Genomic DNA, 72,089 nt, shown 5'->3' with positions numbered 1-72,089 from the left:
GGTCAACTAGGTCTCGTGGACATGGTCAACAAGGTCTCGTGGACATGGTCAACAAGATCTCGTGGACATGGTCAACAAGGTCTCGTGGACATGGTCAACAAGGTCTCGTGGACATGGTCAACAAGGTCTCGTGGACATGGTCAACAAGGTCTCGTGGACATGGTCAACAAGGTCTCGTGGACATGGTCAACAAGGTCTCGTGAAGGTCTCGTGGACATGGTCAACAAGGTCTCGTGGACATGGTCAACAAGGTCTCGTGGACATGGTCAACAAGGTCTCGTGGCCATGGTCAACAAGGTCTCGTGGACATGGTCAACAAGGTCTCGTGAACATGGTCAACAAGGTCTCGTGGACACGGTCAACAAGGTCTCGTGGACATGGTCAACAAGGTCTCGTGGACATGGTCAACAAGGTCTCGTGGACATGGTCAACAAGGTCTCGTGGACATGGTCAACAAGGTCTCGTGGACACGGTCAACAAGGTCTCGTGGACACGGTCAACAAGGTCTCGTGGACACGGTCAACAAGGTCTCGTGGACACGGTCAACAAGGTCTCGCGGACATGGTCAACAAGGTCTCGTGGACATGGTCAACAAGGTCTCGTGGACATGGTCAACAAGGTCTCGTGGACATGGTCAACAAGGTCTCGTGGACATGGTCAACAAGGTCTCGTGGACATGGTCAACAAGGTCTCGTGGACATGGTCAACAAGGTCTCGTGGACATGGTCAACAAGGTCTCGTGGACATGGTCAACAAGGTCTCGTGGACATGGTCAACAAGGTCTCGTGGACATGGTCAACAAGGTCTCGTGGACATGGTCAACAAGGTCTCGTGGACATGGTCAACAAGGTCTCGTGGACATGGTCAACAAGGTCTCGTGGACATGGTCAACAAGGTCTCGTGGACATGGTCAACAAGGTCTCCTGGACATGTTCAACAAGGTCTCGTGGGCATGGTCAACAAGGTCTCGTGGACATGGTCAACAAGGTCTCGTGGACATGGTCAACAAGGTCTCGTGGACATGGTCAACAAGGTCTCGTGGACATGGTCAACAAGGTCTCGTGGACATGGTCAACAAGGTCTCGTGGACATGGTCAACAAGGTCTCGTAAACATGGTCAACAAGGTCTCGTGGACACGGTCAACAAGGTCTCGTGGACACGGTCAACAAGGTCTCGTGGACATGGTCAACAACGTCTCGTGGACATGGTCAACAAGGTCTCGTGGACATGGTCAACAAGGTCTCGTGGACATGGTCAACAAGGTCTCGTGAAGGTCTCGTGGACATGGTCAACAAGGTCTCGTGGACATGGTCAACAAGGTCTCGTGGACATGGTCAACAAGGTCTCGTGAAGGTCTCGTGGACATGGTCAACAAGGTCTCGTGGACATGGTCAACAAGGTCTCGTGGACATGGTCAACAAGGTCTCGTGGACATGGTCAACAAGGTCTCGTGGACATGGTCAACAAGGTCTCGTGGACATGGTCAACAAGGTCTCGTGGACATGGTCAACAAGGTCTCGTGGACATGGTCAACAAGGTCTCGTGGACATGGTCAACAAGGTCTCGTGGACATGGTCAACAAGGTCTCGTGGATATGGTCAACAAGGTCTCGTGGACATGGTCAACAAGGTCTCGTGGACATGGTCAACAAGGTCTCGTGGACATGGTCAACAAGGTCTCGTGGACATGGTCAACAAGGTCTCGTGGACATGGTCAACAAGGTCTCCTGGACATGTTCAACAAGGTCTCGTGGGCATGGTCAACAAGGTCTCGTGGACATGGTCAACAAGGTCTCGTGGACATGGTCAACAAGGTCTCGTGGACATGGTCAACAAGGTCTCGTGGACATGGTCAACAAGGTCTCGTAAACATGGTCAACAAGGTCTCGTGGACACGGTCAACAAGGTCTCGTGGACATGGTCAACAAGGTCTCGTGGACATGGTCAACAAGGTCTCGTGGACATGGTCAACAAGGTCTCGTGGACATGGTCAACAAGGTCTCGTGGACATGGTCAACAAGGTCTCGTGAAGGTCTCGTGGACATGGTCAACAAGGTCTCGTGGACATGGTCAACAAGGTCTCGTGGACATGGTCAACAAGGTCTCCTGGACATGTTCAACAAGGTCTCGTGGGCATGGTCAACAAGGTCTCGTGGACATGGTCAACAAGGTCTCGTGGACATGGTCAACAAGGTCTCGTGGACATGGTCAACAACAAGGTCTCGTGGATGGTCAACAAGGTCTCGTGGACATGGTCAACAAGGTCTCGTGGACATGGTCAACAAGGTCTCGTGGACATGGTCAACAAGGTCTCGTGGACATGGTCAACAAGGTCTCGTGGACATGGTCAACAAGGTCTCGTGGACATGGTCAACAAGGTCTCGTACATGGTCACATGGGACATCAACAAGGTCTCGTGGACACGGTCAACAAGGTCTCGTGGACACGGTCAACAACAAGGTCTCGTGGACATGGTCAACAACGTCTCGTGGACATGGTCAACAAGGTCTCGTGGACATGGTCAACAAGGTCTCGTGGACATGGTCAACAAGGTCTCGTGGACATGGTCAACAAGGTCTCGTGAAGGTCTCGTGGACATGGTCAACAAGGTCTCGTGGACATGGTCAACAAGGTCTCGTGGACATGGTCAACAAGGTCTCGTGAAGGTCTCGTGGACATGGTCAACAAGGTCTCGTGGACATGGTCAACAAGGTCTCGTGGACATGGTCAACAAGGTCTCGTGGACATGGTCAACAAGGTCTCGTGGACATGGTCAACAAGGTCTCGTGGACATGGTCAACAAGGTCTCGTGGACATGGTCAACAAGGTCTCGTGGACATGGTCAACAAGGTCTCGTGGACATGGTCAACAAGGTCTCGTGGACATGGTCAACAAGGTCTCGTGGACATGGTCAACAAGGTCTCGTGGATATGGTCAACAAGGTCTCGTGGACATGGTCAACAAGGTCTCGTGGACATGGTCAACAAGGTCTCGTGGACATGGTCAACAAGGTCTCGTGGACATGGTCAACAAGGTCTCGTGGACATGGTCAACAAGGTCTCCTGGACATGTTCAACAAGGTCTCGTGGGCATGGTCAACAAGGTCTCGTGGACATGGTCAACAAGGTCTCGTGGACATGGTCAACAAGGTTTCGTGGACATGGTCAACAAGGTCTCGTGGACATGGTCAACAAGGTCTCGTAAACATGGTCAACAAGGTCTCGTGGACACGGTCAACAAGGTCTCGTGGACATGGTCAACAAGGTCTCGTGGACATGGTCAACAAGGTCTCGTGGACATGGTCAACAAGGTCTCGTGGACATGGTCAACAAGGTCTCGTGGACATGGTCAACAAGGTCTCGTGGACATGGTCAACAAGGTCTCGTGAAGGTCTCGTGGACATGGTCAACAAGGTCTCGTGGACATGGTCAACAAGGTCTCGTGGACATGGTCAACAAGGTCTCGTGGACATGGTCAACAAGGTCTCGTGGACATGGTCAACAAGGTCTCGTGGACATGGTCAACAAGGTCTCGTGAAGGTCTCGTGGACATGGTCAACAAGGTCTCGTGGACATTGTCAACAAGGTCTCGTGGACATGGTCAACAAGGTCTCGTGGCCATGGTCAACAAGGTCTCGTGGACATGGTCAACAAGGTCTCGTGAACATGGTCAACAAGGTCTCGTGGACACGGTCAACAAGGTCTCGTGGACATGGTCAACAAGGTCGCGTGAACACGGTCAACAAGGTCTCGTGAACATGGTCAACAAGGTCTCGTGGACATGGTCAACAAGGTCTCGTGGACATGGTCAACAAGGTCTCGTGGACATGGTCAACAAGGTCTCGTGGACATGGTCAACAAGGTCTCGTGGACATGGTCAACAAGGTCTCGTGGACATGGTCAACAAGGTCTCGTGGACATGGTCAACAAGGTCTCGTGGACATGGTCAACAAGGTCTCGTGGACATGGTCAACAAGGTCTCGTGGACACGGTCAACAAGGTCTCGTGGACACGGTCAACAAGGTCTCGTGGACATGGTCAACAAGGTCTCGTGGACACGGTCAACAAGGTCTCGTGGACACGGTCAACAAGGTCTCGTGGACATGGTCAACAAGGTCTCGTGGACATGGTCAGCAAGGTCTCGTGGACATGGTCAACAAGGTCTCGTGGACATGGTCAACAAGGTCTCGTGGACATGGCCAACAAGGTCTCGTGGACATGGTCAACAAGGTCTCGTGGACATGGTCAACAAGGTCTCGTGGACATGGTCAACAAGGTCTCGTGGACATGGTCAACAAGGTCTCGTGGACATGGTCAACAAGGTCTCGTGGACATGGTCAACAAGGTCTCGTGGACACGGTCAACATGGTCTCGTGGACACGGTCAACGAGGGCTCATGGACACAATCAACATGGTTTCGTGGACACAGTCAACAAGGTCTTGTGGATACAGTCAACAAGGTCTCGTGGACACGGTCAACACTTCACAAGGTCTCGTGGACACGGTCAACACCTCACAATGTCTCGTGGACATGGTCAACACCTCACAATGTCTCGTGGACACGGTCAACACTTCACAATGTCTCGTGGACACGGTCAACACTTCACAATGTCTCGTGGATACTGTCAACACTTCACAAGGTGTAGTATCAAGCACACTCGACCAGTCAGTCTTACCACCAGCAGATTACTGGTGTTGTAGCAAGCACACTCGACCAATCAGTCTTACTACCAGAAGATTACCGGTATAGTATCAAGCACACTCGACCAATCAGTCTTACCACCAGCAGATTACTAGTGTAGTATCCAGTACATAAGAACATAAGAACGAAGGAACACTGCAGAAGGCCTACTGGCCCATGCGAGGCAGGTCCAAGTCCCTACCGGCTTAAGCCAATGCACCCAACCTAGTCAGGTCAGGTCACATTGAGTTAAGGGAGGAACACGGCAACCGACCTGTTAGCACAAGCTATCAGGTCTAACTCACACCCACCCACATCTACTCATGTATTTATCCAACCTATTTTTAAAGCTACACAACGTTCTGGCCTCTATAACGGTACTTGGGAGTTTGTTCCACTCATCCACAACTCTATTACCAAACCAGTACTTTCCTATATCCCTCCTGAATCTGAATTTTTCCAACTTAAAACCATTGCTGCGAGTCCTGTCTAGGCTAGATATTTTCAGCACACTATTTACATCCCCTTTATTTATTCCTGTCTTCCACTTATAAACCTCAATCATATCCCCCCTGATTCTACGTCTTTCTAGAGAGTGCAGTTTCAGGGCCCTTAGTCTATCCTCATAGGGAAGGTTTCTGATACATGGGATCATCTTTGTCATCCTCCTTTGTACATTTTCCAGAGAATTTATATCCATTCTGTAATACGGTGACCAAAACTGTGCAGCATAATCTAAATGAGGCCTAACCAAGGATGTATAGAGTTGAAGAACAACCTGAGGACTCCTATTATTTATGCTTCTTGATATGAAGCCAAGGATTCTATTAGCTTTATTGCGAACACTTATGCACTGTTGTCTTGGTTTCAGATTACTGCTAACCAGAACTCCTAAATCTTTTTCGCAATCCGTAATATTAAGATCTACATTATTTAGTTTATATGTGGCATGGTTATTGTCCTGTCCAACATTTAGAACTTTGCATTTGTCTATATTAAACTGCATCTGCCACTTCTCCGACCACTGCATCAGTCTATTCAAATCTTCCTGGAGTGCTCGAATGTCCTCGTCAGAATGAATTCGACGGCCTATTTTGGTGTCATCGGCAAACTTGCCGATGTCGCTCTTTATGCCCTCATCTATGTCGTTTATGTAGATTGTGAACAGCAGGGGGCCCAACACTGACCCCTGTGGAACACCGCTCGTGACGCTTCCCCACTCTGATTTCTCCCCATTTATGCAAACTCTCTGCTGCCTATTTGTCAACCATGCCTCTATCCAGGAAAAAATTTCTCCTCCTATTCCATGTGCTTTAATTTTCCTCAATAGTCTCTGATGTGGGACCCTGTCAAAAGCCTTACTGAAGTCCATATACACAATATCATATTCATTACCATGATCTACCTCCTCAAATACCTTAGTGAAAAAAGTTAATAAATTCGTAAGGCAGGAACGCCCCTTTGTAAAACCATGCTGAGATTCGTTGATTAATTTATGCTTTTCAAGGTGGCTACGAACTGCCTCGGCAATTATTGATTCGACCAATCAGTCTTACCACCAGCAGATTATTTGTGTTGTAACTATTACACTCGATCTCTCATACTGCCATTCAGGTTTGTTATTCTGATGAAGGGTCTTGATTCAGGGAACTGGCTATAATTTCCGCTTTAATGAAATCTGATTGTGCCCGGTTCCTCCAAGATCTGTACGACTCTCTACGAGCTTAGCACTTTCCCCAGTGAGAATAACACTGTCTCGTGCAATGTTAATATAGTATATTCCACCTCTCGCACAATTCTCGCATGTTTCATTCTTTCCCCTCTCTTTTTCTCTTTACCTCTCTCTCACTCCCACCGAACTGTCTTTCTAGCCAGATCTTCCACAGAGAGAAATGGCATACAGTGCCGAGACGTAACATAAATACTGTGTAATGAGAGCTTTTGTTGATGTTTCGCCGACATAGTGAGCTTTTTTTCAAGTGAAAAACATTTGAAAAAAAAACCCACTTTGTGGGGGAAGCGTTGTCTATGATCTCTCTATAATGTATCTGTGTTTGTGTGTGTTTTCAGTGAAATCTTCAAGTTGGTCTTGTCTTCAAAACTGATGGCAGTGATCAACTGTGTCTTGTACGTGCTAGTGCAACAATTGCCGAAGCATGACTGGCCATGTCGGGGCTACTGGAGTTCGGTAGTTCGGTGTTCGGTGTTCCATGACATACTAGAACACAAGACAAATAAGACAGGTGTATGAGACGGAAAGATTTTTCACAGACACATGAGGAATGTAAATCTTCTCCGAACACACAAGGTATATACCTTCTCCGGACACATGAGGGATGGAAACTTTAGGACACTCGAGGGATAGATTTTTTTCTGGACACTCGAGGGTTGAATTGAAGCTTTTTCTGCTCCTGTAACATTTTCTTCAAAGAAAAGCAGGTCACAAGATGGATACACTAAGTGCAAGGGAACCTAGACTTTTCAACGCCCTTCTATCGTGCATAACAAAAGGGAAGCTGATAAGTTCCTAAAGATAGTTTCTGATCTGGTGGATACGTTGGACTGGTCGATCAGGTCAGTAATCAGGAGGTCTGGTCTGGGACCGGGCCGCGGGGGCGGTTAACCCCGAAAATGTTATCAGTCAAGCTATGGGTGATCCAGCTGAAACACAAAGCTAACAACACATTTCCCGGAATCTATCAGCTCCACAAACATACACCACTAACTGAAGGTTGCAGTTCACAAGCAACACGTCGGAAACACATCCTTAGATGACGTTTCGGCCCGTCCTGGACCATCATCAAGTTGCGACAGAAGCTTTGTCAAAAGTAATCTCGAATTTCGAGTTGTAAATTGTTCCAGTCACGCTACAGTGACTTTTCTTGATTGCTACAGTTTTTCTAAAATACATGAGAACCTCATCTTCTGCTCAATAATAAAATGAATTACAGGTACAGGTAAGTTCGCCAGGACGGGTCCTGGCAGTAATAATATGTATTACTGTATATATTTAAGGTTATCTGAAGGGCAAATCCACTTAAGGATAAATGAGTATCACCAAGATTCTCTGAATGGCAGAAGGTGATGTGTCTTAAGGTAGATGTGGACATCTAAGTTTGTATGACTGAGATACTTGTACAACACTTGGATATCTTTGTTGTGGCTAACCAGTGGCTGTATCAATACAGCAATATAATAATACTAAATTTATATGTATTTTTTAATGATTGGAGCTGCAGTGAAGGACAGATTGCAATTTTCCAGGTCAATAAGAAAGCCAGATTTCGAACCTTGACGAGGGTACCACAAACTACCTACGGAATGTGGTAATAATAATGACAGAATTACAGATAAAATGTTACGTAAATGGACACAGATGCAACTAATGTGGCAACGTTTCGGCTTGACAAAGCTCCTGGAGAGCGAAACGCTGCCACATCAGCTGCATCTGTGTCTACTTACCTAACATAGTATATGCGAAAAGTGGATGACATTTCGATCAGTCCTGTGCCATTTTGAGGCGGCAAGTGAAAAAAAAGAGAAATGAAGAAAGCTCTCGATCCAAGAAAGTGAATATATTCTCACCTTCATTGGATTAAACTTGCGTGCAAATCAAGGCTACAATTTTTTCCGAGACAGACAAGGTCTAGGAACTTGCCATAGCTGGTAAAAGGTACAATCTCTCCGGTACACACGAATCACTAACTTTCCATGCTTTCATTTTCCCGTCAAAAGACGCGAACTTCGAACTTTTTCAAGAGAGAAGAGATATACAAACTTGCAGAGAATAATTGAAGTTCCATTGGCAGGTCTAGTGTGAGGCTTCCAGAGTGATGACGAGCTCTGTGATGGGGCACTAACACACACACCTCTCTGACACTGACACCACCACAGTGCCTGTGGCACCACCACATGCAACTCTCTGACACTGACACCACCACAGTGCCTGTGGCACCACCACATGCACCTCTCTGACACTGACACCACCACACACTTCTCTGACACTGACACCATCACAGTGCCTGTGGCACCACCACACACCTAGCTGACATTAACACCGTCACAGTGCCTGTCGCACCACCACACACATCTCTGACACTGACAGATAAGATAAGATTTCGTTCGGATTTTTAACCCCGGAGGGTTAGCCACCCAGGATAACCCAAGAAAGTCAGTGCGTCATCGAGGACTGTCTAACTTATTTCCATTGGGGTCCTTAATCTTGTCCCCCAGGATGCGACCCACACCAGTCGACTAACACCCAGGTACCTATTTGCTGCTAGGTGAACAGGACAACAGGTGTAAGGAAGCGTGTCGAAATGTTTCCACCCGCCGGGAATCGAACCCGGGCCCTCCGTGTGTGAAGCGGGAGCTTTAGCCACCAGGCCACCGGGCCACTTACCAGGCCACCGGGCCACCACAGAACCTGTGGCACCACCACACACCTAGCTGACACCAGGATGGGTGATATCCGTGGCACTACCTCACGCCTTACAATGCCTGGGAGAGGCAAGGGCTTCGGGAAGGAGCAGTAAACACAGATAATATAATAGATAGATAAAGTAGAAAAATCTCAGAGAACAAAAATATATGGACGAGGGACATAATAACTAACATATAAACAAGAGAAGAAGAAATGATAAGAAACTAGAGAACAAAAAGGCAAATGACTGAAAAAGGAAAGTACGTAAACGTGAAAGAAGGAAAAAATAAGAATCGGAAGACGTAGAAATGACCTGATAAATAAGATGAAAATGGGGAAAAAGATATAAAAAAGGGATAAGGATGGTGGTGATAAAGTAGGAGACCTGGAGGGAGGTACAACAAGAGTCTGGTTGTAAACATTATAGTGACAGACCAGCTGGGAAAAAGACACTTAAGTACAACTTAGCATATTTATTAAAGGAAACATATCGCCACCAAATATAACTCCACGAGTGACTTTTTCGTCCACAGGATGGATATGAGGTGCACAACTAGCCACTACCGTCCACATGATGGATAAGGTGCACAACTAGCTACTACCCTTCAGGTGATGGATATAAGGTGCACAACTAGCTACTACCCTCCAGGGGATGGATATAAGGTGCACAACCAGCTACTACCCTCCAGGGGATGGATATAAGGTACACAACTAGCTACTCTCCTCCAGGGGATGGACATAGGTGCACAACCAGCTACTACCCTCCAGGGGATGGATATAAGGTACACAACTAGCTACTCTCCTCCAGGGGATGGACATAGGTGCACAACCAGCTACTACCCTCCAGGGGATGGATATAAGGTGCACAACCAGCTACTACCCTCCAGGGGATGGATATAAGGTGCACAACCAGCTACTACCCTCCAGGGGATGGATATAAAGTGCACAACTAGCTACTACCCTCCAGGGGATGGGTATAAGGTGCACAACTAGCTACTACCCTCCAAGGGATGGATATAAGGTGCACAACCAGCTACTACCCTCCAGGGGATGGATATAAGGTGCACAACTAGCTACTACCCTCCAGGGGATGGATATAAAGTGCACAACTAGCTACTACCCTCCAGGGGATGGATATAAGGTGTAGAACTAGCTACTACCCTCCAGGGGATGGATATAAGGTGCACAACCAGCTACTACCCTCCAGGGGATGGATATAAGGTGCACAACTAGCTACTACCCTCCAGGGGATGGATATAAGGTGCACAACCAGCTACTACCCTCCAGGGGATGGATATAAGGTGTAGAACTAGCTACTACCCTCCAGGGGATGGATATAAGGTGCACAACTAGCTACTACCTTCCAGGGGATGGATATAAGGTGCACAACTAGCTACTACCCTCCAGGGGATGGGTATAAGGTGCACAACTATCTACTACCCTCCAGGGGATGGATATAAGGTGCACAACTAGCTACTACCCTCCAGGGGATGGGTATAAGGTGCACAACTATCTACTACCCTCCAAGGGATGGATATAAGGTGCACAACCAGCTACTACCCTCCAGGGGATGGATATAAGGTGAACAACCAGCTACTACCCTCCAGGGGATGGATATAAGGTGAACAACCAGCTACTACCCTCCAGGGGATGGGTATAAGGTGCACAACTAGCTACTACCCTCCAAGGGATGGATATAAGGTGAACAACCAGCTACTACCCTCCAGGGGATGGGTATAAGGTGCACAACCAGCTACTACCCTCCAAGGGATGGATATAAGGTGAACAACCAGCTACTACCCTCCAGGGGATGGGTATAAGGTGCACAACTAGCTACTACCCTCCAAGGGATGGATATAAGGTGAACAACCAGCTACTACCCTCCAGGGGATGGGTATAAGGTGCACAACTAGCTACTACCCTCCAGGGGATGGATATAAGGTGCACAACTAGCTTCTACCCTCCAGGGGATGGATATAAAGTGCACAACTAGCTACTACCCTCCAGGGGATGGATATAAGGTGCACAACCAGCTACTACCCTCCAGGGGATGGATATAAGGTGCACAACTAGCTACTACCCTCCAGGGGATGGATATAAGGTGCACAACTAGCTACTACCCTCCAGGGGATGGATATAAGGTGCACAACTAGCTACTACCCTCCAGGGGATGGATATAAGGTGCACAACTAGCTACTACCCTCCAGGGGATGGATATAAGGTGCACAACTAGCTACTACCCTCCAGGGGATGGATATAAAGTGCACTTCCAAAAATTACAAGATATATCCGTATTTTAAGACAAAATCTTCTCATATTATACATCGGAGTTTTGATAAACAATAATAAAAATATAAAATAATACAAATATTTATATTAATTTAACGTGTCATTCAAGGCTCGATCCTCCGACCGCTGATGGTGAATGAGATACTATGCCATGTACCTAGTTGCCCAGTTACCTGAGCTGGCAGGGAGAACCTAAGACGGTGGAAGGAAACTAGTGTGACCATGAGAAGGGTGCAGAAGTAATTGGTGTCACCCTAAGGAGTGGAAATTGGTTAGAGCCTTAAAAGGAGAATAAATTATTTTGAACCTAAGAAGAAATTCGTTTAAACCTATGGAGAAGAAACTGGTTTGAACCTAAGAAGAAATTGGCTTGAACCTAAGGAGAGGAAATTGGTTTGAACCTAAGAAGAAATTGGCTTGAAACTAAGGAGAGAAAATTGGTTTGAACCTAAGAAGAAATTGGCTTGAAACTAAGGAGAGAAAATTGGTTTGAACCTAAGAAGAAATTGGTTTGAACCTAAGGAGAGGAAATTGGTGTGACCCTGAGATAGGGTGCGAAAGGGTTCGAAACTGATGAGTTTTGGTGTGTGGGGGAGAAGCCAACCAGAGAAAAGGTGGAGTGGGAGGGGTAGGGAGGGGGGCGGGAAGGGGGCGGGAGGGGTCATGACTGGGGCAGAAGGGGGCAGCCGCTCTCAACCCAGGAAATTGGATCAGATAAGAAGGAAGTGGCTCATAATGAGGTGGTCAGAGGGCAGCTGGGAGAGGCCAGAGCTAGAGGGGAAGAGAGGGGAAGAGGAAGGGAATGAAAGAGCATGGAAAAGAAAGTTAAGGGGAAGAACTGATGTATGCGGTCTAGGATAGAGGAGAAAGTAAGGAGGAACGTGGGTCCAGCGAGTGTGTGAGGGTGGGGGGGGGGGGAGGAACGTGAGTCGACTGAGTGAGAAAGTGTTGAGGGGTAGGAACGTGGGTCTAGTGTGTGTGTGTGTGTGTGTGTGTGTGTGTGTGTGTGTGTGTGTGTGTGTGTGTGTGTGTGTGTGTGTGTGTGTGTGTGTAAGAGAGAGAGAGACTATTAGTGCAAGTGTTCCACACGGAAGTGTACTTGGGCTATTGTCATGGAATGTCTACTTCAACGACCTTCAGCTCGTCCCAAAATCATATGCGTCTACAGACAACTGTACTCTGATATTTACTTATCCAAGAAATGAAATGCCAGCTATTCTCATTTACATCAGCTTACACCTATATCAGTTCGCATTTGCTCGTGAAGAAAAACAAATGATGATGGTCTCTAAGCACCATGATGGTAATGCTATAGCAGTGATAAGAATGAATGGGAGAGTGTTGGAACTCGGTGATGAGGTTGATATCCATGGGGTTAAATTTTATTCCAGACTGACTGTGAAGAACCACGTAGTAAATTTTGCAAACAAGGAGACCAGGAAGCTTGCTGCACTTAGATGTATCTCACATCTGCTTTACAGTAGAGGTTGCAAGACTGTATGAGGCACAAGTACGCTCACACCTTGAGTATGCTCCACTTTCTTAGATTACTTGCCCTCCATCTCACCTATGACTTCTTGACAGAATAGAGAACAGAGCAAGGCTACTCATCTCTACTCAGGACCAGTTCTGGACAGATCTGTCAATATAGTATAGCTTTCAATATCGTAGGGATGTGGGTGACCTTACTGTTATGTACAAGGCCAATGATGCTATGGTACCACACTTGGTTCCACTTCGTGGTCAGCGAGAAATGAGTTTCTACACATCGAACAACAACTGCACTCTGGTTATAGTCTTCTCAAGAATATCACTTTACCTAATATCATTCATTCGTAGAATGCCTCGAGTCTGGAACACGTTCGCACAGCACAATGACATCGATGAACTAGTCAATTGATGAAATGAAATCACTGACCCGCAGATGGCTCTAGTTTTGCCCTATGACCTATTTGTATGTCTCATAACAAAAAATGCTGTCAAATGAGCTGAGGAATGTAATAGCTCTTAGCTTGTAAATACACATAGGAACTCATACCCTAACCCTGTAAAATCATTGTGAAAAGAAAAGAGAGAGAGAGAGAGAGAGAGAGAGAGAGAGAGAGAGAGAGAGAGAGAGAGAGAGAGAGAGAGAGAGAGAGAGAGAGAGAATGGGAATGTGTGTACTCACCTAGTTGTACTCACCTAGTTGAGGTTGCGGGGGTCGAGTCCGAGCTCCTGGCCCCGCCTCTTCACTGATCGCTACTAGGTCACTCTCCCTGAGCCGTGAGCTTTATCATACCTCTGCTTAAAGCTATGTATGGATCCTGCCTCCACTACATCGCTTCCCAAACTATTCCACTTACTGACTACTCTGTGGCTGAAGAAATACTTCCTAACATCCCTGTGATTCATCTGTGTCTTCAGCTTCCAACTGTGTCCCCTTGTTACTGTGTCCAATCTCTGGAACATCCTGTCTTTGTCCACCTTGTCAATTCCTCTCAGTATTTTGTATGTCGTTATCATGTCCCCCCTATCTCTCCTGTCCTCCAGTGTCGTCAGGTTGATTTCCCTTAACCTCTCCTCGTAGGACATACCTCTTAGCTCTGGGACTAGTCTTGTTGCAAACCTTTGCACTTTCTCTAGTTTCTTCACGTGCTTGGCTAGGTGTGGGTTCCAAACTGGTGCCGCATACTCCAATATGGGCCTAACATACACGGTGTACAGGGTCCTGAATGATTCCTTATTAAGATGTCGGAATGCTGTTCTGAGGTTTGCTAGGCGCCCATATGCTGCAGCAGTTATTTGGTTGATGTGCGCTTCAGGAGATGTGCCTGGTGTTATACTCACCCCAAGATCTTTTTCCTTGAGTGAGGTTTGTAGTCTCTGACCCCCTAGACTGTACTCCGTCTGCGGCCTTCTTTGCCCTTCCCCAATCTTCATGACTTTGCACTTGGTGGGATTGAACTCCAGGAGCCAATTGCTGGACCAGGTCTGCAGCCTGTCCAGATCCCTTTGTAGTTCTGCCTGGTCTTCGATCGAGTGTATTCTTCTCATCAACTTCACGTCATCTGCAAACAGGGACACCTCAGAGTCTATTCCTTCCGTCATGTCGTTCACAAATACCAGAAACAGCACTGGTCCTAGGACTGACCCCTGCGGGACCCCGCTGGTCACAGGTGCCCACTCTGACACCTCGCCACGTACCATGACTCGCTGCTGTCTTCCTGACAAGTATTCCCTGATCCATTGTAGTGCCTTCCCTGTTATCCCTGCTTGGTCCTCCAGTTTTTGCACCAATCTCTTGTGTGGAACTGTGTCAAACGCCTTCTTGCAGTCCAAGAAAATGCAATCCACCCACCCCTCTCTCTCTTGTCTTACTGCTGTCACCATGTCATAGAACTCCAGTAGGTTTGTGACACAGGATTTCCCGTCCCTGAAACCATGTTGGCTGCTGTTGATGAGATCATTCCTTTCTAGGTGTTCCACCACTCTTCTCCTGATAATCTTCTCCATGATTTTGCATACTATACATGTCAGTGACACTGGTCTGTAGTTTAATGCTTCATGTCTGTCTCCTTTTTTAAAGATTGGGACTACATTTGCTGTCTTCCATGCCTCAGGCAATCTCCCTGTTTCGATAGATGTATTGAATATTGTTGTTAGGGGTACACATAGCGCCTCTGCTCCCTCTCTCAATACCCATGGGGAGATGTTATCTGGCCCCATTGCCTTTGAGGTATCTAGCTCACTCAGAAGCCTCTTCACTTCTTCCTCGGTTGTGTGCACTGTGTCCAGCACTTGGTGGTGTGCCCCACCTCTCCGTCTTTCTGGAGTCCCTTCTGTCTCCTCTGTGAACACTTCTTTGAATCTCTTGTTGAGTTCTTCACATACTTCACGGTCATTTCTTGTCTCTCCTCCTTCCTTCCTTAGCCTGATTACCTGGTCCTTGACTGTTGTTTTCCTCCTGATGTGGCTGTACAACAGTTTCGGGTCAGATTTGACTTTCGCTGCTATGTCATTTTCATATTGTCTTTGGGCCTCCCTTCTTATCTGTGCATATTCGTTTCTGGCTCTACGACTGTTCTCCTTATTCTCCTGGGTCCTGGGTCCTGGGTGTGTGTGTGTGTGTGTGTGTGTGTGTGTGTGTTCTCACCTATGCTCACCTGTTCGTGGTAGCAGGGGCCAAGACATAGCTCCTGGCCTCTCCTCTTCACTGATCGCTACTAGGTTCTTTCTCTCCCTACTCCATGAGCTTTATTATACCTCGTCTTAAAACTATGTATGGTTTCTGCCTCCACTACGACACTTGCCAGACTAGGTGAAGGTGTGTAATGAACGACAGGTGAAGGTGTGTAATGAACGACAGGTGAAGGTGTGTAATGAACGACAGGTGAAGGTGTGTAATGAACTACAGGTGAAGGTGTGTAATGAACGACAGGTGAAGGTGTGTAATGAACGACAGGTGAAGGTGTGTAATGAACGACAGGTGAAGGTGTGTAATGAACGACAGGTGAAGGTGTGTAATGAACGACAGGTGAAGGTGTGTAATGAACGACAGGTGAAGGTGTGTAATGAACAACAGGTGAAGGTGTGTAATGAACGACAGGTGAAGGTGTGTAATGAACAACAGGTGAAGGTGTGTAATGAACGACAGGTGAAGGTGTGTAATGAACGACAGGTGAAGGTGTGTAATGAACGACAGGTGAAGGTGTGTAATAAACGACAGGCGAAGGTGTGTAATAAACGACAGGTGAAGGTGTGTAATAAACGACAGGCGAAGGTGTGTAATAAACGACAGGTGAAGGTGTGTAATAAACGACAGGTGAAGGTGTGTAATAAACGACAGGTGAAGGTGTGTAATAAACGACAGGCGAAGGTGTGTAATAAACGACAGGCGAAGGTGTGTAATAAACGACAGGTGAAGGTGTGTAATAAACGACAGGTGAAGGTGTGTAATAAACGACAGGCGAAGGTGTGTAATAAACAACAGGTGAAGGTGTGTAATGAACGACAGGTGAAGGTGTGTAATGAACGACAGGTGAAGGTGTGTAATGAACAACAGGTGAAGGTGTGTAATGAACGACAGGTGAAGGTGTGTAATGAACGACAGGTGAAGGTGTGTAATGAACGACAGGTGAAGGTGTGTAATGAACGACAGGTGAAGGTGTGTAATGAACGACAGGTGAAGGTGTGTAATGAACGACAGGTGAAGGTGTGTAATGAACGACAGGTGAAGGTGTGTAATGAACGACAGGTGAAGGTGTGTAATGAACGACAGGTGAAGGTGTGTAATGAACGACAGGTGAAGGTGTGTAATGAACGACAGGTGAAGGTGTGTAATGAACGACAGGTGAAGGTGTGTAATGAACGACAGGTGAAGGTGTGTAATGAACGACAGGTGAAGGTGTGTAATGAACGACAGGTGAAGGTGTGTAATGAACGACAGGTGAAGGTGTGTAATGAACGACAGGTGAAGGTGTGTAATGAACGACAGGTGAAGGTGTGAAATGAACGACAGGTGACGGGGTGTAATGAACGGTGAAGGTGTGTAATGAACAGGTGAAGGTGTGTAATGAACGACAGGTGAAGGTGTGTAATGAACGACAGGTGAAGGTGTGTAATGAACGACAGGTGAAGGTGTGTAATGAACGACAGGTGAAGGTGTGTAATGAACGACAGGTGAAGGTGTGTAATGAACCACAGGTGAAGGTGTGTAATGAACGACAGGTGAAGGTGTGTAATGAACGACAGGTGAAGGTGTGTAATGAACGACAGGTGAAGGTGTGTAATGAACGACAGGTGAAGGTGTGTAATGAACGACAGGTGAAGGTGTGTAATGAACGACAGGTGAAGGTGTGTAATGAACGACAGGTGAAGGTGTGTAATGAACGACAGGTGAAGGTGTGTAATGAACGACAGGTGAAGGTGTGTAATGAACGACAGGTGAAGGTGTGTAATGAACGACAGGTGAAGGTGTGTAATGAACGACAGGTGAAGGTGTGTAATGAACGACAGGTGAAGGTGTGTAATGAACGACAGGTGAAGGTGTGTAATGAACGACAGGTGAAGGTGTGTAATGAACGACAGGTGAAGGTGTGTAATGAACGACAGGTGAAGGTGTGTAATGAAGGTGTGTAATGAACGACAGGTGAAGGTGTGTAATGAACGACAGGTGAAGGTGTGTAATGAACGACAGGTGAAGGTGTGAACGACAGGTGAAGGTGTGTAATGAACGACAGGTGAAGGTGTGTAATGAACAGGTGAAGGTGTGTAATGAACGACAGGTGAAGGTGTGTAATGAACGACAGGTGAAGGTGTGTAATGAACGACAGGTGAAGGTGTGTAATGAACGACAGGTGAAGGTGTGTAATGAACGACAGGTGAAGGTGTGCAATGAGTGACAGGTGAAGGTGTGTAATGAACGACAGGTGAAGGTGTGTAATGAACAACAGGTGAAGGTGTGTAATGAACGACAGGTGAAGGTGTGTAATGAACAACAGGTGAAGGTGTGTAATGAACGACAGGTGAAGGTGTGTAATGAACGACAGGTGAAGGTGTGTAATGAACGACAGGTGAAGGTGTGTAATGAACGACAGGTGAAGGTGTGTAATGAACGACAGGTGAAGGTGTGTAATGAACAACAGGTGAAGGTGTGTAATGAACACAGGTGAACGTGTGTAATGAACGACAGGTGAAGGTGTGTAATGAACGACAGGTGAAGGTGTGTAATGAACGACAGGTGAAGGTGTGTAATGAACGACAGGTGAAGGTGTGTAATGAACGACAGGTGAAGGTGTGTAATGAACGACAGGTGAAGGTGTGTAATGAACGACAGGTGAAGGTGTGTAATGAACGACACAGGTGAAGGTGTGTAATGAACAACAGGTGACAGGTGAAGGTGTGTAATGAACAACAGGTGAAGGTGTGTAATGAACGACAGGTGAAGGTGTGTAATGAACGACAGGTGAAGGTGTGTAATGAACGACAGGTGAAGGTGTGTAATGAACAACAGGTGAAGGTGTGTAATGAACGACAGGTGAAGGTGTGTAATGAACGACAGGTGAAGGTGTGTAATGAACGACAGGTGAAGGAGTGTAATGAAACAGGTGAAGGTGTGTAATGAACAGGTGAAGGTGTGTAATGAAACAGGTGACAGGTGAAAGTGTGTAATGAACGACAGGTGAAGGTGTGTAATGAACGACAGGTGAAGGTGTGTAATGAACGACAGGTGAAGGTGTGTAATGAACGACAGGTGAAGGTGTGTAATGAACGACAGGTGAAGGTGTGTAATGAACGACAGGTGAAGGTGTGTAATGAACGACAGGTGAAGGTGTGTAATGAACGACAGGTGAAGGTGTGTAATGAACGACAGGTGAAGGTGTGTAATGAACGACAGGTGAAGGTGTGTAATGAACGACAGGTGAAGGTGTGTAATGAACGACAGGTGAAGGTGTGTAATGAAGCTTGTTCATCCTCACCTCTCTCTCTGGTAGTGTCTCTAACATGTTGATGCATGAGGTTTTCCGGTACCAAATACATCATCTTGACTATCCACGTTTCGGGACACCCATGGGGCTTCAGGTTTTCCCAGTCAATCTCATTGTGATGGAAATCACCCATAACTAATAGCTTTGCTCTACCCACCCACTCTGGCCACCTCGGCTAGTGTGTTAATCATTGCTCTGTTGCTCTCTTCGTATTCTTCTCTTGGGCTCCTGTAATTCTGTGGCGGGTTGTACATCACTGCAATTACTACCTTATAGTTCCCAGAATGGATTGTTCCTACTATGTAGCCCCTTTTGCCCATTCCATCCATTCCTTCAATTTCCTCAAATCCCCACTGGTTTTTAATGAGCTGTGCAACTCCTCCTCCCCCTCTGCTCCCTCTATCTTTCCTCAGGATTTGATGTCCTGGTGGAAAGATTGCATCTTTTATCATCCTGGTGAGTTTTGTTATTATGTCTGGGGATGTCTCCTTGATTCTTTCATGCCACTCCTCACAATTATTTATTCTGTCTGCATTTGTATACTAAACCTTCAACTTCCTTTCTAAAACTGTGGTCTGGGGGGTGCATTGGGTTGGGGAAGCTGGAGACCTGAAGAGAAACTATGGGCAGTTGCTGTCATGGAGTTTGTAATAAGGTGGGTGTGGGCACTGGGTAGGCATGTGTGTTTTGGGTTAGAATGTTTGGTTGCATTGGGGTTGTCCTGGTTGGGGGGCTTCTGTAGGTGGTTGTGAGGGAAGTTGTATTTATTCTTCCTCCTGAGTCTGGGTTCACCTGTCCATCTTCATCTTTGCTTCTCTTTCCTTTCGTCTTTGTACCCTCTCTTTCAGTTTCTGCCTTCCTTCTCGTGTTCTGTCGCGGTAGAGATACGCTGACATATCCCCTAGTCGTGCTTTCTCCTGCAGGATCCTGTTCGAGACGATTCTGCCTTGAAAATTACTTTGACTGGCTGGTTTCTTCCTCTTGCAAACCCCCCTATTCTCAGAAAATTTGCCAACTGGGTCATGTCGTTTTCTCCTATTGGTTTCATGATGTTTTCAATCGTTTTTTCCTCCCCTTGTCTTCTTGCTTCGTAAGTTTCCCCTTCAACTTCCTGGAGCCCATAAACAAACACCGATCTTTCCTTTTCATTCTCCCAGTGCATATCCCTATGTATCTTTTGATATGATTTAGTTGCCTCCATTGCAGCTTTTCTTTCTTCAGTCTCTTCACAATCTGTTGTCCCTGGGCCCAGTGGTCTGTGTCTGTGTGTATTTCTTGATGGGCAAGAGAAATAGAGTTAGACAAATTCAAATTCAGTAGTGATGCTCATCAATGTTAGAATATAATTTTGAATATAAAGTCAATACTTGCAGTTACAATGATGGAGTAAGGTGGAGATTAAGAGGTGAGGTGTACTAGTATCATTTGAGGTAGGACAGTTAGTTTAATATGTTTATTATGCACCCCATACCCATCCTGTGGGCGGTAGTCAAAAGATTACAGAGGTACATAATTGGTCCAGGGACTGGACTCCAAAGTTTTGATAGCTGAGCAAGTTACAGAGGTAATGAACTCACAATTTACAAAGGTAATGAACTCACAATTTACAAAGGTAATGAACTCCAGGTAGGTCTAGTCACAATTATGACAAGTTACAGAGGTATTTACAGATTACAGAGGTACGTAATGGGTCCAGGGACTGGGTCCCAAAGTTTTGATAGCTGAACTAGGTACAAAGGTAATGAACTCACAAGTTACAAAGGTAATGAATCCTGTAAGAATGGTTACTTGCGTTTATACATGGGTACAATCATGAACAAATTCCAGAGTAATGAGCAATTAACACTTCAACACCCGGTCACAACTGTAATGAGTTATTGGTGCAAATATTGATTGAGTCACACACACACACACACACACACACACCCACACACACATACACAAACTCGTACACACACACACATACACACACACACACACACACACACACACTCATACACACTCACACACACACACACACACACACACACACACACACACACACACACTCATACACACACACACACACTCATACACATACACACACACACAAACACACACACACACACACAAACACACACACACAAACACGCACACACACACACACACAAACACACACACACACAGGGAGATTGCCTGAGGCATGGAAGACAGCAAATGTGGTCCCAATCTTTAAAAAAGGAGACAGACATGAAGCACTAAACTACAGACCAGTGTCACTGATATGTATAGCATGCAAAATCATGGTAAAGATTGTCAGGAGAAGAATGGTGGAACATCTAGAAAGGAATGATCTCATCACCAGCAGCCAACATGGTTTCAGAGACGGGAAATCCTGTGTCACAAACCTACTGGAGTTCTATGACATGGTGACAGCAGTAAGACAAGAGAGAGAGGGGTGGGTGGACTGCATTTTCTTGGACTGCAAGAAGGCGTTTGACACAGTACCACACAAGAGATTAGCGCAAAAACTGGAGGACCAAGCAGGGATAACAGGGAAGGCACTGCAATGGATCAGGGAATACTTGTCAGGAAGACAGCAGCGAGTAATGGTACGTGGCGAGGTGTCAGAGTGGGCAACTGTGACCAGCGGGGTCCCACAGGGGTCAGTCCTAGGACCAGTGCTGTTTCTGGTATTTGTGAACGACATGACGGAAGGAATAAACTCCGAGGTGTCCCTGTTTGCAGATGACGTGAAGTTGATGAGAAGAATTCATTCGATCGAAGACCAGGCAGAAATACAAAGGGATCTGGACAAGGTGCAGACCTGGTCCAGCAACTGGCTCCTGGAGTTCAATCCCACCAAGTGCAAAGTCATGAGGATTGGGGAAGGGCAAAGAAGACCGCAGACGGAATACAGTCTAGGGGACCAGAGACTACAAACATCACTCAAGGAAAAAGATCTTGGGGTGAGTATAACACCAGGCACATCTCCTGAAGCGCACATCAACCAAATAACTGCTGCAGCATATGGGCGCCTGGCAAACCTCAGAACAGCATTCCGACATCTTAATAATGAATCGTTCAGGACCCTGTACACCGTGTACGTTAGGCCCATATTGGAGTATGCGGCACCAGTTTGGAACCCACACCTAGCCAAGCATGTAAAGAAACTAGAGAAAGTGCAAAGGTTTGCAACAAGACTAGTCCCAGAGTTAAGAGGTATGTCCTATGAGGAGAGGTTAAGGGAAATCAACCTAACGACACTGGAGGACAGGAGAGATAGGGGGGACATGATAACGACTTACAAAATACTGAGAGGAATTGACAAGGTGGACAAAGACAGGATGTTCCAGAGACTGGACACAGCAACACGGGGACACAGTTGGAAGCTGAAGACACAGATGAATCAAAGGGATGTTAGGAAGAATTTCTTCAGCCACAGAGTAGTCAGGAAGTGGAATAGTTTGGGAAGCGATGCAGTGGAGGCAGAATCCATACATAGCTTTAAGCAGAGGTACGATAAAGCTCATGGTTCAGGGAGAGCGACCTAGTAGCGACCAGTGAAGAGGCGGGGCCAGGAGCTTGGACTCGACCCCTGCAACCTCAACTAGGTGAGTACAACTAGGTGAGTACACACACACACACACATACACAAACTCGTACACACACACACACACACACACACACATACACACACACACACACACACACACTCATACACAAACTCATACACACACACACACACACTCACACACACACACACACACACACACACACACACACACACACACTCATACACATACACACACACACATAAACACCGACACACACACTGGTGGTGGTGATTTAACCTGCCAAAGATACTTGTAACCCAGCCGGAGCCGGGCGGTAGTGACATCCAAGAGTGCTTATTTTGTTGGATGCACCATAGACATGTGGCTCCTCCTGCATGATAGAATGATGATAGATGGACTCACTGGTGTCAATCTCCCTGAGTCTTAAGTCAATAAAATTCAGTTGAAGTTCTTTTCGTATTATTGTTCTCAAACTACTACCTGACAAGCCAAGATTGTAATCTACTCCCTCTTTGAAAGCATACAGCTTAGCCAATTTATCAGTTCTATCATGCATCTGAAGACCAATGTGAGATGGAATCCACAGCATGTGCACTATGACTCCACTGTCCACAATCTTACCATACCTGTGTCTGGCTTCTGACACAAGCATGCCACAATTTATGCTTAATGAGTTGAGAGCATTTATGGATGACAGAGAATCAGTTACAATTAAACTGTCAATCTTAGATACATAGATGCAATTCAGTGCAAGGAGTATGGCAAACAGTTCTGTCTGAAGGGTAGAGGCCCAATTATTGATGCGTGCTCCAATTTCTTTAAGAGAGCCATCACTCTGTACGACAACAACAGCACTACCAGCTGCACCAGTGGATTGGTGAACAGAACCATCAACGTAAATAATTTGAGAGAGTGTGCGCTGTGTGACTAAGTTATCAATACAGCTTAAGGCATCATGTTTGGCTTCAAGACGAAGTTTTGGTTGTGATTTAAGAAGTAGTTTGGGGGGAAATGGAGGAATGGTAGTTTGGAATGGGGTAATATTCCATGGAGCGGAGAAGTGCCTCTGTTGCCTTACTTGACACAGATCATGTATCTGATTCATGCGGAGGTCGGTTCCAGTTTTTTCGATCCATCTGGAGGAGTGTTCACCAGTGCTGAGGAAAGTTTGGAGGGCTTCTGTGCAGGGGTTTGAATGGGCTTGCCTGAGCATATTAACCCCAATTAGAATATTTCTTTCAGTAACACGATCTCTGATGCTTGGAATATCAAGTTCTTTTTGCATATTTAAAATTTTGGCAGTACGAGGGCATCCTAAAATGATCCTCATTGCTTCGTTCTGCAGTTTTTCCAGCCCTCCAAGCTTCCAGTCAGACACAAGAGCAAGTAGATGTACTAATTTCATGTGAGGGAGGGCACGTGTACTATATCGCTAGGCCTGTGAGATATGCCGTTTTGGGGAGTGGTAAGATAAACTAGTATGAAGTATGGAAGGGAAGGTGTAGTGGGAACACGTGTTCCTAGTTGCAGTATGTAGCGTACTTCCATAGTCTGGAACTCTTCTTCAGGCTGATGGACTGACCACCTCACATACTATTTCTCCAAGGTTGAAGGACTTATTATGTCATCTTCATTTCACATCTGCTGCCTCTGTATTTGACTGAAGAAGCCTACTGCATAGGCGAAACGTTTCAACAATAAAGATACCCAGCTGCTGCACACGTGTCTTAATCATCAACAATAATAATAATTAACTTTATGAGTACACATCCCCAACACCAGGGAACGTGCTGCAGCTGCAGCTGCTGCTGCTGCTGCTGCTGCTGCTGCACACTCTTAATAATAACGCTTGTGATACAACTTCTTGAGTTAATTAAACTACTTTTTTTAATTTGTAGGAGAGAGTTAGACCTTAATTAATATCGAGTAACCGGCTTTGCCAAACTTATTAGAAAATTCTACGACTTGGTGTAGGGTGGAATTATATTATTTAATTCTGTTTCTTCGTGTCTAGTGTGGAAAGTAATATATATATAGAAAAGGTAAATATTTCTTTGAAAAGTATCAGGAATGAAAAAAATGAAGTTAGTAAAAAAAAAAGATATTTATAAAATATTTGGAAATACCAACTCAAAACGTATATAGTATATACTTCGTACGAGCGAAAATCACAGCCAGACTTGAGTTGTAAGGATGATTAGTACAGCACCTGCACACTGGAAGATGGGTAGGCATGTAAAGGATAGTCACAGTACCGTGGCTGGAAGAATGGTACGGGACGGACTGAAACGTCATCACAGGGTCCCTCTCTAAGTGTTATCTTTTGTTGAAGTGGGTAGGAATGTTGTGGTTCTAGAGGTGGGATGGTCAGAGCTTGTGCTCTGGAGAATGAGTGGGAATATTACGTTTCTGGAGGTGAGAAGTACAGAGACTGCAGTTTGTAGGATGGTTATAGATATTGTAGTTCTGGGGCTGGGAAGTTCGGTTCTTGTACTCTGAAGGATGGGTGGATATATAATGGCTCAGGAGGTAAGAAGTACAGTGCTTGTGCCCTGAACGATGACTTAGTCTGGTGAAAATATGGATGAAACTGAAATTTAATTGTGTTTAATTATTCTTAGTTGATACTAAACCTCCCAAGAGTCTAGATAAATCATTCAATGGGTGCCACTCTGGCCTGGTCTGTGGTTGCCGATCATTCATGAATACTAAAAGACATGTCAACCAAAATAAATATTGAGTATTTCAATAAAATTTCTTCTGTTGAGAAATGGTTTACCAGCTAAGTTTAAAAATAGGGAAAACTTAGCTTAGAAAGACAGCTCATCGCCTGCACTGCCGCCCCTGCAGACAAGGTCTTGAGAAGCTGTCTCATCTACTTCTTAACGGGCTGGAAAAGATTATATTACGTTAATCATAAATTACCCCTAGGGGGTGTTATGTCAGCATATTTCATTCACTGATGACTGACTTACGTACTTGTGTGGGCTCAAAAGTCCGCACCTCACTGCCGACTATAGGTTGATTACAAACTTCTTGCGACTCAAGAACTGTGCAGTCCCCCGTACAAGAAATTTATAACCCACCTTGCTCTTGTAGCATGAGCTATGGTGTTCTTCACACCTTCGACAGGTATCGGTGACTTGATAGAAGCTGAAGTGTCCTTGGATGTCCACGTCTTCCATAGTCTAGGAATACGCACACTGGTACACTATGTTCCACATTATTTGTCTTTATTGTTCACAATCTTATCACTGAAGAAGCTGATCACACTTCTCTGTAATGTTTATTGTGTTTTATGAGATACTTTGTTCACACTAACGCACGGATCAGTGTTCTTTGTTGGTTATCCTGGTGTCAGTGTGACTCTCAGTAGAGTCAAAAGTAATCTGAAGACGCCACAGCCTCTTACACCGTCACTGCCCCTAGCACATAAAGGAAAAGCTGACCTAGTACTTTTGCTTCCTTGCCACTTCCTCCATGAAGCAAAGCAGAATGCTTGATTCTTGCTGTCTTAAGCATAGACAACAATGTACACTATCTTTACCATGGTAATGAAGTGGGAGCAGGATTTTCCTTAATTGTCCTGCTAAGGTAAGAGATGGACTGTCTTTTATTAAACTACACTTTGCAACACTGGACTCCAAGGAGCGTCGTATACTCGTACTGCATCTGGGATCAATTACTCGCTGTAGCAGTAAACAGGATGCTTGCCCCTTCTGAGAGGGCTGGGCCCCTCAGGGCTGAAAGGGCCTGAAGGGGGCTGATACCCCCCTCCTGGACAAAATTTCTCCACATCTTCCTAACATGAGTTTTTTAGGTAAAGGAAGTTGCCTTCTGCAGCTTGATGCTGATAGTGACGCTGGTAGGATGACTTCTTATACATTGGATATCCAACAAGACTGCTGTCTTTATCATTTTTCTTACAGAGTGTCTCAATCTTTAAGTAAAATCTATTTGTGACATCACTGTAAAGATGAGAAACCCATTCGTGGAGACCTTGAAAGACTCGATACTTTTAGATCGAGGTAAAGTTCAGAAAGAGTCACAAAGATACGGAGTGTTACCAAGGTTCTGTAAAAAAAATTTACGACTTGAGCTTGAGGAAGAAGACCAAATCTTCGAATCGCCCAATGGAATTTTTTTTAACTGTCTCCCCAAACTGAGCTGTGTCTAATGATACTTCTCAAGTAAGGTAATTTGATGCCGGTGAGAGGATTTTGATTCAAAGAACTGAACTTATTTCCCCCCTTCCTTGAATCGAGCCTGATTGCCTCCCATTCCCTCTATGGGTTAAGTTCTTCCTCTAGTTACAATAAATAAAAAATGACCAATAACAGGAAGCATATCTGTTTTCTCAAACGAAACCAGAACTCTTTGCAATTCCATAACTTTTGCCACGGGAAGGAAGGTGACCTACATGAGAATTTGCAGCATGAAAATCAAGCATGTTCACCTTCTCTTACGATGGGTAGTTATGACACGGGACTAAGCAAGACTTGCTTTACTGCCTGATGAATGTTTGTCTAGCTCCCTCAGATCCTTTTGTGGTGGATGTCATGTTGCTGAAGCTCGATAATGCAGCCGTCAGTATGCTTAAACCATGAGCTTCCAGAATGTTCGAGGGATATTCAGAGCAAGTGTTAATTCTCCTTATGAAGCATCAGCTGCTAAGTGTGCTGAAAATGGATATTATTTGGGATAAGTACATTGCAGACAGTCTCAAAGCCTCACCACGTTGTGTACAAGGAATGCTGTGAGATGGAAGGTTCAACCTGATACCAGACTGTCAGGCAGCTGGGAGGGATAATCAGAAATTACAGTAGCAAGGCCAAGTTACTGTATTTTCACTTTCAGCTGATTAATCTGTTGAGTCTTTTCCACGACAGCATCAAACCCGGAGCAGGCATTAGCAACTGAGCCCCCTGCAAATATTAAGTCGAAGACACCTGACTGCAGCTCGTGGTGCTGCTAAACTGGCTCCGAGCCAGGTCATGATCAGGTCTGTAGATACCGATGTTTTTTGTTCTGGGGAGTTAGAACTTTTCATTAAACATGGGCTGTCGAATTCTAGATCAACTTTTGGACAAATAAAATAACTCAGATATATTGCTGCTCAGGAATTATATAATGAACTGGGTCTCACCAAGTCATATCGATGCTCTGATCAGATATGATAAAAAAAAATTATTTTCCTAGCCAACGGTAAAAAAAAAAAAAATGCCAAGGAAACTTGGAGAGTAGTAAGGCAACTCACACTTGAGTATGAAAATCTGTGGTACACAGACCGTAGATGATGATGAGGCAGGCATGGCTGCAACAGAATTTTTTTGTCCATTATAACAGAGTTAACACCACCACTGGGGGAAAAGAGGCCCACGAAGAATTTTTTTTTTTACACGCAAAAGGGAGGTTAATAGATCTGATTCCCTCAGCCTGTGTAACCTTTCTACAAGTTGGTCATGTCTAAGAAGAGACCTCAGCGACATCAACTATGCTGTATCCCCTAAATGAGTGGAGGTGAGTGAAAGAACCTACGGAGGTGTGGGAGCCAGTGTGGTCCACACTCTCACTGGCTTCTGAGTCCTGTCTGGGGTTCTTGAAGTGCGGCTGCAGGTCGTATGGTGGAGGGAACACTACGTGTGTGTCACAGCAGCCATGCCATGCACGGCACTCTCAAACATGAAGTAAACTGTGATATCACCTAATTAATATTTCTCTAAATGGAAGAAACTGATAACCATTATTTCAGGTAGAATATATTAATACAGCGCAACGAGAAAGCATTTACATAAAACTTATTGAATTTACTACAAAGATGTTTCTTATATTCATATAATGATCAGAACACATCTTTATAATCAAAACCAAACTCTTTATATAATATTTTGTTAATCTTAAGTTTGAAAAATTATCATAAATCTAATTTTTGAAACATGTCTTTTAACATCGTTGAAATGCGCTACCAGAACAATGGGACTTCTGAGATTAATTGGAAATATATTTGATTAAGTAATCTTTAAAAAAAATCAATTTAGAAAAAAATGAAAACCGATTAGTTTGTCTTTTAATAGGTCAAGAAATCTTAAAAAAAAAAAAAAGACTTGCTTGTTATGTATATCATTCAGGTTTCGCTAGATTTTGCGATAATTTATCGTGAAATTCTAAATTTCGACACAGAAGTAATTCTTAAAATGGCGGCCATTTCGAAAATGTGGAATTAATTTTGTTTTCTCTCTTTCTGAGCAATTTATTGAATCTGTCGAATTAAAAAAATATAAGAATTGATACCAAATTCATGAAATTATCATGTGTTGCTTACATGATATATACATGTCTGTTTTTCCAGAACATAACTCTACTCTGAAAATACATTGCTGTAGTCTCGAGTTCATTAAAATAAGTAGGATAATAGGCTTATTTAGTGCTTTTAACTTATTTGGTACTTTTAACATATTTGGTTCTTTTACTAGTAAATAAAAAAAAATCTTAAGATTTTTTTTTCACGATTCCGCTGTAGGAGTGTGAATTTGTTGAAGACATTTATTTATTTCCGCAAAAGATTTCAAAAGATCCCTCCCTCTCTCTCTCTCTCTCTCTCTCTCTCTCTCTCTCTCTGCTTAAAAAAAAAAACTGATTCTAAAATTGGCACATTGCGAGCTACACTAGGCAATAAATATTGCGAGCTTCATTTTACGAAGATACGTGATCTCTGAAAGTTTGAGATCGATGCGAAAAGGTATGCTCGAGTTGTCAGGCGGAAACGTAGGGAATAAACGTGAGGCGGAAACTTGACGGAAGCTGAGGATGACATTACATATACATGCATATGTGTGTGTGTGTGGTGCCGAATAGGTGAAACTTGGATATACAATAATTTCGCAAAAATCATTCTGTACCTAACGAAAAAAATATATTTCATTGTGTTTGTTTATTATTAAATTATTGTAAACTTACCTAAAATATATTTAGTTGGATTATGATAAATAAAATTGCGCTTGTTATAATAAGGTTAGGTCAATTTTCTAAGGTTCTTCTGTTACAAAATTATTAATTTTTACATTAACATAAATAAAAAAAAATTTAAACATATAAGGGAAAATTTTAGAAAGGACTTAATTTTAAATGAGTTCTTGGTAATTGACCAATTTTACCTACTCGGCACGGCATTATATATATATATATATATATATATATATATATATATATATATATATATATATATATATATATATATATATATATATATGGCTGGGTGGATAAGGTGACATGTACATTGTGTGGCCTCTTGAGGCTGTACAATGTGTCGTGGGGTCGAATCTTGGCCTACCGCAGTTTCATAAATGATTCAAAACCACTTATTTTCATATGTGTGTATATATATATAAATATATATATATATATATATATATATATATATATATATATATTATATATATATATATATATTATATATATATATATATTATATATATATATATATATATATATATATATATATATATATATATATATATATATATATATATATATATATAATGTCGTGCCGAATTGGCAGAACTTGCGATCTTGACTTAAATAGCAACGTTCATCTTGCCATATAGGACAAGTGAAAATTTGTGTATGCAATAATTTCGCCAAAATCATTCTGAACCTAACGAAAAAAATATATTTCACTCTGTTTGTTTAGTATTAAATTATTGTAAACAAATCTAAAATATATTTAGTTGGGTTAGGCTAAAATAAATTGTTCTTGTTATAATAAGGTTAGGTAAGTTTTCTAAGAATCTTTTGGAGCAAAATTATAAATTTTTACATCAACATTAATGAAAAAATATATCTTTAAACGTATAAGAGTAAATTTTAGAAAGGACTTAATTTTAAATGAGTTCTTGCTAATTGACCAGCTTTACAAATTCGGCACGACATATATATATATATATATATATATATATATATATATATATATATATATATATATATATATATATATATATATATATACTTGTATAACTGGTCAGTTAGCAAGAGTCATTTAAAATTAAGTCCTTTGTAAAATTTTCTCTTATACGTTTAAAGATATATTTGTTTTTTTTTTCATTTATGTTACTGTAAAAATTAATAATTTTGTACCAAAAGAAACCTAGAAAACTTTCCTAACCTTATTATAACAAGCGCAATTTAATTTAGCCTAATCCAGCTAAATATATTTTAGATAAGCTTACAAGAATTTAATAATAAACTCACTGAAATATATTTTTTCGTTAGGTTCAGAATGATTTTTGCGAAATTATTGCATACACAAATTTTCGATTGGCTTATTTGGCAACAAGAGCGTTGCTATTTAAGCCAAAATCGCAAGTTTTACCTGTTCGGCACGACATACATACATTTATATAAATATACGGGTCCTCCTCTAGTGCAAATTGAGGGGAACCATTGCGAGGCAATGGTTCCCTCACGAAGAAATATTTTGATTTCTCTGTGAGGCTGTTTGAATATTCCACTGCTACCGCCCCATTTTTTTATAAATGCATAAATATCTATTTTTTGTTATATAATATGGTACACAAAGTTTAAAGGATGCATTGATGGTACCAAGATGTCGGAATTTACCCAATACATGGGCTTATGTGATATATTTCAAACATACATAATTTTGTCAGAAAATGTATTATAAATATCTCATCCAGCTACTGAGAACTGGAGACGCATACCCAAGATACAACACACATTACCCCTCTAAACTGCAACACTTAGCCACTGAAACAGAAAACTAGTTGCTTTAGGATCCCTAGTTTCCCTTATGAGCCTTTTGCCTTGCCCCATAAAAAACTGGATCCATTTTTACCCCATAAACCGAGGGGTCTCTGAACCTATAGGAACAAACAAGTAATGATGGGAGAGTTCTCCCTGTTATCTAGACTTCTGAGACTCCGTGAAGCTGGTAAATACCCATCTTACCTCCCTTCTTTATTGAAGATACGCATCAGAGTGGATGCACAATGTGTAGTCCCACACCACCTGCTTGCTGTCTGTCCCAGTGGTATCTGAATGGTTAAGGCGGCTTCCTTACTGCTGGCATCTAGCTGCTACAGTGCTCCTCTTGATGGCGTTAACCTCTTCATGCCTTGTGATCTTTCCCTGAAGATCTGCAGCAAACAAGACCAAGGTATCCGAATAGGACTGCTAAAGCACTGCCGTAGATACAACTGTATTAGACGAGGATACCGGCAGTATGGCAAAGTGGAACACCGATATGAATGATGTGCGAGTCAAGGCGTGCGTCAAGGAAGGAATTGGGATAGCCAACAGAAAATCCCCCGTATGACGAGCTCTCACTGCCAGGAAGTGAGCTCTGTCCTTTCTCAACACACACTCAAGCATTGTTCAGGCTATATTCTCCTCTTTTAAGCCATCACAACAGTAAACAATAAACAGTGACCACATTAACATTTGTCGGGGATTCAAACGCTGCAAGCCAAAATGCAAGCCAGTGCCGTTGACCACTACACCATGAGATCAACAATAAAGATAAACTAAAACACGACACATATGTAGATTTTGGAAGGTTAGCATAATCACCAGCTGCGGCCCATTGCAAGATTTTACGCAGAGCCACAATGATGTCATCCTCCAAAAAGAGCCTAGCATGAAATTTGTTCTTAACGATGCTCAGAGAATCTATACTTACATAAGCGCACTGTGGAAAATGTTTAGAGTTTTGTTATTGCCATATTGGCAACTAAGGGTTATAATTAGCTCATCTGTGATCAGAATTTGTTCAGTGGTAAAGTTTCATAAGCCTCGGAGCAGTTGAGTCACTCACAAAATCTATACATTTCTTTTGGACGATTTTGTGTTAGAACAGGACAGAAAGTTATATAAATCAAGGTCGTCTCAATATTTGGTTTGTTTATAAAGTACTGAATAAAAAACTAAAGAAAAATCGACGATGACAATAAGAATATATTAAATTTTAATAACTCACTTGCGTACCTCCTGAAAATTCCTGTGCGTGCTTCTTTGGGTACCCATATCCCAGCTTTGGAACCCCCGCCCTCTGGCATAGAATGTTACAGATAATAGCCAATATGTTACTGATCATAACCTACCTCCCGAGAAGCAAGGCTTCCCTAGCCGAGTAAGGCTTCCCCAGAAAAACAAAACTTCCCCACGGAGTGCTGGGCTTTCCCCAAGAACAGAGTCTTTCCCAGAGGAATGGATCCTCCCAGAAAAACATGTCCTACCAAAAGAGTAGGTTCTCCCCAGAGAGCGGCTCCTCCACGAATAGCAGATCCTTCCCGAAGAGTAACTCCTCCCCCGAAGAGTGGGTCATTCCCGAAGAGCGGATCCTCCCCAAACAGCCGATCCTCTCTGAAGAGCAGGTCCTAGCAGAAGAATAGATCCTCTCTGAAGACCCGGTCCTCTCTCACAACAATGTGCTTCAGTTTTACTGGGCAGCTTCAGCTGGTCTTGTGATTCCGCCAGCGCCTAAACAATACCTCTCTCAAAGTTTTGTCTGTGTAAGGAAACCACACACTAACTCATGTTGCAAAGCAGTCTTTATTTCTTTGTCCACGTAATTATGTTTGTTTCGTTTCTGTGTGATGTAACAAATTCCATGGCCAAGTATATATGTAAATTAGTAAATCCATCCGACGTCTTACAAACTATTCTGCATAACAAACTTGTACAGGATATTAAGAAAAACAGTTTTTGTTTGGCTAATAAACAAGATTACGAATGAAATCCATTTTTATTTTGTGGCAGAGCGCTCGCAGAGCGCACGTGGGTAAGTATGAAATACGGGGCTAATGTACATTTGAGCCAAGAGCCGATGTAGCCAGCATATGTGTTTTTTATTAGTATAGTGGTCCAGATACCGCTGGCGGGCACTCTCTCTGATGAAGCCAGGAGTCTCTTGTTCCAACGCCACTCGCCCTGCCGCCTCGTACTGCTCCTCCTCCTGCTCCTGCTCCTCCTTCGCCTCCTCCTCCTCCTACTCCTCTTCCCCCTCCCCCTTCCCCTTCCCCTCCTCCTCCTCTTCTTCCTGTTGCTGCTGTGACTCTTCTGATTATAATGGTCCTTGTGCTGCTACTTTTTGATGTTGATGCTGCTGCTGCAACACATGACATTCATCCTGCTGCAGGTACTCTGTGCGATATTCGCATGTATACTGTTTCTGCTGCTGGATGTGTTGTTGTCATTGTTGCCGGAGTGCAGCTGCTGCTACTCGAGTGATTTATATTGTCCCATCCCTTCTCTTGTTTCAACTGGTGCATTTTATATTGTCCCACTGTTGTTCCTGCTTTTATTGGTCCAAAGGCTGCTGCTACTGGTCCCAGAGCTGCTACTTTTCAATGATGTTCTTTTACCTGGTGGTGTAATTCATGCTGTCCCACTACTGGTGTAGTTCATGCTGTCCCGCTACTGGTGTAGTTCATGCTGTCCCAATACTGGTGTAGTTCATACTGTCCCACTACTGTAGTTCATGCTGTCCCACTACTGTAGTTTATGCTGTCCCACTACTGGTGTAGTTCATACTGCCTCACTACTGGTGTAGTTCATGCTGCCTCACTACTGGTGTAGTTCATGCTACCCCACTACTGTAGTTCATGATGCCCCACTACTGGTGTAGTTCATGCTGTCTCACTACTGGTGTAGTTCATGCTGTCCCACTACTGGTGTAATTCATGCTGTTTCACTGATGGTGTAGTTCATGCTGTCCCACTACTTGTGTAGTTCATGCTGTCCCACTACTGGTGTAGTTCATGCTGTCCCACTACTGGTGTAGTTCATGCTGTCCCACTACTGGTGTAGTTCATGCTGTTTCACTGATGGTGTAGTTCATGCTGTCCCACTACTTGTGTAGTTCATGCTGTCCCACTACTGGTGTAGTTCATGCTGTCCCACTACTGGTGTAGTTCATGCTGTTTCACTGATGGTGTAGTTCATGCTGTCCCACTACTGGTGTAGTTCATACTGTCCCACTACTGGTGTAGTTCATGCTGTCTCACTACTGGTGTAGTTCATGCTGTTTCACTGATGGTGTAGTTCATGCTGTCCCACTACTGGTGTAGTTCATACTGTTTCACTACTGGTGTAGTTCATACTGTCCCACTACTGGTGTAGTTCATACTGTCCCACTACTGGTGTAGTTCATACTGTCCCACTACTGGTGTAGTTCATGCTGTTTCACTACTGGTGTAGTTCATACTGTTTCACTACTGGTGTAGTTCATGCTGTTTCACTACTGGTGTAGTTCATACTGTCCCACTACTGGTGTAGTTCATACTGTCCCACTACTGGTGTAGTTCATACTGTCCCACTACTGGTGTAGTTCATACTGTCTCACTACTGGTGTAGTTCATGCTGTTTCACTACTGGTGTAGTTCATGCTGTTTCACTACTGGTGTAGTTCATGCTGTTTCACTACTGGTGTAGTTCATGCTGTTTCACTACTGGTGTAGTTCATGCTGTTTCACTACTGGTGTAGTTCATACTGTCCCACTACTGGTGTAGTTCATGCTGTTTCACTACTGGTGTAGTTCATGCTGTTTCACTACTGGTGTAGTTCATGCTGTTTCACTACTGGTGTAGTTCATACTGTCCCACTACTGGTGTAGTTCATACTGTCCCACTACTGGTGTAGTTCATGCTGTTTCACTACTGGTGTAGTTCATGCTGTTTCACTACTGGTGTAGTTCATGCTGTTTCACTACTGGTGTAGTTCATACTGTCCCACTACTGGTGTAGTTCATGCTGTTTCACTACTGGTGTAGTTCATGCTGTTTCACTACTGGTGTAGTTCATGCTGTTTCAATACTGGTGTAGTTCATACTGTCCCACTACTGGTGTAGTTCATGCTGTTTCACTACTGGTGTAGTTCATGCTGTTTCACTACTGGTGTAGTTCATGCTGTTTCACTACTGGTGTAGTTCATACTGTCCCACTACTGGTGTAGTTCATGCTGTTTCACTACTGGTGTAGTTCATACTGTTTCACTACTGGTGTAGTTCATGCTGTTTCACTACTGGTGTAGTTCATGCTGTTTCACTACTGGTGTAGTTCATACTGTTTCACTACTGGTGTAGTTCATACTGTCTCACTACTGGTGTAGTTCATACTGTTTCACTACTGGTGTAGTTCATACTGTTTCACTACTGGTGTAGTTCATACTGTTTCACTACTGGTGTAGTTCATACTGTTTCACTACTGGTGTAGTTCATACTGTTTCACTACTGGTGTAGTTCATGCTGTTTCACTACTGGTGTAGTTCATACTGTTTCACTACTGGTGTAGTTCATGCTGTTTCACTACTGGTGTAGTTCATGCTGTTTCACTACTGGTGTAGTTCATGCTGTTTCACTACTGGTGTAGTTCATGCTGTTTCACTACTGGTGTAGTTCATACTGTTTCACTACTGGTGTAGTTCATGCTGTTTCACTACTGGTGTAGTTCATACTGTTTCACTACTGGTGTAGTTCATACTGTTTCACTACTGGTGTAGTTCATACTGTCCCACTACTGGTGTAGTTCATACTGTCCCACTACTGGTGTAGTTCATACTGTTTCACTACTGGTGTAGTTCATACTGTTTCACTACTGGTGTAGTTCATACTGTTTCACTACTGGTGTAGTTCATACTGTCCCACTACTGGTGTAGTTCATACTGTCCCACTACTGGTGTAGTTCATGCTGTTTCACTACTGGTGTAGTTCATACTGTCCCACTACTGGTGTAGTTCATGCTGTTTCACTACTGGTGTAGTTCATACTGTCCCACTACTGGTGTAGTTCATGCTGTTTCACTACTGGTGTAGTTCATACTGTCCCACTACTGGTGTAGTTCATGCTGTTTCACTACTGGTGTAGTTCATACTGTTTCACTACTGGTGTAGTTCATACTGTTTCACTACTGGTGTAGTTCATACTGTTTCACTACTGGTGTAGTTCATACTGTTTCACTACTGGTGTAGTTCATGCTGTTTCACTACTGGTGTAGTTCATACTGTTTCACTACTGGTGTAGTTCATGCTGTTTCACTACTGGTGTAGTTCATACTGTTTCACTACTGGTGTAGTTCATACTGTCCCACTACTGGTGTAGTTCATACTGTCCCACTACTGGTGTAGTTCATGCTGTTTCACTACTGGTGTAGTTCATACTGTCCCACTACTGGTGTAGTTCATGCTGTTTCACTACTGGTGTAGTTCATACTGTCCCACTACTGGTGTAGTTCATACTGTCCCACTACTGGTGTAGTTCATGCTGTTTCACTACTGGTGTAGTTCATACTGTCCCACTACTGGTGTAGTTCATACTGTCCCACTACTGGTGTAGTTCATGCTGTTTCACTACTGGTGTAGTTCATACTGTCCCACTACTGGTGTAGTTCATACTGTCCCACTACTGGTGTAGTTCATGCTGTTTCACTACTGGTGTAGTTCATACTGTTTCACTACTGGTGTAGTTCATGCTGTTTCACTACTGGTGTAGTTCATACTGTTTCACTACTGGTGTAGTTCATGCTGTTTCACTACTGGTGTAGTTCATGCTGTTTCACTACTGGTGTAGTTCATGCTGTTTCACTACTGGTGTAGTTCATGCTGTTTCACTACTGGTGTAGTTCATACTGTTTCACTACTGGTGTAGTTCATGCTGTTTCACTACTGGTGTAGTTCATACTGTTTCACTACTGGTGTAGTTCATACTGTTTCACTACTGGTGTAGTTCATGCTGTTTCACTACTGGTGTAGTTCATACTGTTTCACTACTGGTGTAGTTCATACTGTCCCACTACTGGTGTAGTTCATACTGTCCCACTACTGGTGTAGTTCATGCTGTTTCACTACTGGTGTAGTTCATACTGTCCCACTACTGGTGTAGTTCATGCTGTTTCACTACTGGTGTAGTTCATGCTGTTTCACTACTGGTGTAGTTCATACTGTTTCACTACTGGTGTAGTTCATGCTGTTTCACTACTGGTGTAGTTCATACTGTTTCACTACTGGTGTAGTTCATACTGTCCCACTACTGGTGTAGTTCATACTGTCCCACTACTGGTGTAGTTCATGCTGTTTCACTACTGGTGTAGTTCATACTGTCCCACTACTGGTGTAGTTCATGCTGTTTCACTACTGGTGTAGTTCATGCTGTTTCACTACTGGTGTAGTTCATACTGTTTCACTACTGGTGTAGTTCATGCTGTTTCACTACTGGTGTAGTTCATACTGTTTCACTACTGGTGTAGTTCATGCTGTTTCACTACTGGTGTAGTTCATACTGTTTCACTACTGGTGTAGTTCATGCTGTTTCACTACTGGTGTAGTTCATGCTGTTTCACTACTGGTGTAGTTCATACTGTTTCACTACTGGTGTAGTTCATGCTGTTTCACTACTGGTGTAGTTCATACTGTTTCACTACTGGTGTAGTTCATGCTGTTTCACTACTGGTGTAGTTCATGCTGTTTCACTACTGGTGTAGTTCATACTGTTTCACTACTGGTGTAGTTCATGCTGTTTCACTACTGGTGTAGTTCATGCTGTTTCACTACTGGTGTAGTTCATACTGTTTCACTACTGGTGTAGTTCATGCTGTTTCACTACTGGTGTAGTTCATACTGTTTCACTACTGGTGTAGTTCATGCTGTTTCACTACTGGTGTAGTTCATGCTGTTTCACTACTGGTGTAGTTCATACTGTTTCACTACTGGTGTAGTTCATGCTGTTTCACTACTGGTGTAGTTCATGCTGTTTCACTACTGGTGTAGTTCATACTGTTTCACTACTGGTGTAGTTCATGCTGTTTCACTACTGGTGTAGTTCATGCTGTTTCACTACTGGTGTAGTTCATACTGTTTCACTACTGGTGTAGTTCATGCTGTTTCACTACTGGTGTAGTTCATGCTGTTTCACTACTGGTGTAGTTCATGCTGTTTCACTACTGGTGTAGTTCATGCTGTTTCACTACTGGTGTAGTTCATACTGTTTCACTACTGGTGTAGTTCATGCTGTTTCACTACTGGTGTAGTTCATACTGTTTCACTACTGGTGTAGTTCATGCTGTTTCACTACTGGTGTAGTTCATACTGTTTCACTACTGGTGTAGTTCATACTGTTTCACTACTGGTGTAGTTCATGCTGTTTCACTACTGGTGTAGTTCATGCTGTTTCACTACTGGTGTAGTTCATACTGTTTCACTACTGGTGTAGTTCATGCTGTTTCACTACTGGTGTAGTTCATACTGTTTCACTACTGGTGTAGTTCATGCTGTTTCACTACTGGTGTAGTTCATGCTGTTTCACTACTGGTGTAGTTCATACTGTTTCACTACTGGTGTAGTTCATACTGTCCCACTACTGGTGTAGTTCATACTGTTTCACTACTGGTGTAGTTCATGCTGTCCCACTACTGGTGTAGTTCATACTGTCCCACTACTGGTGTAGTTCATGCTGTTTCACTACTGGTGTAGTTCATGCTGTTTCACTACTGGTGCAGTTCATGCTGTCCCGCTACTGGTGTAGTTCATGCTGTCTCACTACTGGTGTAGTTCATGCTGTTTCACTACTGGTGTAGTTCATGCTGTTTCACTACTGGTGTAGTTCATGCTGTTTCACTACTGGTGTAGTTCATGCTGTCCCGCTACTGGTGTAGTTCATACTGTCCCACTACTGGTGTAGTTCATGCTGTTTCACTACTGGTGTAGTTCATGCTGTCCCGCTACTGGTGTAGTTCATGCTGTCCCACTACTGGTGTAGTTCATGCTGTCCCACTACTGGTGTAGTTCATGCTGTTTCACTACTGGTGTAGTTCATGCTGTCCCGCTACTGGTGTAGTTCATACTGTCCCACTACTGGTGTAGTTCATGCTGTTTCACTACTGGTGTAGTTCATGCTGTCCCGCTACTGGTGTAGTTCATGCTGTCCCACTACTGGTGTAGTTCATGCTGTTTCACTACTGGTGTAGTTCATGCTGTCCCGCTACTGGTGTAGTTCATGCTGTCCCGCTACTGGTGTAGTTCATGCTGTCCCGCTACTGGTGTAGTTCATGCTGTCCCGCTACTGGTGCAGTTCATGCTGTCCCGCTACTGGTGTAGTTCATGCTGTCTCACTACTGGTGTAGTTCATGCTGTCCCACTACTGGTGTAGTTCATGCTGTCCCGCTACTGGTGTAGTTCATACTGTCCCACTACTGGTGTAGTTCATGCTGTCCCGCTACTGGTGTAGTTCATGCTGTCCCGCTACTGGTGCAGTTCATGCTGTCCCGCTACTGGTGTAGTTCATGCTGTCTCACTACTGGTGTAGTTCATGCTGTTTCACTGATGGTGTAGTTCATGCTGTCCCACTACTGGTTCAGTTCATACTGTCCCACTACTGGTGTAGTTCATACTGTCCCACTACTGGTGTAGTTCATACTGTCCCACTACTGGTGTAGTTCATACTGTCCCACTACTGGTGTAGTTCATACTGTCCCACTACTGGTGTAGTTCATACTGTCCCACTACTGGTGTAGTTCATACTGTCCCACTACTGGTGTAGTTCATACTGTCCCACTACTGGTGTAGTTCATACTGTCCCACTACTGGTGTAGTTCATACTGTCCCACTACTGGTTCATACTGTAGTTCATTCTGTCCCACTACTGGTGTAGTTCATACTGTCCCACTACTGGTGTAGTTCATGCTGTCCCACTACTGGTGTAGTTCATGCTGTCCCACTACTGGTGTAGTTCATGCTGTCCCACTACTGGTGTAGTTCATGCTGTCTCACTACTGGTGTAGTTCATGCTGTCTGGTGTAGTTCATGCTGTCTCACTACTGGTGTAGTTCATGCTGTCACTACTGGTGTAGTTGTTGCTGTCCCACTACTGGTGTAGTTCATGCTGTCCCACTACTGGTGTAGTTCATGCTGTCCCACTACTGGTGTAGTTCATGCTGTCCCACTACTGGTGTAGTTCATGCTGTCCCACTACTGGTGTAGTTCATGCTGTCCCACTACTGGTGTAGTTCATGCTGTCTCACTACTGGTGTAGTTCATGCTGTCCCACTACTGGTGTAGTTCATGCTGTCCCACTACTGGTGTAGTTCATGCTGTCTCACTACTGGTGTAGTTCATGCTGTCCCACTACTGGTGTAGTTCATGCTGTCTCACTACTGGTGTAGTTCATGCTGTCCCACTACTGGTGTAGTTCATGCTGTCCCACTACTGGTGTAGTTCATGCTGTCCCACTACTGGTGTAGTTCATGCTGTCCCACTACTGGTGTAGTTCATGCTGTCCCACTACTGGTGTAGTTCATGCTGTCCCACTACTGGTGTAGTTCATGCTGTCCCACTACTGGTGTACTGCTGTCTCACTACTGGTGTAGTTCATGCTGTCCCACTACTGGTGTACATGGTGTAGTTCATGCTGTCTCACTACTGGTGTAGTTCATGCTGTCCCACTACTGGTGTAGTTCATGCTGTCTCACTACTGGTGTAGTTCATGCTGTCCCACTACTGGTGTAGTTCATGCTGTCTCACTACTGGTGTAGTTCATGCTGTCCCACTACTGGTGTAGTTCATGCTGTCCCACTACTGGTGTAGTTCATGCTGTCTCACTACTGGTGTAGTTCATGCTGTCCCACTACTGGTGTAGTTCATGCTGTCTCACTACTGGTGTAGTTCATGCTGTCCCACTACTGGTGTAGTTCATGCTGTCTCACTACTGGTGTAGTTCATGCTGTCCCACTACTGGTGTAGTTCATGCTGTCTCACTACTGGTGTAGTTCATGCTGTCCCACTACGGGTGTAGTTCATGCTGTCCCACTACTGGTGTAGTTCATGCTGTCTCACTACGGGTGTAGTTCATGCTGTCCCACTACTGGTGTAGTTCATGCTGTCTCACTACGGGTGTAGTTCATGCTGTCTCACTACTGGTGTAGTTCATGCTGTCCCACTACGGGTGTAGTTCATGCTGTCCCACTACTGGTGTAGTTCATGCTGTCTCACTACTGGTGTAGTTCATGCTGTCCCACTACTGGTGTAGTTCATGCTGTCCCACTACGGGTGTAGTTCATGCTGTCTCACTACTGGTGTAGTTCATGCTGTCCCACTACGGGTGTAGTTCATGCTGTCTCACTACTGGTGTAGTTCATGCTGTCCCACTACGGGTGTAGTTCATGCTGTCTCACTACTGGTGTAGTTCATGCTGTCCCACTACTGGTGTAGTTCATGCTGTCCCACTACTGGTGTAGTTCATGCTGTCTCACTACTGGTGTAGTTCATGCTGTCCCACTACGGGTGTAGTTCATGCTGTCTCACTACTGGTGTAGTTCATGCTGTCCCACTACTGGTGTAGTTCATGCTGTCTCACTACTGGTGTAGTTCATGCTGTCTCACTACTGGTGTAGTTCATGCTGTCCCACTACGGGTGTAGTTCATGCTGTCCCACTACTGGTGTAGTTCATGCTGTCCCACTACGGGTGTAGTTCATGCTGTCCCACTACTGGTGTAGTTCATGCTGTCTCACTACTGGTGTAGTTCATGCTGTCTTACTACTGGTGTAGTTCATGCTGTCTCACTACTTGTGTAGTTCATGCTGTCCCACTACGGGTGTAGTTCATGCTGTCCAACTACTGGTGTAGTTCATGCTGTCTCACTACTGGTGTAGTTCATGCTGTCTCAGTACTGTAGTTCATGCTGTCCCACTACGGGTGTAGTTCATGCTGTCTCACTACTGGTGTAGTTCATGCTGTCCCACTACGGGTGTAGTTCATGCTGTCTCACTACTGGTGTAGTTCATGCTGTCCCACTACTGGTGTAGTTCATGCTGTCTCACTACTGGTGTAGTTCATGCTGTCTCAGTACTGTAGTTCATGCTGTCCCACTACGGGTGTAGTTCATGCTGTCTCACTACTGGTGTAGTTCATGCTGTCTCACTACTGGTGTAGTTCATGCTGTCCCACTACGGGTGTAGTTCATGCTGTCTCACTACTGTAGTTCATGCTCTCCCACTACTGGTGTAGTTCATGCTGTCTCACTACTGTAGTTCATGCTGTCCCAGTACTGTAGTTCAAGCTGTCCCACTACTGGTGTAGTTCATGCTGTCTCACTACTGGTGTAGTTCATGCTGTCCTACTACTGGTGTAGTTCATGCTGTCTCACTACTGGTGTAGTTCATGCTGTCCCAGTACTGTAGTTCAAGCTGTCCCACTACTGGTGTAGTTCATGCTGTCTCACTACTGGTGTAGTTCATGCTGTCTCACTACTTGTGTAGTTCATGCTGTCCCACTACTGGTGTAGGTCATGCTGTCTCACTACAGGTGTAGTTTATGCTGTCCTACTACTGGTGTAGTTCATGCTGTCTCACTACTGGTGTAGTTCATGCTGTCTCACTACTGGTGTAGTTCATGCTGTCCCACTACTGGTGTAGTTCATGCTGTCTCACTACTGGTGTAGTTCATGCTGTCCCACTACGGGTGTAGTTCATGCTGTCCCACTACTGGTGTAGTTCATGCTGTCTCACTACTGGTGTAGTTCATGCTGTCTCACTACTGGTGTAGTTCATGCTGTCTCACTACTGGTGTAGTTCATGCTGTCCCACTACGGGTGTAGTTCATGCTGTCCCACTACTGGTGTAGTTCATGCTGTCTCACTACTGGTGTAGTTCATGCTGTCTCAGTAGTGTAGTTCATGCTGTCCCACTACGGGTGTAGTTCATGCTGTCTCACTACTGGTGTAGTTCATGCTGTCCCACTACGGGTGTAGTTCATGCTGTCCCACTACTGGTGTAGTTCATGCTGTCTCACTACTGGTGTAGTTCATGCTGTCTCACTACTGTAGTTCATGCTCTCCCACTACTGGTGTAGTTCATGCTGTCTCACTACTGGTGTAGTTCATGCTGTCTCACTACTGTAGTTCATGCTGTCCTACTACTGGTGTAGTTCATGCTGTCTCACTACTGGTGTAGTTCATGCTGTCTCACTACTGTAGTTCATGCTGTCCTACTACTGGTGTAGTTCATGCTGTCTCACTACTGGTGTAGTTCATGCTGTCTCACTACTGGTGTAGTTCATGCTGTCTCACTACTGGTGTAGTTCATGCTGTCTCACTACTGTAGTTCATGCTGTCCTACTACTGGTGTAGTTCATGCTGTCTCACTACTGGTGTAGTTCATGCTGTCTCACTACTGTAGTTCATACTGTCCCACTACTGGTGTAGTTCATGCTGTCCTACTACTGGTGTAGTTCATGCTGTCTCACTACTGGTGTAGTTCATGCTGTCTCACTACTGTAGTTCATACTGTCCCACTACTGGTGTAGTTCATGCTGTTTCACTACTGGTGTAGTTCATGCTGTTTCACTAGTGTAGTTCATGCTGTCCCACTACTGGTGCAGTTCATGCTGTCCCGCTACTGGTGTAGTTCATGCTGTCTCACTACTTGTGTAGTTCATGCTGTTTCACTGATGGTGTAGTTCATGCTGTCCCACTACTGGTGTAGTTCATGCTGTTTCACTAGTGTAGTTCATGCTGTCCCACTACTGGTGCAGTTCATGCTGTCCCGCTACTGGTGTAGTTCATGCTGTCTCACTACTTGTGTAGTTCATGCTGTTTCACTGATGGTGTAGTTCATGCTGTCCCACTACTGGTGCAGTTCATGCTGTCCCGCTACTGGTGTAGTTCATGCTGTCTCACTACTGGTGTAGTTCATGCTGTTTCACTGATGGTGTAGTTCATGCTGTCCCGCTACTGGTGTAGTTCATACTGTTTCACTAGTGTAGTTCATGCTGTCCCGCTACTGGTGTAGTTCATACTGTCTCACTACTGTAGTTCATACTGTCCCACTACTGGTGTAGTTCATGCTGTTTCACTACTGGTGTAGTTCATACTGTCCCACTACTGGTGTAGTTCATACTGTCCCACTACTGGTGTAGTTCATGCTGTCTCACTACTGGTGTAGTTCATGCTGTCCCACTACTGGTGTAGTTCATACTGTCCCACTACTGGTGTAGTTCATGCTGTTTCACTACTGGTGTAGTTCATACTGTCCCACTACTGGTGTAGTTCATGCTGTCTCACTACTGGTGTAGTTCATGCTGTTTCACTACTGGTGTAGTTCATGCTGTCTCACTACTGGTGTAGTTCATGCTGTCTCACTACTGGTGTAGTTCATGCTGTCTCACTACTGGTGTAGTTCATACTGTCCCACTACTGGTGTAGTTCATGCTGTCTCACTACTGGTGTAGTTCATACTGTCCCACTACTGGTGTAGTTCATGCTGTCTCACTACTGGTGTAGTTCATACTGTCCCACTACTGGTGTAGTTCATACTGTCCCACTACTGGTGTAGTTCATGCTGTCTCACTACTGGTGTAGTTCATACTGTCCCACTACTGGTGTAGTTCATACTGTCCCACTACTGGTGTAGTTCATGCTGTCTCACTACTGGTGTAGTTCATACTGTCCCACTACTGGTGTAGTTCATGCTGTCTCACTACTGGTGTAGTTCATACTGTCCCACTACTGGTGTAGTTCATGCTGTTTCACTACTGGTGTAGTTCATGCTGTCCCACTACTGGTGTAGTTCATACTGTCCCACTACTGGTGTAGTTCATGCTGTCTCACTACTGGTGTAGTTCATACTGTCCCACTACTGGTGTAGTTCATGCTGTCCCACTACTGGTGTAGTTCATGCTGTCCCACTACTGGTGTAGTTCATGCTGTCTCACTACTGGTGTAGTTCATACTGTCCCACTACTGGTGTAGTTCATGCTGTTTCACTACTGGTGTAGTTCATACTGTCCCACTACTGGTGTAGTTCATACTGTCCCACTACTGGTGTAGTTCATGCTGTTTCACTACTGGTGTAGTTCATGCTGTCCCACTACTGGTGTAGTTCATACTGTCCCACTACTGGTGTAGTTCATGCTGTTTCACTACTGGTGTAGTTCATGCTGTCTCACTACTGGTGTAGTTCATACTGTCCCACTACTGGTGTAGTTCATGCTGTCCCACTACTGGTGTAGTTCATGCTGTCCCACTACTGGTGTAGTTCATACTGTCCCACTACTGGTGTAGTTCATACTGTCCCACTACTGGTGTAGTTCATGCTGTCCCACTACTGGTGTAGTTCATGCTGTCCCACTACTGGTGTAGTTCATACTGTCCCACTACTGGTGTAGTTCATGCTGTCCCACTACTGGTGTAGTTCATACTGTCCCACTACTGGTGTAGTTCATGCTGTCCCACTACTGGTGTAGTTCATGCTGTCCCACTACTGGTGTAGTTCATGCTGTCCCACTACTGGTGTAGTTCATGCTGTCCCACTACTGGTGTAGTTCATGCTGTCCCACTACTGGTGTAGTTCATACTGTCCCACTACTGGTGTAGTTCATACTGTCCCACTACTTGTGTAGTTCATGCTGTCTCACTACTGTAGTTCATGCTGTCCCACTACTGGTGTAGTTCATACTGTCCCACTACTGGTGTAGTTCATGCTGTCCCACTACTGGTGTAGTTCATGCTGTCCCACTACTGGTGTAGTTCATGCTGTCCCACTACTGGTGTAGTTCATACTGTCCCACTACTTGTGTAGTTCATGCTGTCTCACTACTGGTGTAGTTCATACTGTCCCACTACTGGTGTAGTTCATACTGTCCCACTACTGGTGTAGTTCATGCTGTTTCACTACTGGTGTAGTTCATACTGTCCCACTACTGGTGTAGTTCATGCTGTCCCACTACTGGTGTAGTTCATACTGTCCCACTACTGGTGTAGTTCATACTGTCCCACTACTGGTGTAGTTCATACTGTCCCACTACTGGTGTAGTTCATGCTGTTTCACTACTGGTGTAGTTCATACTGTCCCACTACTGGTGTAGTTCATGCTGTCCCACTACTGGTGTAGTTCATACTGTCCCACTACTGGTGTAGTTCATACTGTCCCACTACTGGTGTAGTTCATGCTGTTTCACTACTGGTGTAGTTCATACTGTCCCACTACTGGTGTAGTTCATGCTGTCCCACTACTGGTGTAGTTCATACTGTCCCACTACTTGTGTAGTTCATGCTGTCTCACTACTGGTGTAGTTCATACTGTCCCACTACTGGTGTAGTTCATACTGTCCCACTACTGGTGTAGTTCATACTGTCCCACTACTGGTGTAGTTCATACTGTCCCACTACTGGTGTAGTTCATACTGTCCCACTACTTGTGTAGTTCATGCTGTCTCACTACTGGTGTAGTTCATACTGTCCCACTACTGGTGTAGTTCATACTGTCCCACTACTTGTGTAGTTCATACTGTCCCACTACTGGTGTAGTTCATACTGTCCCACTACTGGTGTAGTTCATGCTGTCCCACTACTGGTGTAGTTCATACTGTCCCACTACTGGTGTAGTTCATACTGTCTCACTACTGGTGTAGTTCATACTGTCCCACTACTGGTGTAGTTCATACTGTCCCACTACTGGTGTAGTTCATACTGTCCCACTACTGGTGTAGTTCATACTGTCCCACTACTGGTGTAGTTCATACTGTCCCACTACTGGTGTAGTTCATACTGTCCCACTACTGGTGTAGTTCATACTGTCTCACTACTGGTGTAGTTCATACTGTCCCACTACTGGTGTAGTTCATACTGTCCCACTACTGGTGTAGTTCATGCTGTCCCACTACTGGTGTAGTTCATACTGTCTCACTACTGGTGTAGTTCATGCTGTCTCACTACTGGTGTAGTTCATACTGTCCCACTACTGGTGTAGTTCATACTGTCCCACTACTGGTGTAGTTCATACTGTCCCACTACTGGTGTAGTTCATGCTGTTTCACTACTGGTGTAGTTCATACTGTCCCACTACTGGTGTAGTTCATGCTGTCTCACTACTGGTGTAGTTCATACTGTCCCACTACTGGTGTAGTTCATGCTGTTTCACTAGTGTAGTTCATGCTGTCTCACTACTGGTGCAGTTCATACTGTCCCACTACTGGTGTAGTTCATGCTGTTTCACTAGTGTAGTTCATGCTGTCTCACTACTGGTGTAGTTCATGCTGTTTCACTAGTGTAGTTCATGCTGTCTCACTACTGGTGTAGTTCATACTGTCCCACTACTGGTGTAGTTCATGCTGTTTCACTAGTGTAGTTCATGCTGTTTCACTAGTGTAGTTCATGCTGTCTCACTACTGGTGCAGTTCATACTGTCCCACTACTGGTGTAGTTCATGCTGTCTCACTACTGGTGTAGTTCATACTGTCCCACTACTGGTGTAGTTCATGCTGTTTCACTAGTGTAGTTCATGCTGTTTCACTAGTGTAGTTCATGCTGTCTCACTACTGGTGTAGTTCATGCTGTCTCACTACTGGTGTAGTTCATGCTGTCCCACTACTGGTGTAGTTCATGCTGTTTCACTAGTGTAGTTCATGCTGTCTCACTACTGGTGTAGTTCATACTGTCCCACTACTGGTGTAGTTCATGCTGTTTCACTAGTGTAGTTCATGCTGTCTCAATACTGGTGTAGTTCATACTGTCCCACTACTGGTGTAGTTCATGCTGTCTCACTACTGGTGTAGTTCATACTGTCCCACTACTGGTGTAGTTCATGCTGTCTCACTACTGGTGTAGTTCATACTGTCCCACTACTGGTGTAGTTCATGCTGTTTCACTAGTGTAGTTCATGCTGTCTCACTACTGGTGTAGTTCATGCTGTCCCACTACTGGTGTAGTTCATGCTGTCCCACTACTGGTGTAGTTCATGCTGTTTCACTAGTGTAGTTCATGCTGTCCCACTACTGGTGTAGTTCATGCTGTTTCACTAGTGTAGTTCATGCTGTCCCACTACTGGTGTAGTTCATGCTGTCCCACTACTGGTGTAGTTCATGCTGTCCCACTACTGGTGCAGTTCATGCTGTTTCACTAGTGTAGTTCATGCTGTCCCACTACTTGTGTAGTTCATGCTGTTTCACTAGTGTAGTTCATGCTGTCCCACTACGGGTGTAGTTCATGCTGTCCCACTACTGGTGTAGTTCATGCTGTCTCACTACTGTAGTTCATACTGTCCCACTACTGGTGTAGTTCATGCTGTTTCACTAGTGTAGTTCATACTGTCCCACTACTGGTGTAGTTCATGCTGTCTCACTACTGTAGTTCATACTGTCCCACTACTGGTGTAGTTCATGCTGTCTCACTACTGTAGTTCATACTGTCCCACTACTGGTGTAGTTCATGCTGTCTCACTACTGGTGTAGTTCATGCTGTCTCACTACTGTAGTTCATACTGTCCCACTACTGGTGTAGTTCATGCTGTCCCACTACTGGTGTAGTTCATGCTGTCCCACTACTGGTGTAGTTCATGCTGTCCCACTACTTGTGTAGTTCATGCTGTCCCACTACTGGTGTAGTTCATGCTGTCTCACTACTGGTGTAGTTCATGCTGTCCCACTACTGGTGTAGTTCATGCTGTTTCACTACTTGTGTAGTTCATGCTGTCCCACTACTGGTGTAGTTCATGCTGTCTCACTACTGGTGTAGTTCATGCTGTTTCACTACTTGTGTAGTTCATGCTGTCCCACTACTGGTGTAGTTCATGCTGTCTCACTACTGGTGTAGTTCATGCTGTCCCACTACTGGTGTAGTTCATGCTGTCTCACTACTGGTGTAGTTCATGCTGTCCCACTACTGGTGTAGTTCATGCTGTCTCACTACTGGTGTAGTTCATGCTGTCTCACTACTGGTGTAGTTCATGCTGTCCCACTACTGGTGTAGTTCATGCTGTCCCACTACTGGTGTAGTTCATGCTGTCCCACTACTGGTGTAGTTCATACTGTCCCACTACTGGTGTAGTTCATGCTGTCCCACTACTTGTGTAGTTCATGCTGTCCCACTACTGGTGTAGTTCATGCTGTCTCACTACTGGTGTAGTTCATGCTGTCTCACTACTGTAGTTCATACTGTCTCACTACTGGTGTAGTTCATGCTGTCCCACTACTGGTGTAGTTCATACTGTCCCACTACTGGTGTAGTTCATGCTGTCCCACTACTGGTGTAGTTCATGCTGTCTCACTACTGGTGTAGTTCATGCTGTCCCACTACTTGTGTAGTTCATGCTGTCCCACTACTGGTGTAGTTCATGCTGTCTCACTACTGGTGTAGTTCATGCTGTCTCACTACTGTAGTTCATACTGTCTCACTACTGGTGTAGTTCATGCTGTCCCACTACTGGTGTAGTTCATGCTGTCTCACTACTGTAGTTCATGCTGTCCCAATACTGGTGCAGTTCATGCTGTCTCACTACTGGTGTAGTTCATGCTGTCTCACTACTTGTGTAGTTCATGCTGTCTCACTACTGTAGTTCATGCTGTCTCACTACTGTAGTTCATGCTGTCTCACTACTGGTGTAGTTCATGCTGTCTCACTACTTGTGTAGTTCATGCTGTCTCACTACTGTAGTTCATGCTGTCTCACTACTTGTGTAGTTCATGCTGTCTCACTACTGTAGTTCATGCTGTCTCACTACTGTAGTTCATGCTGTCCCACTACTGGTGTAGTTCATGCTGTCCCACTACTGGTGTACTTCATACTGTCCCACTACTGGTGTAGTTCATACTGTCCCACTACTGGTGTAGTTCATGCTGTTTCACTACTGGTGTAGTTCATGCTGTCCCACTACTGGTGTAGTTCATGCTGTCCCACTACTGGTGTACTTCATACTGTCCCACTACTGGTGTAGTTCATACTGTCCCACTACTGGTGTAGTTCATGCTGTCTCACTACTGGTGTAGTTCATGCTGTCCCACTACTGGTGTAGTTCATACTGTCCCACTACTGGTGTAGTTCATGCTGTCTCACTACTGGTGTAGTTCATGCTGTCCCACTACTGGTGTAGTTCATACTGTCCCACTACTGGTGTAGTTCATGCTGTTTCACTAGTGTAGTTCATGCTGTCCCACTACTGGTGTAGTTCATGCTGTCCCACTACTGGTGTAGTTCATGCTGTTTCACTAGTGTAGTTCATGCTGTCCCACTACTGGTGTAGTTCATGCTGTCCCACTACTGGTGTAGTTCATGCTGTTTCACTAGTGTAGTTCATGCTGTCCCACTACTGGTGTAGTTCATGCTGTCCCACTACTGGTGTAGTTCATGCTGTCCCACTACTGGTGTAGTTCATACTGTCCCACTACTGGTGTAGTTCATGCTGTTTCACTAGTGTAGTTCATGCTGTCTCACTACTGGTGTAGTTCATGCTGTCCCACTACTGGTGTAGTTCATACTGTTTCACTAGTGTAGTTCATGCTGTCTCACTACTGGTGTAGTTCATACTGTTTCACTAGTGTAGTTCATGCTGTCTCACTACTGGTGTAGTTCATGCTGTCCCACTACTGGTGTAGTTCATGCTGTTTCACTAGTGTAGTTCATGCTGTCCCACTACTGGTGTAGTTCATGCTGTCCCACTACTGGTGTAGTTCATGCTGTCCCACTACTGGTGCAGTTCATGCTGTCCCGCTACTGGTGTAGTTCATGCTGTCTCACTACTTGTGTAGTTCATGCTGTCCCACTACTGGTGTAGTTCATGCTGTCCCACTACTGGTGTAGTTCATGCTGTTTCACTAGTGTAGTTCATGCTGTCTCACTACTGGTGTAGTTCATGCTGTCCCACTACTGGTGTAGTTCATGCTGTTTCACTAGTGTAGTTCATGCTGTCCCACTACTGGTGTAGTTCATGCTGTCCCACTACTGGTGTAGTTCATGCTGTCCCACTACTGGTGCAGTTCATGCTGTCCCGCTACTGGTGTAGTTCATGCTGTCTCACTACTTGTGTAGTTCATGCTGTCCCACTACTGGTGTAGTTCATGCTGTCCCACTACTGGTGTAGTTCATGCTGTCTCACTACTGGTGTAGTTCATGCTGTCCCACTACTGGTGTAGTTCATGCTGTCCCACTACTGGTGTAGTTCATGCTGTCCCACTACTGGTGTAGTTCATGCTGTCTCACTACTGGTGTAGTTCATGCTGTCCCACTACTGGTGTAGTTCATGCTGTCTCACTACTGGTGTAGTTCATGCTGTCCCACTACTGGTGTAGTTCATGCTGTCCTACTACTGTAGTTCATGCTGTCTCACTACTGGTGTAGTTCATGCTGTCCCACTACTGGTGTAGTTCATGCTGTCCTACTACTGTAGTTCATGCTGTCTCACTACTGGTGTAGTTCATGCTGTCTCACTACGGGTGTAGTTCATGCTGTCTCACTACTGGTGTAGTTAATGCTGTCCCACTACGGGTGTAGTTCATGCTGTCTCACTACTGGTGTAGTTCATGCTGTCTCACTACTTGTGTAGTTCATGCTGTCCCACTACGGGTGTAGTTCATGCTGTCCAACTACTGGTGTAGTTCATGCTGTCTCACTACTGGTGTAGTTCATGCTGTCTCAGTACTGTAGTTCATGCTGTCCCACTACGGGTGTAGTTCATGCTGTCTCACTACTGGTGTAGTTCATGCTGTCCCACTACGGGTGTAGTTCATGCTGTCTCACTACTGGTGTAGTTCATGCTGTCCCACTACTGGTGTAGTTCATGCTGTCTCACTACTGGTGTAGTTCATGCTGTCTCAGTACTGTAGTTCATGCTGTCCCACTACGGGTGTAGTTCATGCTGTCTCACTACTGGTGTAGTTCATGCTGTCTCACTACTGGTGTAGTTCATGCTGTCCCACTACGGGTGTAGTTCATGCTGTCTCACTACTGTAGTTCATGCTCTCCCACTACTGGTGTAGTTCATGCTGTCTCACTACTGTAGTTCATGCTGTCCTACTACTGGTGTAGTTCATGATGTCTCACTACTGGTGTAGTTCATGCTGTCCTACTACTGGTGTAGTTCATGCTGTCTCACTACTGGTGTAGTTCATGCTGTCCCAGTACTGTAGTTCAAGCTGTCCCACTACTGGTGTAGTTCATGCTGTCTCACTACTGGTGTAGTTCATGCTGTCTCACTACTTGTGTAGTTCATGCTGTCCCACTACTGGTGTAGGTCATGCTGTCTCACTACAGGTGTAGTTTATGCTGTCCTACTACTGGTGTAGTTCATGCTGTCTCACTACTGGTGTAGTTCATGCTGTCTCACTACTGGTGTAGTTCATGCTGTCCCACTACTGGTGTAGTTCATGCTGTCTCACTACTGGTGTAGTTCATGCTGTCCCACTACGGGTGTAGTTCATGCTGTCCCACTACTGGTGTAGTTCATGCTGTCTCACTACTGGTGTAGTTCATGCTGTCTCAGTACTGTAGTTCATGCTGTCCCACTACGGGTGTAGTTCATGCTGTCTCACTACTGGTGTAGTTCATGCTGTCCCACTACGGGTGTAGTTCATGCTGTCCCACTACTGGTGTAGTTCATGCTGTCTCACTACTGTAGTTCATGCTGTCCCACTACGGGTGTAGTTCATGCTGTCTCACTACTGGTGTAGTTCATGCTGTCTCAGTACTGTAGTTCATGCTGTCCCACTACGGGTGTAGTTCATGCTGTCTCACTACTGGTGTAGTTCATGCTGTCTCACTACTGGTGTAGTTCATGCTGTCTCACTACTGTAGTTCATGCTCTCCCACTACTGGTGTAGTTCATGCTGTCTCACTACTGGTGTAGTTCATGCTGTCTCACTACTGTAGTTCATGCTGTCCTACTACTGGTGTAGTTCATGCTGTCTCACTACTGGTGTAGTTCATGCTGTCTCACTACTGTAGTTCATGCTGTCCTACTACTGGTGTAGTTCATGCTGTCTCACTACTGGTGTAGTTCATGCTGTCTCACTACTGTAGTTCATGCTGTCCTACTACTGGTGTAGTTCATGCTGTCTCACTACTGGTGTAGTTCATGCTGTCTCACTACTGTAGTTCATGCTCTCCCACTACTGGTGTAGTTCATGCTGTCTCACTACTGGTGTAGTTCATGCTGTCTCACTACTGTAGTTCATGCTGTCTCACTACTGGTGTAGTTCATGCTGTCTCACTACTGGTGTAGTTCATGCTGTCTCACTACTGGTGTAGTTCATGCTGTCTCACTACAGGTGTAGTTCATGCTGGTCACACAACTAGTATTCGTGTAGGTACTGGTGTAGGTTATACTGTTTTTAAGCTTATGCTGCAAGTAGAAATGATCATGAATGTAAGTATAAATTAATACGATATACTTGCCAACTTAAATATTGACGAGACTTGTTAGAAAACTTAACAATCTTACATAATTATGGAAAGTTTCACGCGACGTATCCTGGGTGAGTGGAGTTACGACATCAGATCAACAGAAAGACATAAGCATCCAAACAAAGCCATTAAATGGACATCGTTTCACTCACCTGTGAGCGAAACGCAGTCGGATACACACTGTCATATGAAAAATTCCTCTGATATTCGTGTACTTGTACCCCCTTGTAGTGCCGAGGCCTGGTCACGGACCGGGTCGCAGGGGCGTAGACCCCCAGTAACAACCCCCTCCAAGTATACCATAGCTGTTGGTATTTCTTCGCCCTTCTAAGCAAGGAGCTATCTACCCTCTTTTAATGCCATCTTTTGATCATAAATACAAGAAAAAAGAAATTGTGATTGTGGATCGTGTGAGTGTACATGGATGTAACGCAGGGGTGACGAAAACACTGAAGGATGATGTCACGAGTTAGCGGGGACGGAGTGTAGATGTCAAGAAGCGACTGAATGTTGATGTTACGAATGGTGATGTTACGAATGAGTGGGGATGAGTGTAGATATGTAGATCTAGTGAATTTACATGAATGTCTTAGGACTGAGAGAGACGAATGAAACAAAAATAAGGTCTAGGAATGTATTAATGGGAAGGACTTGGCCTCTGGGACTCACCAGAGAGAACTGCCGTAAGAGATGTAAGCTGGCCCACAGATGGCTCCAACTTCATCCTGTCCCCTACATGTCTCATAACAATAAAAATGCTTTCAAATGAGCTGATGTAGGTAACAGCTCTTAGCTTGCCAATAAAGTTAGGAATCCTTAACCTGTAAATAGCTTGTCAATAAAGCTAGGGAGCCTTAACCTTGTCAAACCCTGTGTAAAAAAAAAGAGGTAAGGTCTGGCACACACCTGGAATGAACAGGTGTGGAACAATTAATCATTAAGGGTTAATGGTTTAAACTATGAATCCAAGAGCAGATGTTTTGTGAAAACTTAGAAAAGATCGATGCAACTTACAAAGGGGTGCCATTACAGAGGAACACCATTACAGAGGTCACCATTATATAGGAGCACCATTACAGAGGAGCACCATTACAGAGGGACACCATTACAGAGGAGCACCATTACAGAGGAGCACCATTATAAAGGGGCACCATTATAAAAGGGGCACCATTACAGAAATATAATTTCAAGGATTTAAAATTAGATAGTAGTTTCATAGAAGAAAATTCTCCTTGATGCTAGAGAAAGAACTCCTGATCGAAGCAATTAGAACTATCCTCCTTTTCTGTGGATCAAACCTGATTACCTCCCACTTCCACAGGAGCTTCATGACCCATACGAATTTAACGCCTCCCTCCAACGAGAGTATAAAAAAAATAATAATCATATTTCGAGGAGGTAAATGGTAAAGAAATCTACCAGGCTAAGTGAAGTGTGCAACGAAAGGTGTCCGATAGAGTGTGTTAGTAGATAAAAGTGCACTGGGTAAGTGGAACTTAAGGTGGATGTCAGTGGGGAGAGGTGAAAGTGAATAGGTGAAAGTGAATGAAGAAGAAAGTTGAAAATAAATGGTATAAAATACCGACACAATGGAAACATAAACACATATGCAGTTTAATGTGATCCTTTATTGACAACGTTTCGCCCACACAGTGGGCTTTTTCAAGTCACAAACAGATCTACCTGGGGTGGAAGGTACGTGAGTATTTATAGTCAGGTTCAGAATGTTGAGGTCAGGTGGAGAATGCGGCATCTGATGATCTACCGGGTGGGGTTATCGAGTCTAAAATCTTGGGTAGCTTGGCAGGGGTATTGGATGAGTTGTGAAGAAGAAAGTTGTTGAGAGAGAGAGAGAGAGAGAGAGAGAGAGAGAGAGAGAGAGAGAGAGAGAGAGAGAGAGAGAGAGAGAGAGAGAGAGAGACTGACTTTGTATTAACCCCTAGGGGTCAATAGCCCAGGATAGCCAAGAAATACGGCTCGTTGCTTCAGTCAGCCTTTGCTTGAGACCAACAACAACGTATTAACTCTCAGGTATATGAAGACGTGTTCTTGACTCGCCCGAGGAGAGAGGGGTGGATGCTGTTACAGGAGGGTGGGTGCTGTTACAGGAGGGTGGGTGCTGTTACAGGAGGGTGGATGCTGTTACAGGAGGGTGGATGCTGTTACAGGAGGGTGGATGCTGTTACAGGAGGGTGGATGCTGTTACAGGAGGGTGGATGCTGTTACAGGAGGGTGGGTGCTGTTACAGGAGGGTGGGTGCTGTTACAGGAGGGTGGATGCTGTTACAGGAGGGTGGATGCTGTTACAGGAGGGTGGATGCTGTTACAGGAGGGTGGATGCTGTTACAGGAGGGTGGATGCTGTTACAGGAGGGTGGGTGCTGTTACAGGAGGGTGGGTGCTGTTACAGGAGGGTGGATGCTGTTACAGGAGGGTGGATGCTGTTACAGGAGGGTGGATGCTGTTACAGGAGGGTGGGTGCTGTTACAGGAGGGTGGGTGCTGTTACAGGAGGGTGGGTGCTGTTACAGGAGGGTGGGTGCTGTTACAGGAGGGTGGATGCTGTTACAGGAGGGTGGATGCTGTTACAGGAGGGTGGATGCTGTTACAGGAGGGTGGATGCTGTTACAGGAGGGTGGGTGCTGTTACAGGAGGGTGGGTGCTGTTACAGGAGGGTGGATGCTGTTACAGGAGGGTGGATGCTGTTACAGGAGGGTGGATGCTGTTACAGGAGGGTGGGTGCTGTTACAGGAGGGTGGGTGCTGTTACAGGAGGGTGGGTGCTGTTACAGGAGGGTGGATGCTGTTACAGGAGGGTGGATGCTGTTACAGGAGGGTGGATGCTGTTACAGGAGGGTGGATGCTGTTACAGGAGGGTGGGTGCTGTTACAGGAGGGTGGATGCTGTTACAGGAGGGTGGGTGCTGTTACAGGAGGGTGGATGCTGTTACAGGAGGGTGGATGCTGTTACAGGAGGGTGGATGCTGTTACAGGAGGGTGGATGCTGTTACAGGAGGGTGGATGCTGTTACAGGAGGGTGGATGCTGTTACAGGAGGGTGGGTGCTGTTACAGGAGGGTGGGTGCTGTTACAGGGTGGTGGATGCTGTTACAGGAGGGTGGGTGCTGTTACAGGAGGGTGGATGCTGTTACAGGAGGGTGGGTGCTGTTACAGGAGGGTGGATGCTGTTACAGGAGGGTGGATGCTGTTACAAGAGGGTGGGTGCTGTTACAGGAGGGTCGGTGCTGTTACAGGAGGGTGGGTGCTGTTACAGGAGGGTGGGTGCTGTTACAGGAGGGTGGGTGCTGTTACAGGAGGGTGGGTGCTGTTACAGGAGGGTGGGTGCTGTTACAGGAGGGTGGGTGCTGTTACAGGAGGGTGGGTGCTGTTACAGGAGGGTGGATACTATTACAGGAGGGTGGGTGCTGTTACAGGGTGGTGGATGCTATTACAGGAGGGTGGGTGCTGTTACAGAAGGGGTGGGTGCTGTTACAGGAGGGGTGGGTGCTGTTAGGTGGTAGTAATGGTGATGGTGTTGGTAGCAGTAGTGGGGACGGTGGTGGCGGTTGTGGTGGTGGTGGGAGTAGTGGTGGTGGTGGGAGTAGTGGTGGTGGTAGGGGTGGTGGTGGTCGTCGTGGAAGTGTTAGCAGTGTTGGTGGTAGTGTTCGTAGTGTTAGTGGCAGTGTTAGTGGTAGTGTTAGTAGAGGTGGCGGTAGTGTTAGTAGTGTTGGTGGTAGTGTTAGCAATGTTGGTGGTAGTGTTAGTAGTGTTGGTGATAGTGTTAGCAATGTTGGTGGTAGTGTAAGCAGTGTTGGTGGTAGTGTTAGTAGTGTTGGTGGTAGTGTTAGCAATGTTGGTGGTAGTGTTGGTGGTAGTGTTAGTAGTGTTGGTGGTAGTGTTAGCAGTGTTGGTGGTAGTGTTAGCAAAGTTGGTGGTAGTGTTAGCAGTGTTGGTGGTAGTGTTAGCAAAGTTGGTGGTGGTGTTAGTAGTGTTGGTGGTGGTGTTAGTAGTGTTGGTGGTGGTGTTAGTAGTGTTGGTGGTGGTGTTAGTAGTGTTGGTGGTAGTGTTAGCAGTGTTGTTGGCAGTGTTAGCAGTGTTGGGGGCAGTGTTAGCAGTTGGTGGCAGTGTTAGCAGTGTTGGTGGTAGCGCTAGTAGTGTTGGTGGTAGTGTTAGCAATATTGGAGGCAGTGTTAGCAGTGTTGGTTGTAGTGTTAGCAGTATTGGTGGTAGCGCTAGTAGTGTTGGTGGTAGTGTTAGCAATATTGGAGGCAGTGTTAGCAGTGTTGGTTGTAGTGTTAGCAGTGTTGGTGGTAGTGTTAGCAGTGTTGGTGGTACTGTTAGCAGTGTTGGTGGTACTGGTAGGAGTGTTTGTGGTAGTGTTGGCGGTAGTGTTGGTGGTAGTGTTGGTATTATTATTATAATCAAGGGGGAAGCGCTAAACCCGGAGGATTATATAGCGCCTGGGGGGGGATGTGGAAGGCATTCAGGCTTAATTCGGGGAACTGGAGCACAGATCCAATTCCCTAAATCAAGAGCCCCTCAGTAACATCAAGGAACCTTCCTTGAGGGGGTTAGTGTTGGTAGTAATGTTAGCAGGGTCGGCGGTAATGTTAGCCATGTTGGTAATTGTGTTAGCAGTGTTTGTGGTAGTGTTAGTAGTGCTGGTGGTAGTGTTAGCAGTGTTAGTGGTAGTGTTAGCAATGTTGATGGTAGTGTTAGCAGAGTTGGTGGTAGTGCTAGCAGTGGTTGTGGTAGTGCTAGCAGTGTTTGTGGTAGTGCTAGCAGTGTTTGTGGTAGTGTTAGTAGTGTTGGTGGTAGTGTTAGTGGTGTTGGCGGTAATGTTAGTAGTGTTAGCAGTGTGGGTGTTAGTGTTAGTAGTGTTGGTTGTAGTATTAGCAGTGTCGATGGTAGTGTTAGCAGTGTTTGTAGTAGTGTTAGTAGTGTTGGTGGTAGTGTTAGTAGTGTTGGTTGTAGTTTTAGTAGTGTTGCTGGTAGTGTTAGAAGTGTTGCTGGTAGTGTTAGTAGTGTTGGTGGTAGTGTTAGCAGTGTTGGTGGGAGTGTTAACAGAGTTGGTGGTAGTGTTAGTAGTGTTGGTGGTAGTGTTACCAGTGTTGGTGTTAGTGTTAGCAGTGTTGGTGGGAGTGTTAGCATGTTGGTGGGAGTGTTAGCAGTGTTGATGGTAGTGTTAGTAGTGTTGGTGGTAGTGTTAGTAGTGTTGGTGGTAGTGTTAGTAGTGTTGATGGTAGTGTTAGCAGTGTTGATGGTAGTGTTGGTGGTAGTGTTAGCAGTGTTGGTGGTAGTGTTAGTAGTGTTGGTGGTAGTGTTAGTAGTGTTGGTGGTAGCGTTAGTAGTGTTGGTGGGAGTGTTAGCAGTGTTGGTGGGAGTGTTAGCAGTGTTGGTGGGAGCGTTAGTACGTTGGCGTTAGTGTTAGCAGTGTTTTTGGTAGTGTTAATAGTGTTGGTGGTTGTGTTAGCAGTGTTGATGTTAGTGTTTGCAGTGTTGGTGGTAGTGTTAGCAGTGTTGATGGTAGTGTTAGCAGTGTTGATGGTAGTGTTAGCAGTGTTGATGGTAGTGTTAGCAGTGTTGATGGTAGTGTTAGCAGTGTTGATGGTAGTGTTAGCTGTGTTGATGGTAGTGTTAGCAGTGTTGGTGGTAGTGTTAGCAGTGTTGGTGGTAGTGTTAGCAGTGTTGATGGTAGTGTTAGAAGTGTTGATGGTAGTGTTAGCAGCGTTGGTGGCAGTGTTAGCAGTGTTGGTGGTAGTGTTAGCAGTGTTGGTGGTAGTGTTAGCAGTGTTGGTGGCAGTGTTAGCAGTGTTGGTGGCAGTGTTAGCAGTTGGTGGCAGTGCTAGCAGTGTTGGTGGCAGTGTTAGTAGTGTTGATGGTAGTGTTAACAGTGTTGGTGGTAGTGTTAGCAGTGTTGATGGTAGTGTTAGCAGTGTAGGTGGCAGTGTTAGCAGTGTTGGTGGCAGTGTTAGCAGCGTTGGTGGCAGTGTTAGCATAGTTGGTGGTTGTGTTAGCAGTGTTGGTGGTAGTGTTAGCAGTGTTGGTGGGAGTGTTAGCAGTGTTGGTGGCAGTGTTAGCAGTGTTGGTGGGAGTGTTAGCAGAGTTGGTGGTAGTGTTAGCAGTGTTGGTAGCAGTGTTGGTGGCAGTGTTAGCAGTGTTGGTGGCAGTGTTAGCAGTGTTGGTGGTAGTGTTAGCAGTGTTTTGGCAATGTTAGCAGTGTTGGTGGCAGTGTTAGCAGTGTTTGTGGGAGTGTTAGCAGAGTTGGTGGTAGTGTTAGCAGTGTTGCTGGTAGTGTTAGCAGTGTTGGTGGCAGTGTTGGTGGCAGTGTTGGTGGCAGTGTTGGTGGCAGTGTTAGCAGTGTTGATGGTAGTGTTAGCAGTGTTGGTAGCAGTGTTGGTGGCAGTGTTGGTGGCAGTGTTGGTGGCAGTGTTGGTGGCAGTGTTGGTTCAGTGTTGGTGGCAGTGTTGGTGGCAGTGTTGGTGGCAGTGTTGGTGGGAGTGTTAGCAGAGTTGGTGGTAGTGTTGGCAGTGTTGGTAGCAGTGTTGGTGGCAGTGTTGGTGGCAGTGTTGGTGGCAGTGTTGGTGGCAGTGTTGGTGGCAGTGTTAGCAGAGTTGGTGGTAGTGTTAGCAGTGTTGATGGTAGTGTTAGCAGTGTTGGTAGCAGTGTTGATGGCAGTGTTGGTGGCAGTGTTGGTGGAAGTGTTGGTGGCAGTGTTGGTGGCAGTGTTAGCAGTGTTGGTGGCAGTGTTAGTAGTGTTGGTGGCAGTGTTAGCAGTGTTGGTGGTAGTGTTGGCAGTGTTGGTGGTAGTGTTAGCAGTGTTGGTGGTAGTGTTAGCAGTGTTGGTGGTAGTGTTAGCAGTGTTGGTAGCAGTGTTAGCAGAGTTGGCTGTAGTGTTAGCAGTGTTGGTGGTAGTGTTAGCAGTGTTGGTAGCAGTGTTAGCAGAGTTGGCGGTAGTGTTAGCAGTGTTGGCGGTAGTGCTAGCAGTGTTGGTGGGAGTGTTAGCAGTGTTGGTGGCAGTGTTAGCAGTGTTGGTGGGAGTGTTAGCAGAGTTGGTGGTAGTGTTAGCAGTGTTGATGGTAGTGTTAGCAGTGTTGGTGGCAGTGCTGGTGGCAGTGTTGGTGACAGTGTTGGTGGCAGTGTTGGTGGCAGTGTTGGTGACAGTGTTGGTGACAGTGTTGGTGGCAGTGTTGGTGGCAGTGTTGGTGGCAGTGCTGGTGGCAGTGTTGGTGGCAGTGTTAGCAGTGTTGGTGGCAGTGTTGGTGGCAGTGTTGGTAGCAGTGTTGGTAGCAGTGTTGGTGGCAGTGTTGGTGGCAGTGTTGGTGGCAGTGTTGGTGGCAGTGTTGGTGGCAGTGTTTGTAGCAGTGTTGGTAGCAGTGTTGGTAGCAGTGTTGGTGGCAGTGTTGGTGGCAGTGTTGGTAGCAGTGTTGGTAGCAGTGTTGGTGGCAGTGTTGGTGGCAGTGTTGGTGGCAGTGTTGGTGGCAGTGTTGGTAGCAGTGTTAGTAGCAGTGTTGGTGGCAGTGCTGGTGGCAGTGTTGGTGGCAGTGTTGGTAGCAGTGTTGGTAGCAGTGTTGGTAGCAGTGTTGGTGGCAGTGTTGGTGGCAGTGTTGGTGGCAGTGTTGGTGGCAGTGTTGGTGGCAGTGTTGGTGGCAGTGTTGGTGGCAGTGTTGGTGGCAGTGTTGGTGGCAGTGTTGGTGGCAGTGTTGGTGGCAGTGTTGGTGGCAGTGTTGGTGGCAGTGTTGGTGGCAGTGTTGGTGGCAGTGTTGGTGGCAGTGTTGGTGGCAGTGTTGGTGGCAGTGTTGGTGGCAGTGTTGGTGGCAGTGTTAGCAGTGGTGGCGGCAACTCATATGGATGATGCTTAACATCACATTAATTTATTACATCTTCCCCATTTCTCTGTTTAAAGGTTGACTCTTGTGTTTCACTTCAGACTCTCCAAGTACCGGGTTGACAACTTGAATCATGTAAGTTATGTACTGGTATACCTTGACGGAAATCACTTAGCGGAACTTTATCCATGGAGGTGGGAAGTACAGTACCTGCATCCTGAACAAGAGGTGAAGATGTTGCAGTTCTGTGATGCCAGCACACTTCTGGCACGACAGGGATTGAATGAATGATGGTGAATGAATTTCCTCCTTTTAAGTTCACACAGGATTCCCCGCAGGTCTAAAATAAAAGCAAAAATAGGCAGTAATCGAGGCTTTCATTCACAGAACGTGTTCAGTGAGTCAATGTGATACATGTATGCAGACAAGATATCCAATCAACAAATACACAGCTAATGGTATTAGGAGTGAGGGTGATACATGTGTCGGTGATGTTTTCCAGACTTACAGGACACTGACGCATGTATCACCGTCAATGGAAATAAGTGACTGACCTATTTTGGGTTATTCTAGGTATCTATACATATGCTGCTATGTATGATAATTTATGTAACTGTATTTATGTGTACCTGTTCCTGAATAAACATACTCACACACTTCATACCATGCACCGTCTACTTGCTGTTTCAATATCTCGTCTCATTCGTGTATGACAATGACATACTGATCAAGTTCAATGATTTAAAAGCCTTTATTATTGCCCTTTTTTTCATTTCCCCAATAGTTACAGACTTACTGGACACGTGGTACAGTGTCACTAATATACGTAAGAAAAATGAGAGTCCTTTTCTTACCACAATAAATAAAAACACAGAGAAACTCTACCAACTTTGAATATCAGAGGATAGTGAAGAAAGTGAGAGGGGAAGAGAAGGAAGAGGAGGAGGAGAGGAGGGAGAAGGGAAAGAAGGGAAAGAAGCGGAGGACGAGTAGAAACAGAAGGAAAAAGAAATGAAGAGGATGATGATGGGAGAGGACACAGGTGAAGAGAGGACGTAAGTACCCCAGCACACGTGAGACGCACACTGAGGATTTCAAGGTGGAGAAAAAAACACTGAATAGTCAGTGGCCCACCTGAGCGTGATGGAGGTGTGAGGGAGAGGAAGTGGTAAGGAGGAGGAGGTACATGGAGAAGGTGAAGTACACAAATAAGGAAGCAGCAAGAGTGAGGTACACAAAGAAGGAAGCAACAAGAGTGAGGTACACAAAGAAGGAAGCAACAAGAGTGAGGTATACAAAGAAGGAAGCAACAAGAGTGAGGTACACAAAGAAGGAAGCAACAACAAGAGTGAGGTACACAAAGAAGGAAGCAACAAGAGTGAGGTACACAAAGAAGGAAGCAACAAGAGTGAGGTACACAAAGAAGGAAGCAACAAGAGTGAGGTACACAAAGAAGGAAGCAACAAGAGTGAGGTACACAAAGAAGGAAGCAACAAGAGTGAGGTACATGGAGAAGTTAGTAGCAGGATTGCTTACTCTATATGCCGCTTACATGGTGGGGACAAGGGTTTCCCTGCCATATTCCATTCCATACATACATTATATATATATATATATATATATATATATATATATATATATATATATATATATATATATATATATATATATATATATATTATTTTTTATTATCACACTGGCCGATTCCCACCAAGGCAGGGTGGCCCGAAAAAGAAAAAATTTCACCATCATTCACTCCATCACTGTCTTGCCAGAAGGGTGCTTTACACTACAGTTTTTAAACTGCAACATTAACACCCCTCCTTCAGAGTGCAGGCACTGTACTTCCCATCTCCAGGACTCAAGTCCGCCCTGCCGGTTTCCCTGAACCCCTTCATAAATGTTACTTTGCTCACACTCCAACAGCACGTCAAGTATTAAAAACCATTTGTCTCCATTCACTCCTATCAAACACGCTCACGCATGCCTGCTGGAAGTCCAAGCCCCTCGCACACAAAACCTCCTTTACCCCCCTCTCTCCAACCTTTCCTAGGCCGACCCCTACCCCGCCTTCCTTCCACTACAGACTGATGCACTCTTGAAGTCATTCTGTTTCGCTCCATTCTCTCTACATGTCCGAACCACCTCAACAACCCTTCCTCAGCCCTCTGGACAACAGTTTTGGTAATCCCGCACCTCCTCCTAACTTCCAAACTACGAATTCTCTGCATTATATTCACACCACACATTGCCCTCAGACATGACATCTCCACTGCCTCCAGCCTTCTCCTCGCTGCAACATTCATCACCCATGCTTCACACCCATATAAGAGCGTTGGTAAAACTATACTCTCATACATTCCCCTCTTTGCCTCCAAGGACAAAGTTCTTTGTCTCCACAGACTCCTAAGTGCACCACTCACTCTTTTCCCCTCATCAATTCTATGATTCACCTCATCTTTCATAGACCCATCCGCTGACACGTCCACTCCCAAATATCTGAATACATTCACCTCCTCCATACTCTCTCCCTCCAATCTGATATTCAATCTTTCATCACCTAATCTTTTTGTTATCCTGATAACCTTACTCTTTCCTGTATTCACCTTTAATTTTCTTCTTTTCCACACCCTACCAAATTCATCCATCAATCTCTTCAACTTCTCTTCAGAATCTCACAAGAGCACAGTGTCATCAGCAAAGAGCAACTGTGACAACTCCCACTTTGTGTGTGATTCTTTATCTTTTAACTCCACGCCTCTTGCCTAGACCCTCGCATTTACTTCTCTTACAACCCCATCTATAAATATATTAAACAACCACGGTGACATCACACATCCTTGTATATATATATATATATATATATATATATATATATATATATATATATATATATATATATATATATATATATATATATATATATGTCGTGCCGAATAGGCAGAACTTGCGATCTTGGCTTAAATAGCAACGCTCATCTTGCCATATAGGACAAGCGAAAATTTTTGTATGCAATAATTTCGCCAAAATCATTCTGAACCTAACGAAAAAAATATATTTAACTGTGTTTGTTTAGTATTAAATTACTGTAAACAAATCTAAAATATATTTAGTTGGGTTAGGCTAAAATAAATTGTTCTTGTTATAACAAGGTTAGGTAAGTTTTCTAAGATTCTTTTGGTGCAAAATTAGCAAAATTTTCATTAACATTAATGAAAAAATATATCTTTAAACGTATAAGAGAAAATTTCAGAAAGGACTTAATTTTAAATGAGTTCTTGCTAATTGACCAGTTTTAAATATTCGGCACGACATATATATATAGCATTGTAGCCACGAACAAGTGGTATTTAATCAATAACAACACTGCGACTAGCCGAAGATTCGAACCCGTATTGTTTTAGCCCGCCTCATGGTGAGCGAAAATTCACGACGCTCTAACCCACGGGATCATACAATCCTGCAAGAATCAGAACCCAGCAGAGCTAGGTATTGTACCGTGATCCGTGGACATTCGATGGTGTGGGTGCTTCAGAGTTAATTTCATCCTCCTCCCCGTTTGGTGTACTAGCCTTCACGAGCAGTATATATATAGTATTGTAACCACGGGGTCGAATCCTCTGCTAGTCGCCGTGTTGTTATTGATTAAGTACCGCTTGTTCGTCGTTACAATATTACATACACTGCTCGTGGAGGCAAGTACATCAAACGGTGAGGAGGATGAAATTAGCTCTGAAGCACCCACACCATCGTATGTCCTCCGACATGGTTACAATACAGGCGCTGTATAATTCTACGGGTTTAGCGCTTCCCCATGACTATAATAATAATAATAATAATCTTGTGAAATAAGGCAAAAGAAAATTTGTGTATGCATTAATTTTGCAAAAATCATTCTGAACCTAACGAAAAAAATAAATTTCATTGTATTAGTTTATTATTAAATTACTGTAAACTTACCTAAAATATATTTAGTTGGATTAAGCTAAATTAAATTGCGCTTGTTATAAGGTTGTTTTGGTGCAAAATTATTAATTTATATATTAACATAAATGAAGAAATATATCTTTAAACATAGTATAAGAGAAAACTTTAGAAAAGAATTTTAAATGAGTTCTTGCTAACTGACCAGTTATACCTATTCGGAACATATATATACATACATATATATATATATATATATATATATATATATATATATATATATATATATATATATAGAGAGAGAGAGAGAGAGAGAGAGAGAGAGAGAGAGATTTATATAGTATATATACTGTATATAAATCCTGCAGAACCTTTCAAGCATTCTGAGACTATTTACCTCACTAGTTCTTGAGATTTATAAATGAGAGTAATTTTGTGTGTCATATTCTCCTATTCTGTAGTGCTGTTGGATATCATTGGTGATCTTCCAGTGACAGATTTAGTACTTTCCCGAGCACTGATTTCCGGCGTTCGTTGTATTCACTCATGTTAAGGCAGTCAAAAAAAAAAAAGTTAGCCTGGGTAGATTTGACACTATGAGAAGACGGAATTTAATGTGGGCATTCATTACTCTGTCCTCTGCAGGTCAGGTGTTAATTAGCCTAAGGACCCTGACGAGCTCCCAGTAAGATGCTGTCATGGAGTAAACCCTGATGAAACTCTTGTTGTTTCAACCACTATATCACTGACTTTATAGATCCCAAAGGCTTAGGTGAAGCAAGTTGGCAGCTCATATGTGACTGTTTCCGATTACCGCTCTGGCAGTGGGACGGCGGAGGGTGTTATCAACGGGTATAGGCCCGATTAGGTTAGGTTGGTTTGGTTTGGGATAAGTTAGTTTATTATAAATATAACTGTAAAAGCGTACATTTAACTAAATAATCAGATAAAAATAAAAGACTACAGCGACAGTTGTGGTTATAGGTTTTAGAAATATTACCTAACCTACCTCAACCTAACTAATCTAACCTTACATTATCTCTTGGTGCACATTGAAAGCTATATACTTCCAATTTATATGCTCTAAGTTATGTATACCGAGGTGTTTATATACCTTTGAGGGAGTGTAGCGGCGAGGGGTAATGACCTGACATGCAAATATCTCATTCTTCATCCGATTAACACATTTAGCTTGTTGATCATCACCTGACCTGGGTATGTCGAACTGGCTCGTTCACATATACCTTTCGTTCCAAAGTCTTTATATCGCCTTTTTTTTACATATGTGGTTAGCAGTTACGTGTGTAAATATGTGGATATCTACAGCTGTGGATGGTATTACTGCTCTGGATAGTATATACAACTCATGACAGTAAGTATAACCATGAATAGTATCTGCATCCGTGGATAGTATCTCAGTCTTAGATACTACTCGCTGATGTTATTTTGCTACGCAGGAAAGTGGTCTGGAAGTTGATGAGCAAAACATATGTGCGATACTTATGTGCAGTACTGGTGACACTATTGTCACCAGTACTGCGATCACCTCTGCATTCGACTGATGAAGTCTGTTGCGTAAACGAAACGTTTCGTCAATAAATATGCCTTAGTGTTACACTTGTGCCTTACTCATCAATGTGTCGGTACTGTTTATCATTTATACTGTGATAGTCTGGGGGTGTTGGATATATGCAGAGACTGCAGAACCTGAACAATACTCGTACGTCTGAAAATGACACGCAGCCGGGCTGGACATAATTTCATCACACGGTAATAGACGACGAAAGGGAGAAAATTTAGAGAGAGAAAAGAAAGGAAAATATCAGTTTTCCGATGAGTCTGGCACTTCGATAGATGATTGAAGTCAACATCAAACTGGAGCAGCTGGAGTGTGGCGCCTGTCGGCCGGGGGGGGGGGAGGGGGGGGGGGGGAGTGACGACTGTCTTCCCACGCTCCTGTTTTGAATCCCATCTCATCGGCGCGAAAACTTCCATTTTTTAATCTTTAAATGCATCTTAGGGTCCGACACACCTTCAAGGCTTTCGACCACCACCGTATGAAGCTCAAGATTTTTTCTAATCTAAGTGAGGCTTGGCGACTAGAGCGAGAGTCGCTGCATGAGCAGACGGGGCTGCCGGCCTTGCGGCGGCCCCCGACCCAGCACTATCCTGAGGCGAACCCTTCATATCGCTAATGCACGTTACATGAGTCATAAATAATACCCGCGACTGTTACACCACAACCTCGTTAAGGGGAACAAGAGCCTTGCCCGGGGAAAAATGCTGGCGGCCGCGTAAAAAAATGAATTAATTCGAATTTATTGGTTGAACATGCACTTAGCAGATTAATCCTGATCACCATAATGCTTCCCCTTGGAGGGATTAATTAGGATTATTAGTGGGGTGCATGAGACAACGGCTCCAGTTGCTGTTATCCAAAATTCAGGAAATTTATCTCTATATGAAGCCAATTTTTTTTTCCTTTTGGGGGGTAGGGGACGGAGAGGGGGTTAATTTTTCGAATCGATTTTTTTTGTTTTTATTTCTTGGAACGTCGTGCCTAGCCACGTGCCCTACCACCATGCCTAGCCACGTGCCCTGCCACCGTGCCCTACCACTGGGTCATACTTGAGTGCCTTACCAGAGTGCTCTGACACCTTGCCCTGATACTATGCCTTAAACAACGTACTTAACACCGTGTCCCGCCACCGTGCCCTGCCACCGTGCCCAGCCACAGGTTAGTTTGTGTTAAGTTAAGATAGGTCACGCCAGGTTACATTAATTTATTTTTGGTTACCCAGAATGAACTTCCTGAAATCGAACAGTGAGGAAGTGATAACCTCGTGACTGCACCGTCCTTGTGACCAGGTCACTGTCCCTGTGGCCAGATCACTGTATTACACTGTCCCTGTGACTTGGTCACTGTATTTCAATGACCCTGTGACCAGGTCAATGTATTCCACTGACTGTGACCAGGTCACTGTCCCTGTGATATCACTATTTTACTGATCCTATGACCAGGTCACTGTCCCTTTGACCAGGTCACTGTATTTCACTGACCTTGTGACATGCCACTGTATTTCACTGTCCCTGTGACCAGGTCACTGTATTTCACTGTCCCTGTGACCAGGTCACTGTATTTCACTGTCCCTGTGACCAGATCACTGTATTTCCCCAGTCTGGTCTGAGAGGTCAGAGGCTCGAGACTTATGGAGGATGACGGTTCCAGCGTATTTCTCACGAGCACGCACGCACGCACGCACGCACACACACACACACACACACACACACACACACACACACACACACACACACACACACACACACAGGAACTGGAATAATCTGGAGAGTGAAGTAGTGGAAGCAAGTTCCATAAATAGCTTTAAGAATAGCTATGACAAATATCATGGAGCAGGGAGAGAGTGAATTAGTATCGACCAGTGAAGAGGCGGGGCCAGGAGCTATGAATAGAACCCTGCAACCACATATAGGCGAGTACATATAGGTGAGTACATATAGGGGAGTACACACACACACACACACACACACACACACACACACAGTGCTTATAGTGTAGTGGTTATCACATCTGTTTAACACACACAAGATCCCATGTTCGAGCCCTGGTGAGCACAGGTTTCTAGTAGCGACTAGTGAAGAGGCGGGGCCAGGAGCTATGAATCGAACCCTGCAACCACAATTAGGTGAGTACACGCACATGCCCTTTTCCAACAGTCTGATGTAGATGTTAGTATTGTAGGTCTTAAGCAGCGTCTGTCTAACAAGCCGAACTGCTCCCCTCCCCCCCCCCACACACAAAACATATACATTGACAAAAATTGCTTTGTAAATTAACAAATTAAACACATATTTAAATTAACATGAAACCTAAGTAGTCTCACCTAAGTTTTTAAAATTAACTTAGTAGAATTAATGTTAATTTAACTCAACCTATCTTAGCAAGCTTGCATTTAATTTATATTATTTAACATACACATACACACACACACGCACAAATATATATATATATATATACACATATATGTACTAGACGTGCATCTCTCACATCTCATGTACTGTATATGCCATCTTTATATCAACAATGTATCTCTTAAATCTTTTGTACCATATTATGTAATAATATATATATATTTATATATATATATATATATATATATATATATATATATATATATATATATATATATATATATATATATATATATATTTTCTCGCGAAAGTATTGGAGCAATGAATTTGCAATTATCTTGTTGTACCTACCAATCGTTGCTTTATGATCCAAGATCGCCAGGCGTGTTTTAAAAAGCCCGACATTAGGACCCATCATGGCATGTGTGAACTGCCGGACGCTTGCCTGGGTACCCATCATAAACCACACCGCCTTGGAAACATGTGTCGCGGAAAATTTGTGAATACATTTTACTGACATTTACAAGCGGATAACAGGGGTAGTGACTAATGAAACGAGTAAACATTAATAAGCGGATTCCGAAGATTTATAAGAACGGCTGGAAATTGCGTAGTAGCGAGCTTACGGAGCACGCGCTGAGGTGGCGACCAAACACCCGGATTCACGCCCGGGAGTGAGTGATCGTAGGTGGTGTTTTACCGTGGCAAATCATCTGATAATCTCGCTTTATTATAATGCTTTGCAGTCTTGTTTTTCTGAGGTTTAAGGTGTTTAAAAGGATTTCACGGATGTTACTTTGCTAAATGATCTTGGTGAAACAGATGGAAGAGAGGAGTGATGGGGAGGGAAAAATGAGTGGAGGGAGTGTGGGGGTTAGTGAGGAATGTGTGGGGGTTGGTAGGAGAGTGTGGGGTCTGGTAGGGAAATGTGTGGGGCTTGGGGGAGTGTGTGTGGGGCTGGTGTTTTTGTGCGACTGGAGGGAGAAGTGCGTGTGGGGCTTATGAGAACAGGGTTGGGGATATGGGTGGGGCTGGTAAAGAGGGGAAGCTAGTGGAATATGTGAAAAGGCGGAAAAGTGAGAGGGGTTGATACGTCGACCTAACTGTCTAACAAACATTAACCTGCCCATCTAATCATTTGCCGACGCTCTGACAGGTCTTAAGAGGGTCGACCGGTGTTAGATCTGATGAAAGAGAACATCGTTGGTGAGACAATCTCTGTGGAAAATTGCATTTATCTGAATGCAACTAATTATGTACATAACAGTAAATGATAAAGATAATTATTATTTATCAATGTTACATAGACAAGTAGGAATTTGGGACACCTAGGTCGCAAAAAATGTCCCCCTTCGATACCTACCACTGTCATAACCACAAGTTGCTCTGGACCTATTAATTAAATGAAATATACATACACCAGGAATATTGGTAAATATATAAATTTGTGGACTGTATATTAAAAATAATAAATGGTTATATATATACACAATTACATAACAGAAGGAAAATATATCTTAATATCACTCACCAATTTGACTGGAGATTAATGTGTATCATACTCAGAAAACCTCACTCTAACTAAATCTATGAAAATAATGCTGGCTAGAATTACACACAAATCTAGAGAGCTTATCTGAGGTTCCTGGAGCTGTCTTGTCCAGTTGTCTGATATCTCAAGTTATGCAGGAATGCACATCCACCAATTTCGCCTCCTATTTGAGAGGTGTCAACACAATTTTAACCTCTAGAGCACGAAAAATTCTTCCCATTACACCAACGTTTGTACAAAATTCAAAACCAAGATGGCGAGTCTCCTGCCCAGACGCAGGCTTTCCGTTTTCTATGACATAGATATTATTAAATACAGTATGACCATCTATTTACTTACAAATACTGAATTTCTGGAAAATATATACAGTATTTTCCACACTGTGGCCGGCCGGAGTTCGTTGCTAAATGATTCAAATTACTCCTTCCTTTAGGAGACAATTCCAGCCAGTTCTGGCTTGAGTGGCTGTTCTCCTAGTAGGTCTTACTACGATTTCATCTTCCGGCATCACTTGGTCTGCGTTATCTTCCATATCACTCGTGTCACTTTCCCTCAGATTTTCATTTACGTTTGATTGAACACCTAATTCCAAGGGAATCAATTTATTAATTGTGCGTAAACTTTCCTGGCCACGACACAACACTTTGACATTCCTGACAACACCTTGTGCATCTGGGTACAATGTCAATACTTTGCCCAGAGGCCACAATGTTCGATGTTGTTCAGTGTCAATTAACACAATGTCACCTGGTTGAATGGTCTGTCGATTTACTGCCTCTGTCGCACCATAAAAGTGTTCACGTAGTGTAAGAAGATATTCCTTACGCCACACATTAGACCAATGATCAATTACTTTATTTAACATTTTAAATTTATCACACAACACTGCCACATCGTTGTAACCTTCATCACTTTCTTCTGGATTATCTCTATAGACAGGGGCAGCTTCCAATTTCCTTCCACATTTTAGGTGAGAAGGTGTTAATACATCTGCACAAGGTGTATCACTCATGTACGAGAGAGGCCTATTATTTATACGATTTTCTGCCTCCACTAACACTGCACGGAATTCTTCCAAATTAATTCTCTTCTGGTGTAGTACTTTGCGGAGACACCTCTTCACTGTGCCTATCAGTCTTTCGTACAGCGCCCCCTGCCAAGGGGCTCTAGGAGTAATAAATTTACAGGTACACCCTCGCTGGGTTAACAGAGATTGAACATCGTTATTATTATTTAATTCTATCAAGTGTTGAGCACCTGCTACAAAATTTGTG

This window comes from Cherax quadricarinatus, chromosome 27 (genome assembly GCF_038502225.1).
Source record: "Cherax quadricarinatus isolate ZL_2023a chromosome 27, ASM3850222v1, whole genome shotgun sequence".
Lineage (NCBI taxonomy): Eukaryota > Metazoa > Arthropoda > Malacostraca > Decapoda > Parastacidae > Cherax > Cherax quadricarinatus.
Note: the sequence above shows the minus strand (reverse complement) of the source record.